Here is a 72,089-nt window from a genome sequence, read left to right as displayed (position 1 = left end):
GATATTTCTCCCCAGCAAGACTGAAAAGAACAGAATTGACTAGGAAACCTTTCTCATGTCTCCCTGCCCATTTATTGAGCCAATGTTTTCTATGACCCTGATGATATAAATATAAATATTCTTCTTTCATGTAATGAAGAAACTAAGTCAGAAGGGATTTAGTAACTTTCCCATGTCATTTTGGCTGGTAGGTGGCAGAACGTGGATTTATTTCACTTTGAGACCTAAGCAGTTACCACATTTTCCTTGTGGCTCTCTACAAACCATGTTCCATACAGCAGCCGGGGGGCCTTTACACATGCAAACCAATCTAATCCTTTCTGTGGCCTCCCTTCTATATACAATGAAATTTAACTCCGAGCTCCAGTTTATAAGCCACACACGAACAGCCTACATCTCTGGCTTTTTGAGCCACTCTCCCCACTATCCACTATCGTGGGTTGGAACAACATAAGCTTTTTCTTGCCGCAGGGCCTTTACATCAGCTGTTCCTTTTACCTAGAATGCTCTTTCTTTTAATTAAGAAGGCTCATTAGTTCCTCTTGATTTTTAGGCACCAGCTTAAATAGTTCCAGAGTATACATTAACCCTTTCTGTCACATCGACTTATTTTAGGGCTCTGAAGAATCATCATTGCTCTCTCATTTTTTCCTGTTTTGTTTTTTTTTTTGCTAATGATATATTTTGCCCCCTGACTAAAGTCAGCTTCCTAAGAGCAAGGGCCTTCTCTCTTCTTCACTGTTGTAGCAGGTGTAGTAGGTATTCTGTAGCCTAGAATAGTACCTAACATATTGGCTGAGTAGATGGACTTGATAAATTCTCCCTTTTTCATTTCTTTTAATTTCACATATTTATTCTCCAGACTGGGTCCAAAATGATTTATATAAGATCCTGTGTCTACGTTATAATAAAATCTGGGTCATTATTATATCATGTAACGGGTAAGAGATTGTTTTATGTCTTGTTTTAATTTCTGAAAAGAATGATTATTTTTAAGCCTGATATTTTTCTTGTTTTCCCATCTTAAAAAGTAGCACTGCCTTGGATAACTCAGAATAACTAAGAATTGGCCTCAGTTCCTCTCTCATCATCAATCCCCACATTGTCAGTCATTACGGTCTATTGATTTTACCTCGCAAATACATTTCACGTTCATGTACCTTCTTCGTTCCCACTGCTGGAACCCTGTCCAGTCTCCTATTATTTCTTGCTTAGATTTCTACAACAACCCCTAACTGGTTTTGTTACTTTTGCCTTCCAACAAACTTTACCCAATTAATCTTTCATCATATTCAAATGAGGTGCAAGACCCTGCCTTCTTAGACACTGAAACAGCTGCTTCCCTGGCTTAAGTAGTTACGTTGATTCTTTCCCATTGAATGCTGTTCTTTAAATGTGAAGCATATTTCCTCTTTAGAACAATTTAGTGAGGAAGGCTGATGATGCTGTGCCCCATTTTACAGATGGGGAAATAGGGCCTACTGCATTAACAGGGGTGGCCAAGGTCAGAATAACTGAGAGTGCTCCTAAGGTTCTTGCTTTCTCCATCCCCACTTCAGACAATCATCAAGTTCTATTGATTTCAGCTCAATGTCTCACACAGCTAAAAAGAAGCAGCTCTGGGAACTGAAATCTCTTGATTCCTATACTATGTTATATTTCCATCTCACTATAACATATTTCTCTCCCCTGTGTGTTCTCTCCAGGACTCTAAAACATCATTATTCAGTGTTAACCAGGTCCTGGTTGCTTTGTAGAGTAACAAAGCATTTCTGTGTCTTTACAGGTATAATACAATGGGGATAATTTGAAAAAAAGTTAAGTTTTCTGCAGGGTAAGGATCTTTCCCATGACTACGGTCATATTTCATTGACTGTCTTGGCTTGTATCGGGTGCTATCCTAAGAGGATAAAAGATTAATAACAATACTTTTAGGTGATATTTACTGAGATAAATATGTCTTTCAAGGTGTTTTAAGTATAGTTGTTTGGGTTTTCTGTATTTTATTCAATTCTTATGACAACTACATGATGTAGCCACTATTATTATCCCCATTTTACAGATAAGGAAACTGAGGCACAGGAAGGTTAAGAAAATTGGCCAAGGTCTCACCGAAAGTGATGGAACTCAGGTATTAACCCACCTAGTTTGTCTCTAAAGCCCATGATTTTAATCATAACACTTTAGGGCTCTAAATGGGAAATAACAGGCAATCCATTTTTATGAGGATTTTATAGTTGGTGTGGAAGAGAGACCCATAAATAGAACACAATGTGATAAGTGTTATGATCCATTAAACATATCCCTATGGTGGGTGTTTGTAATGTGTTTTCATTACACAATATAGGTCAAAGGGTATAAACTCAGAAATTGGAAAGTTTTGTTAAACGTAAGATCTTGGGAGAGTCATTTAACCTTGCAGTGCAGTTTCCTTATAATTAAAACATAAAAACCAATACCTATGTCAAAGTTTTACTATTGGTGTTAAGCAGGTTGATGTATATCCAGTAGACAGTACATAGTAGGCCCATATGCAGAGTTTCATGAGTTGTAGGAATATTAATAAAAGAATTATGTATAATGTGCCAGATAAGCATGAAGGAATAATACATTAACTTTGCTGGGGAGATGGGGGATGGTGCTCCCCACAGCTGATGGAACATTTGACCTGGGACTTGAGAAATGCACTATAACTTTATTCCTTTGCTTCCCCATTCTGCATCCAGGTTTTCTTTGGGGAGCCACTCTTTCTTCAAGAGTATGCCTCACCCCACGCAGATCTGGTTGCTGCTGATAGTCATCCTGCTACCCTAGGATGAGTCTCCCAGATACTGAACTAGGCGCTATAGAAGGCAGAGAAGAGTGAGGGCAAGAATCAGACCCTTGTCCATGCCAGTCAGCCATTTGTTCAACCAAATGTGAATTCTCTCGACCTCTTGACTTTCCAGTCTGTGAGCCAATAAATATATATGCTTCATTGTTGAAGCCTCTTCGAGCTGAGTTTTCTATTACTTGCAACTGAGTCTCTTCTAACTGTAGAGAAATCTAGACAGGAGAGCTGCACGTGCAAAGGCTCGCAGAGGAGAGAACATGACATGTTTGGAAATACTACAGTAAGGAATAAGGCCAGGAGGTGGGTCAGTGCCAGCTCTTCAAGGCCATTGACTTCCATGTTAATGAGTTTGGACTCTAGCCTGTAGGCAGTAGGGAGCAACAGTTTTTGAGCAGAGAAGTGACAAGATCAGATTTTCATCTTAGAAATATGACTCTGGCTGTGGAGTTGAGTTTGGATAGGAGTAGGGAAGGCTAAAAGCAGAGAAAAGAGGTAGGAGATAACTGCAATGGAAAAAAAGGAAGATTGTATTAGTGAGGACAGATGGGTGAGGACCTGGTATGATTTCCTTCTGCATCCACCTTCCTATTACCTACTTACTTCAATGGATTCTTCTTGGCTTTTGTTTCTGGGTTCACAGATGCCTCACCAATCACAGATGCAGGCTGGCAGAGCGGGGACTCTTGCTGTCCGGGTGCAATGCAGAGTCTTTAAAATGCACGATATGAGGCCCTGGAACTTTCTAACTCTTGATATTCCTTTGTCGTCCTCATTCCTGCATCATGGTGATGCTTTTCAGCTGGATATTACCGAATGTTTACAAAGGTCGGCGATCTTCACAGACCACAGTTCAGGAAGCCAATGTAAATATCTTCCTGGACTCATAGATGAGTTCCCAAGCTCCTTTTCTTTAAGGCAGGAGATGTCCCAGCAGGGAGAACCAAAATCCTGTCATAAAATTCATGTTTATTCCTCTTTTTCTTTATCAGAAAACCTTCAAGTAGTTACCAAGGAGTTAATATTGCTTCCCATTCTTCTCAGGTACTTTCAATAGAAAGGTGTTAGCATTGCATGGGGCAGAGACACATAAACAGCTGGGAGTTTGGTTTTTAAGCATAAACTTAAAAAACAAAACAAAACAAAACAAAACAGGCCTTCCTGTCCAGTCTCTCTGGTACTATGCTTTCATCTCTTTCATGCAGTTTGGTGCAAGTGTGAATGGCCAATTAAACATCTATTAATAGGACCAGGGAAAAATTGTAACTCCATGTTTCCATGAGTATGTATCACCTATGTTGTCTTAGTCTTCTGCTGAACTATGAAGTCACAGCCCGAATCACATTGTGGGTCCTCTGGGGATTCATGCCAGGATGACTCATTCCTAATCTTCTACTGCCAGCAGCACCACTGATTAATCCCATTCCGACTCCTCACCAAGGGGAGATGGAGCAGTTTAAAAATTTTAAGGTCTAAGAACTGAAAAATACCTTAGAAATGATCACTCTGGAACTATTAGTAAATGAGTTGAGTTGGTTTGGCTGAGGCTAAAGATAATCAAAATTATGTCCCAAAATGTGGAGCTAGAACCCACCCTGCAGGACTTTCTCCGAAGGAGGGGCTTCAGTTTCCATATCTATGAGATGGAAATAGCTACTTGTAATGGCTATTTGAGGATTAAATAAATTAATGTATTGGAAGCACTCAAAGGCTGCTGGCACATAATAAGCGCCAAATTAAGTGTCATCTATTAGGATACAGTTGTGTGGAGACCATATCGAGTTTGCCAACAAATTCCAGCACGGATGGGGCTGGATGGCTTGAGTGCTCTACTGATAAAACAACAGCATGTTTGCTGCTTTGGGCAGCCACCACTTAAGAGTCTATGAGGGTAGAAAAGAATGACTATTTCTTGTGCATCCATGTGGCTACATGCAAAGGAGATCTGCATGGAGTGGCCTAAAGTCTTGTCCAAAAAAGGTGAACAGATATGACCAGAGAGAAGCTGGAGATATTACTGGATTCCTATGATTAGAGGAAAGGGGCAAAAGTCAGCCAAAAGAGAGACACATTCCCCCTGCCTGGGATGACTCTGGAAAGCATCCTAAGGGACTCAGTTGTAAATATCTGACAATTTCAGAGAGAGTTAATGACAAATCAACACAGTAGTGTCAGCTAACAAGACATTTCCTCCTCCCTTTACTCTCTTCTCTAACTTCTCTCAACATTGGGTGTTAGGGGAAGCCATCAAAAAACTTGTATGGCAAATCGGGCAAAAAGGAAAAGGCTATGACAGAGAGAAGTCAATCCAATCCCTTATTACCACAGGTTTTTGTTCATGGAGCAGTCTGAGATGGAGAAAGGAACAAGCTCTAATTTTAATGGAAGATATACTGATACTTGGAACTATACATTTTCATTACTGAACTGGGACAGTGTTTTGTGACTTAAAGTGACAAGGAAACTATTTGTATACTGAAGGATGACAAAAAAAAATATCACAAGTCCTGCAGAGCTTCCTGACACAACCAGCACCCAGAGAATGGGTTTCAAAGGACAGTGGTAGACAGAGTAAGGATGCTTTGTGATCACATATCATGAGCTGTGTCTGTTCAATCCAATGGCTACCCAATTATCTCATATTTATTGAATGCTGCCACATGCCAGGCACTGCTCTGGTGCTTAGGATACAGCAACAAACAAGACAAATCTCTACTATTTTGGGAATTGGATACTACAGGGAAAATGGAATGCAAACTGATAAAAAATGATTATATAAATAATAGGTTTGGGGTACCATTTAACCGCTAGTTAAAAAACATGAGAATAAGAGAAAAGGGATGAGGAGAGGGTAAATGTGGGGACTAAAAGGAAGTTCTCTTCTGATGGCTTTTATCTTCTCAGTGTGCTTGGAGGAGACTTCATGGGGAAAGTGAGGAGGAGGCAGAAGGTGTTGATATTTTAAAGGGAAGGTATAAAATTGTCACCTGGGATCATAGGAGAGAAAATAGCATTGGAAACTGTAGTAGGATTGTCGGGCAGCTTTACAGATCCTCTAGAGAACCATGGTAATGATTGCAAGTGACATGAGTGAGCATTTCTGTATGTTTTCCCCTAGCTAAGTTTAATTACCCTGATGCAGGCACAGAGAAAGTAGAGAATTAAATTTATTCAAGGTCGGGGTTTGTCCAGGGAATCATGATGGAGGAAGAGGGGAGAAGGGACTTGAACCTACTGGCACAGAAGCATGGAATCTAATTTGGGTATGAGGGGAAATGAGGACGAGAGAAGAATGAGTGCTGGGATCGATGGCTTCCTGGTCCCTGCGGGGCTTATTAATTGCTTGAGTCATGACGCAGAGTGAGTAAGCTCTGCAGAGAGGAAGTGTGGTGTGAGGAGAGGATAATTGAAATGGAGATTATGATGATGACAAAGTACAGGAAATGTCCTGGGGATTGGGTGGCTGAAGTTGAGTGCACGAGACATCCTGGAGGAGGGAGGTCAAGAAACCCAGAAACAAGAGGCCAGGTAATAAAAGGACTGTTCGTGTGGATATTGAAATCACCCAGAGTCATGGAGGATGTAATACTGGAAAGTAATAATGATCTGGGTACCAAAATGGTTAAGAAATGAGAAGTGCCTAAGGGCTACATTGAGCAGGGTGGTAGTGGTAGTACAGTTTGATTAAGTTCACATCTGGGAGTTTCAGTGATAGGAAGAGACATTGATCTAGAAATGGCTATGAGATCCACCCTGCCTCTAGGTTCAGTGGTAGAAGGAGTATGGAAGAGAAAGGAATCACCGCTTAAGAGAAGTATGGGGGGGTCCAGTGTCTTTAGCACAGAGCAAGATTTCGGTTAGAGTGAGTCAGAGTTGCAGAAAGAATGATGATAAAGAGAGTGGGTTTGCTCACAATGGACCATGAATTCTAGAAGCCTTGTGGTGAGGAGAAGGAGACAGGGTCAGATTGGGGAAATTATAGGGTGATGAAGGATGACCTGGGAGGTGGCGTCTCTGGTGTTAACTGACACACATCTGGAAGCAGGGTAAGATCAATTCATCCCAATGTCCTGGTTTAGTCTGATTCTGGTGGTGAGAATGTTGGACTGGGAGTGGAGGTCTTACTTGGAGAATTCACTGCTGTGGGTAATAGACAGTCAAAAAGAGTATGACAATTCAATCGCATCGGGCTGGGCTGACTAAAGTAGACTCCTATACATCTGAAGCCAATACATTTCATCATAGATACGCCCAAGTCCAATCAATTAGAATAGCTGCCTGGAGCCTTAGTGTGAGACAGGGCTGAGGATGGATTAGTGAGGTCAGCCATGGACACATGACGTAGGAGTGATTCATAAGTTGCAACTGGGTGACCTTTGTTTTTACATTTTCTTGAAACATGCACAAAAGTAAGTGCTTTGCCTGAAAATGACAACTATCTACTGAGTGAGTCAGAACCACTCTGCCAGGGAAAACCCAATTTAGGTAGCCCTTTCATCAAGTAAATGCAATTTTGCATGTATGTGCAGTTGCTGAAGATTAGTAATACAGACACTGAGTCTTGCCTCTGCCACCTGTGTGACTGAGAGTATGTGTAACTATGGGCATTTATTTGACGCTTGTGTCAGTTCAGGTTCCTGAGAAGCAGACACCGAGATGGGGTTAGACATGCCGGAAATTTACTGAGGGGAAATACGCGCAATGGATAACGTGGATAGGAGCAGGAGTAGGTGGGGGCGGGGCCGTGGGGAACACAGCCTAGCCTGTGAAAGAAGAGAGGGAAGGAAGCTCTGATTGCACAACACTGGGAGGCAAAGATCGCCTGCAGGGGGAGTACTGCTTTGGGCAGGAATGGTCCAGCCCCTAGCCCCTCCGCTCTACTCAATCATTGACTGGGAGCAACCCACTGCAAAGCATGGCCTTGGGGCATAAACACTGTAGGGAAATACATACGTTTGGCAGCTGGAGGCTGTCAACCAACTACCTTCCTTGCTGTGAGTCCTCTTAGAATACGATATGAGTGGAATGACTCAAATGCTACCCTGGACTCCAAGTCTCATTTAACCTTTTTTTTTTTTAACATTTTTTAAATTGAGGTGAAATTCACATGACATACCATTAACTATTTTACAATGTATACACATCAGTGGTGTTTAGTACGTTCACAATGTTGTGCAACCGTCTCCTCTATCTAGTTTCAAAATATTTTTATCTTCCCCAAAGGAGACCTTGTGCTCCTTAAGCACTTACTCCTCATTTCCTCCTCCCCCTGGCCCTTGACAACCACTAATGTACTTCCTGTCTTTATGGATATACTTATAGTTCATATAAATGGAATCATCCAATATGTGATGTTTTGTATCTGAGATTTTTTCATTTAGCATAATGTTTCTCAGGCTTTTTCATACTGTAGCCTGTATCAGGGCTTTGTTCCTTTTTAGGGTTGAGTCGTATTCCGTTACATGAATGCGCCACATTTTGTTTATCCATGCCTTCACTGATGGACCTTTGGGTTGCTCCCATGTTTTGGCTATTGTGAATAATGCTACTATAAACGTTTTCAACTCATAATTTTTGAGTACCCATTTTCAAGTTTTTAGGATATATAGGGTGGGGCAAAAGTAGGTGTACAGTCGTGAGTATGTAAAACACAGTTTATTCTTGTATTATTCTTTCTTAATTGTTGTATTATTTTCCATACGAACAACTGTCCACCTACTTCCGCCCTACCCTGTATACTTAGGAGTGGATTTACTGGTTTGTACAGTAATGCTGTTTAACTTTTCAGGTACCACTTAACTATTTCAGAAACCACCAAGCTACTTTCTAAACCTCCCATTTCTCATCTATTACCTCATAGGGTTGCTGTAGAGGGGGGCTGAGAAAATGCTCACAGAGCACTGAGCACCCTGGCAGGCACTGCTCCCCACCCCTGCCCCAGGGAAAAGCCTCCTCCATGATGGTTACTCTCTGTAATGGATATAGCATATTTAGCCCACAGACTGACTGACTTCCCCCAAAAGATATTACAGTTTTATGTTTGTTTTTTATTTTGCTATAGGGTGAAGGTGTAAAGTGATGACTATTCTTTACTCTTAAAGAGAAATGGACAGTACTTCCACTTGATTCACTGTGGTTTGTGGAAATGAAGAGCCCTCAGGATTGAAAACCAGACCACAGCTTGGGTGTAAGTGGTTCTGTGGGGGTGGGGGGGGTTCATGAGCTCCTCTCTCACAAGAGACCACACCCTCTGCAAGGAACTCCCTCCTAGCAGAGCCGTCCTCAAAACACCATTTCTGGGTGGTCATGGTGGCCACTGCCTCTCACGTCGCACCAAATATGGGCAGGCTCTCATGGACTCTTATTTTGGCACCTATTTATTTTTAAGGGGAAGAGGAAAGGAAATGTTGGGAGGTTTAAACAATCAGTCATTTAAACGATCAGGCCTCCAGGAGGGAAAAGGGAGAGAACAGTAGCTTAGATCTCGTATCTCCTTCTTTACTTACACTCACTGCTAAGAAGCCAACATGTAAAACAGATAAAAAGAGAGCTTCCTTCATTGAAGATGGTACCTGGTGGTGGTGGTAGGGAGGTCTGGCTTCCCTTTATTACCCCTCAGGTCACCCCATCCCTTGCAGGTGGACTCTGTTTCCGCTCACAGGACGATGACCAGCCTACTTTAACACATTCCACAGAGTAGGTTTTGTAATGGTTCAACAGACAGTCTTAGCATCATAATAACGTGGGTGTCTGGGAACAGCCTCAGAGTGTGGTTGAGGGTGGTGTGGTCTTCTCTTCTGTGGATGAGCTTCAGTCTCCATCCCTTTACCTGTGGCAGCTCAGAGGACCAGTTGCTCAGAGGAGCTCTATTGTTAGTAACAGAAATAGACAATATTGTGCAGGTGATGGTCTCCATTAGCTCATGTGACCTCGTGTGTGTGCATCTTCATCCCCAGGACGCCTGGGGTGTAACGCATCACGTGGACCCATAAAGCAGAGTGCTCAAACTCCAATGCCCACAGAGGCCAGGGATAAAGCCACGCTTCCACGTTTAAGTGGACCCTGTAGAGAACTTTTATGTGTTTTTCCTAAAGGTATTTGTATTTAAAAAACCCTCTTAACTCTGTGTTGGCAAACAGACACACACACATATTTTCTGGGCATAAGGAATTTTAGTGAGGTGCATGGTGATGTAGATTTATTTCATTTACTAAACTTAACATTCTAGCTCTAGACACAGTTGCTTTGTGTTTAGAGCATCATTTATTTTCAGGGAAGTTACTCAGTTTTTTAATTGCAAGATGAGTGTGAACCTAATTAGTCTGGGACAGAACTTTTGAGCCCTGACCAAAGCTGCCCTAAGTCACTGGAATGTGAAGTTGATCAGACCAGTGTAGGGTCAGGCAAATTTGCATAGGGACCAAAGTGTCTCCTAGAAGAACAGGATGTACCCTGAGTCTCTGTGATGGATTGAGATGGTCCAAACTGACTAGTAGGAAAGGACCTTAAGGTCCCAAAGGGCATCACAATTTCCACACGGGTAAAGGATGGATGAGTGACAGCAATTATCTGATGCCTAGATGGTGCCATGTGGCCCCTGGAAAGACCCTCCATTTCTCCCTCTCACTGCCATTTGTAAGCAACTCTGACCCCTGTAGATGAGTCCATCTGTCTAAACTGAACACTGTGGTGTAGATGACTCTTCCCCTCCACCCAGAGGAGAACCCAGCCTCACTGCTCATATAGGCATAGGGGTATTTTAATAGTTAATTGGAATTGTGATATTTGTACCTTGAAATTGGTGAAACAGGACAAACTGGTGTCAGAATAAAGATTCCTAATGAACTGAAGACATGCATTCCAAGAGGATTTCGTTTGACAAACACTGCAGACAAGGTCCTTGGAACTGCGAAGATGACCTCAGCCACTGCTGTCACACAGAGCTGGAAGTGTGGAGGAGGAATGAGGGTGGAGTAGGTGGTGTGGTGGTGTGGTGAGTTTAGCAGGGCAGATGAAACAGAGATGGAGAGAATGAAACTGCTGGAGTCACAGGCGTGCCAGGCCATGGATGCTTGCTCTAAAAAGAGAGCCCGTGTGCTTGGACACAGTTCCCCAGCATTTGAAATAGCCTACAAGAATGTCATAATGGAGTAGCCCAGCAGGGTGGATTGCAGAATTAAGGAGATAAGAAGAGGTATGAGATGATCCCTGTGGATAATACAGAAGGGGGTCAGCAAAGAGTGAGCGGCTGAGGGGTTGATAAATAACACCTCATATTTTCCTTTCTGAGTTTGGAGCCAACTGAGAAGTAGATACAGGAGTTGGATAAATTGGGAGTACGAGATCAGCTTTGTGACTGATGAAACTGATTGGGGTGCAGCTTGGGTGTCTGTGCCTCAATGGAGTTCCAAAAGACTCGCTTTACTGATTGAAACTTACTCACTGAGTTGAAGGCAAAGGCAGCAGTTGCTGTCCTGCTCTGCCTGAGCAACAGCAAGTTTCTTACAGAGAGACAGAGGTTCATCATAAGTGGGGTATTCTGAAAAACAGAGAACTGAACAAGCTAAGGCACTCACGCCCAGTGGCTTTGCCTTGTTTGATTAATATTCATATGTCCTTCTCCTACAGTGGCCATAAGAATGGGGAAGAGAGGCCAGTGTTTTTACTCTAATTGGACAGGAGGGTGCAGATTCTCTTCCAACCCTTTCACCAACTTCCCACCCCGAAACAAAAGAGCAATCAGGCCTTCATTACTTAATTGTGCTCACAGAGCACGAGCATTTATTTCCTCGCTTCTCTCCTCATGTGTACTTAAGTAGGCTTGTCATTTATCCGTGGTCCATCATGGCAACAACTCCTCCTCCTCCTCCTTTCTTCTTCTTCTCCTTCTACTTCTTCTTGTTCTTCTTGTTCTTCTTGTTCTTGTTCTTGTTCTTGTTCTTCTTCTTCTTCTTGTTCTTCTTCTTCTTGTTCTTCTTCTTCTTCTTCTTGTTCTTCTTCTTCTTCTTCTTCTTCTTTCTTCTTCTTCTTCCCCTTCTTCTTTTTGGGGGGGCAGAAATAATAGAAATTTATTTCCTCATTGTTTGGGGCTGAAAGTCCAAGATCAAGGTGAGGGCAGCATTGGTTTCTCACGAGGCCTCGTTCTTGCCCTGCAGATGGCCACCTTCTCTGAGTCCTCAGGCTTCTAGTATCTCCAGTTTGTACACTAACAACATGGTAGTCCCCTTCTTATTGCAGTTTTGCTTTCGTGATTTCACCTACCCACTGTCAAATGTGGTCTCAAAAAAATTAAATGATGAGTTTCAGAAATAAATAATTTATAAGCTTTATATTCCATGCCATTCTGAGTATCTCAGTCTATCTCACCATGAAGGCAACATATCATCTCACATCATAGGAAGAATGGTGAGAACAATGCAGTCAGGTATTTTGAAAGAAAGACAGTGACCACATTCATGTGAATATTATTACCTTTATTATTGTAATAGTTCTATTTTATTATTAGTCACTGTGTTAATATCTTACTGTGACTAATCTATAAACTAAACTCTATCATAGATATGTATGTTCAGGAAAAACATAGTATATGTAGGGTTTCGGGGTCTTGAAACATACCCCCACAGATAAGGGGGGCTACCTTATTGAATAGGTGACTTTTTTTTCCTTTTAATTCCATGCCTGTAGGTGTTTTCCAGTCTTTACAAGCACAAGGCAAGTTATCCGCCTTTTTCATCTCACACTAAAGTTTTATCTCTCACTTGAGGATCATTTCCCTCAAAGAAACAAGGTTTTTATCACTCACTAGAGTAAGTGTGTACACAAGATGAATAGAGAACCACAGAGCCATGTGCCGATGCCAACGACAGTTAGCCAGACCCCCCACCACATGAACGATTGACCCCAGCAGCCCAAATTTGTGTAAGGAGAGTGTTCAGCTCCTCCAGGCCTGTGTGAAACTTAAGTCTAAGAACTCCCTAGTGCCCAGGCCATAATGCTTTCCTCCATATGTTGCAAATCAGTGCCACGTCTCTCATTCCTTACCCATACTGTGACTCCCGTGTCTTTTAAAAAAATTAATTAAGTCCCATTCCTATGGCCCATTATATTCTTCCAATAAATATTTGTCAAATGAATGAATGAAGACTCATTTATCAGAGCAGCATAGTATTTATGTTGAGCACATTTAATATGCCGAATCTTAGACGGGGCCCTTCAAGGAAATACCCTTGTGGCAAAGCAATATCCTAACTCTAGTCAAGGGTGTGTTTATTGTGTATGTGTGAAAGGAGCACCTATGACTTTGTGGACAGTGACAGTCCTATCATCTATGTTTTCAAATATAAGTGAATTTTGCCATGTGGTACTTACTGTCTGTCAACATAACCCGCTATTGAGTTCCGCTAGTGGTTTTGTCACTCAGGAGCCCTACATCTCTGGAGTCCAGCGCTAACATTACATAGAGACTCAGAATGAGTTATGACAGAAAAAAAATAGGCCTTCCTCTTCTCTTTGTCAGGATCTTAGGAAAAAGCTAAATGTGTTCTCTAGGGATCCCCCCTGGGTCTTCTCACTTCCCAAGGCAGGTCTAGCGAGAAATGGGTTCTGAGTCTGGGGCGGAGGTAGATTGTCCCACTGAGTGTTGGACGATGCCAGGACCTAAGTTAGGAAAATAAGGGTCTGTACTCATTTTCTAGGGCTGCCAGAACTGGGAGGCTTAAAACAACAGGAATGTTCCCTCTCCCAGTGCTCGAGGTCAGACAGCTACCATCCAACTGTTGGCCGGCTAGCTTCCTCCTGGAGCCTCTGAGGAAGAATCTTACTGTGCCTCTCTCCCAGCTGCTGGCAGTTGCTGGAGATCTTGGCCTTGCTTGACTTGTAGATGTGCCACTTCAGTCCCTGCCTCCATTGTCACATGGAGCTATCCCTGAGCATCTGCCCAAATTTCTCTCTTCTTATATCAGTCATTAGATTTCAGCCTACCCTAATCTTGTCTGACTTAATGTTTGCTTAATTATCTCTGCAAAACTTTGTCTCCCCAAAAGGTCACACATTCTGAGGTTCTGAGAGCACAAATATTTGGAGGACTCTATTCAACCCAGTGCAGGGCCTCGGAAGCAAGAAAGGAATTCCATCAAAACTGTGGGGCCCAGGGTCAGCATGCAGGACCTGTGGCTATAAAAACCAGGAACCCATAGGCAAGGGGAAGAGAGTCAGCACAAGCACCTACATAGAAAGGAGTAGGCAGGGGCAAAACATCGGTCCTGGGGACCTTGAGTGGCATCTGCTCTTAACTGTTAGTGAGGGTGAATTTATCAGGCCCCCAACATTCCTCATTTTGTCCCTGGACTAGGTTGCTTTGACACAGATGTGACACGTTTTTTAATTCCAAGAGAAGTCCATTTCCGTAAGATAAGTGATCAATGTAGACTTCACTGAAGATTTTGTAGAGGAGGGCTTTCGACTTTGCATCCTATAGCAGTTAAAAATTCATAGCACACAGTTTTTATTTTTGGCTCCTAAAACATTGCTACCGATAGTTTCCCTCTCCTGCCTTGTTTTCTCATTCCAGAGTCTATCTGGAGTGCCTCCCCCTCTATTATTCATAACAATCGTGTTCTCCCTTTGGCTCCTACTCCAAACTCACCCACTTATTCAAGCCCATGTTCTCCAGAACTGGAGCTCCTTTATTATCCTTAGCTAACCTTTTCAGAAGGCAATGCTTCCTTTTCGTCGGCCCCTAAACTAGATGGCACTTTGATGGCCAGATCAATTGGTCTCAGTGCCATGTCCTGTACAACACTGAGCATGGTATATCCCACATACGGGGTACTTCATAAATGCTGGCTTATTGACGTCTACGTCTGAATCTCTGTCTTTCCATTAAAGGCTTGTGGTGCTGTGTAGGTATCACCTTAGTTACCTTTCTTGAAATACCAAATCTCCAAAAGAAGTTCTAAGAAGCAGAGAAAAAAATTTTTAAAGTCACTTATTCCTCCTGATGAGCAAGTTTCTACATATGTTTGCATTTGTTCTAAGAGGGAGTCTTTCATCCAAAAATATTTATTAAATGACAACTTTGTGAACACTAGGAGATCCAAAGAAGTATGAGATGTATTTTTGTCCTTGCACAGGCTTACATTCTAATTGAGGTTATTTTTGTGCACGTGGGAGGAATATAAATCCTTGTGGCTTGCTGTGATGGACCTGGCATTTAAATGCTCAGTCTACCACTCAGCAGTTACTTGTCGTTGAACACATGTCTAACATGACTTGGATTCACTTTCCTTATCTATAAAATGGGGATGATAATAGTGCACAGTAAGATCACCGGGAGGCTGAAGTGAGATAATGCTTCCTATTTGTCAATACAGTGCACTCTCAGTGAATGCCAGCTACCATGATTACTGTTTCCTCTTAGGGCTGATGACAACAAGTGCTCCGGGATTTCCAGAGGGAGGTCATTTTTATTGAAAAGGCTCAGGAGAAGCTGCACAAAGATGGAGTTTTGAGGTGGTATAATTAAGAATGGTTACATCTCCAAAGCCCTTAAAGGAAAATATTCTTGAAGGGATAATGGGATTAGTGCAAAAGTGCAGAGAAGGCTTGAGGTGGGCTCAGACCAAACTGTGGATAGAAAAGGGTATTAGAGAAAAAGTAGCCATACTAAAGCGGTGAGAGCAAAGTTCTGTGGTCACACGATCGCCTCTTATTTTCCCTCTCCTCACCTTCCCAGGACAGAAGACAGTCATTTGTGGTGTATTTCACATGCTATAGGTGTGATCACCTGCGAGATACAAGAGGTGGGAAGCATGAAGCTCAAAACTAGTTGAACTTGTCCAATTAAAGAGTCCTGCTGCTTGACGTGTTTCCTATGCGTTGTTGCAATCCCACACTTGACTCCCTTCTAAAAGTTTAGATTAAAAGGAAACAAACTTCCAAAATTAGAATCATAATTAAAATTTGACTTTGATCAGTAGCTGCTGGGAGGGTCATTAAGAGCCGTGAATATGCTGACGCAGGGGGGCTGTTGGGCAGATGAGGTGAGGAGGGAAGCGGGGAGACGGGAAACAAATAAAAATTGTTAAGGAGCATTATCAAATTGCAAATATCAATTATTATGGGTCTATGGATGAGCGATTATTATATTAAAAACACTCTTGGCAGGCAGCCCGTATGGGCGAAGATAGCTGCGACTCCTTCGGGCTTGGCTTTAATTTGATTTTTGCAAACACGTTTTTGGGTTCTTTTCCTTTGATTTGTTTCAAAGAACACTGGACAACAGCTGGGTAGAAACTGCACCTAACCCTCTGTGAAACCGTGGAAAGATCCTTTCTGCCTCCTGCAAAGCTTGGGATGCACCATCTTACAGGGGGATGTGTGAGGGAAGAAGGAGGGAGAACTGGCAAAGGCGGAAGGGTTCTCACACCGAGTGCCCCACAGACATGGCTGCTGTCTCCAGAACCAAGGCGCAGTGAGGAAGGAGACACAGATGAAGGAGCTTGGGGCTTGCTTTTGTTTCTTGATAGAGACTAACGACTCCCTGGCATGAATGATGAGGGTAGATGTGGCAAAACAGTGCAGGAAAGATAGGGCTTTAGCTCCCCGTGAGCCAGCTGCGTGTTGTGTTGTGGCTGCCACAAAAGACTGATATGATCATCGGCTGTAATCGCGGAGGATAGAAGAAAATAATCACTCCCTTTTCTCCGCACACCTGGAGTGACACATTCACTTTTAAATGCGAGGAATGCCCCCTTGCCTGCCTGGTGTATTCCTATTTATCTTTCCAAAGCCAGCTCAAGGTCACCTCTTTCATGACAGCTTTCCCGACCCCATGCTCACCAGGCCAATTTAATCACTGCCATCTTGTGCCGGCTCAGTTGTACTATTCCATTCATCACTTTGGGTTGCCATATTGCTTATGTGTCTACCTGCCCTGGGGGGGCAGGATCCATGTCCAATTCCATTATGTACCCACAGAGCCTGGCACTTAGTAGGTACTCAGTACAGGCATATCTTGTTTTATTGCACTTTGCTTTATCGCACTTCAGAAATGTGGTGTTTTTTTGTTTTTTTTTTTTTTTTTTACAAATTGAAGGCAAGACTCTCCATCAGCAAAAAAATTATGACTCACTTTATTGCAGTGGCCTGGAACTGAACCCACAGTATCTCCCAGGTGTGCCTATACATACTTATGGAATCGAGGGGAATGGACCAACGGGAACATGTTAGAGAAGACCAAGTAGAAAGGAGAAAGGACTTGAAATGTTGAACCCCAGTACGAATCACATCATGCTGTAGTTAGCAAGTTGATGAATAATGTTGGGAAGCAGGGGCTTCCCCTCATAGGGAGAACCATGGGTAGGGTCTGTAGATTGACTGGGAAGAGGGACTTCAAGAGAAGCCAGAAGTGACTCTATCCCTTGTCCCCAAAGCAAGGATGAGAGAGCTATATGTAAAGGGAGAAAACAGTTGTGTCATGCAAAGAGAGAGGATTTATAACTTTTTTCTTTTGCCCCAGTTATTTGGCAACATGTGTCCATACATTTACAAAGAAATTTAGGTAGCCAAGCACACAACTGAATTTATGCAGCACATGGAAGTGTTTTCTGTGGGTCCTAGAAAGTAACACCAGTAACCAAGGCCCCAAGGATGATGAAAGCCAGAAACACTGCATTATGTAGTCAAAGTATAACTCAGGTCAGGGAGATTGGAGATACCTCAGTCAGCGAGAGTGAAAGAAAAGCTGTGTAGAAGAGAGAAATTTTGTGGCATGGGGAATCCAGCTTCCAATCATCATATGCCAATTTGTTGGTTATCATATGCCTAAAGTTGTGCAGTTATTTCTGCAAAACCTTGACCGACCATTACAAAGTGCTGGAATGACAATTGGGCAAGAGTTTGTTGTCCTGTATTTTAGATATTTTCAGGAAAACTGGACAGTGGGGGAGAAAAAGGAGAATGAAGAAAGGAAAGGAAAACTGAGACATAGCAGAAGTTGAACAAAGATGACCTGGCCCCTTAAAAAGTCATGTAAGGAAGGATTGAAGGATGTGCTAAATGATCACATGTATAAAAGATTGTAACATTCAAGAGGGAGCATGCCTATCTATATTTCCTCAGGGGGATAGGTACAAGACCAGTGGGGTATCAGATACAGATTTTTGGTTGCAATTAATATAAGTTGACTTTACCTAGTTTTAGGTGAAGATCAAATTTATGATAAAGTGTTGGGTGCTCACAGAGATGAAATTAAAGTTGAAAAATCGGGTCCTTCAGGAAACCAGAATCTTCAAGGTACTGCTATGAATATAAATTGGTTCCAACTATTTTCCTCTTTTACCCCCTAACACTCAGAATTTAAATCCCCAAGGGATAGATTTAGATTGTCATAGCTTGGGTCACATGAGCACTCCTTGGCTAACAGAGAAGAGGTCACCTTGACTGATTGTCCCATTAAGGTAGCATTAGATGGGGAAGAACAATTCCCCAAAGGAAAAGCAAGGTACCTCCTTCAGACAAAGAGGAAATGCAAGATGCAGAGCTAAAACATTAGTCATCTGCTGCAAATGCATAGCCTATTCTAGAAATTTCCTTTGACTCAGAAGCACTCAGATAGGGGTTGAGTGACTATTTTTCAAGCGCATTGTAGGAAAAACTCAATAATTGAGTAATTGGACTATATCACCTCCTCTCTAACCCTGAAATTTTATGTGTCTGTGATTTTGGAAAACAGGATCAGATCACGAGACGCTCTTTAGGAGGAATAATGAAACCATTTTTTTTTATTCCTATTCACAGTTTATTTACAAATATTCAGGATCAACCTTTAGATACACAAACAAAAATTTATCGATATACAACCCACAGTGCACACAGCTAGTAGTTAAAGAACCAGACTAGTGCAACATTTTTCCACTTACAACTCTTCCCCACTGTAAGCATTCTTAAGCCTTCTGTTATCAGGCAATTTACTTATACACAATAAATGCATACACATGTGTAAGGATACTTAAATATATTTTTCTAAATGTAAATTAAGGATCTTTATATGACTGCTCCGGGCTTTAAGCCTGGTTTATATTGGCTAAAAATTGCAGCTGAAAATAATTCCCCAGATAAGGTCATTTCTTCTCATTTGAGAAGTACTGGAAAGGCTATAATAGGATTCTTTTAAGTTTGGAGATATTTGGGTTCTGTTACCTGACAGATATTAATGATGGTTTCTATTCCGATTATATTATGGGACCATAGAATTCTAAAGGTGGAGGGCATGTGGAGATGTCTTCCTGTACACGTCCCTGGGACACCAAGGAAATTACTTTAAGTGGAATGAGGAGGCATAAAAGTTGAAGATGTGGGCTCTACCCAGGGAAAGAAAGGTAGAGAGTATAATACGGTCTGAAAAAGGTTTCTCTGATGTTTCTCAATGGAAGGAGGAGTCTGAGATATGCAGCCCAGGTCTCTGAAATATTAGACCTTCAGGGGCCACCTACTGATCCAGATGTTGAAGTGGTTCCTACTTACCTGCAGAATTTACCTGAAGAATGTTTCAAACTACCCTTAGTTGCAGCATTTACTAAAGGAATGATCCTCAATGGTGGGGCAGGGGCCGCAGAATCCTGGGGGCACAGAGAAGTATGCTGTGGCCCCCATACGGTGTTGATATAACTCCCTCACCGTGTCTCATCATTTCCATGTTGAGAGCAAATGGTGTAGGGGCAAACAGTAGGTGTTTGAAATTGAAATAGTGTCTGAATCCTGCAGAGTACGCTGAGCCTGAGTGTATGTATGATTGGCTAACCACTGGGGAGTAAGAATTAATGGCATCGTCATGTTTCTCTACAAGTCTTGAAAGAATTGAGAGAGACAAATTAGCTAATCTTTATAATATACGTTGCACAATGACAAAAATGGAGTAGGTATGCAGTAAATATCATCCCTTATGTCCACCATCAACACTACATTCTCAGTTATCTCTGAAGGCATTTCATTGTCAAATGCAGTTTACTAACATTTAAATTTGTATCTCCTATGATAACCGGCTATTTTAGTTACACTTTGATCTCTATCACTAGTCTCTATCCTAGACTAGGACCACCTACCTAGTCTATACATCATTGTGTAGGGGAGGACAAATTTCTTTTCTTTTTTTCCATCTTAGGTTCTTTGGCTGGGTCCCTGTAAATTAAAGACAGATTAGCAAGAGAAAAACAGAAGTTTATTAACATGTGTATCACTCATATACATGGGAGCACTTAGTAATGAGTAACTCAAAGAGGGTGGTTAGAACTTGAGCTTATGTAGCATCTTAGCAAAGAATCGTAACTTAGTAGAGAAGAGACAAGACAAAGAAAAAGGACTTGGAGCTTCTGGGAGAGACACATTGTGGGAAGACAAAAATATGGGGAAAGAAATGGTAGATGAAAGGTAGTTTTAGCAAGGTTAGTTAGGTCTATTCCTCTGGTGTAGTTTCTGGGCTGATGAAGGTCTACAGTTGCCTCCAGTGATTAGCATCTGTCCTTCCTGGTAAAGAGGGGAAAGCGGACACCTTTTCAAATTATGTTCTGGTTTTAGTCAAATAGAGGGAGGGCAGAAACCTTTTCTTGAATCTGCTTCTTCTCAATTTCCTTTGCTCAAAATAATCCTCATGCCAAAGTGACATATTTTGGGGTGGTATATTCTGCAACCCTTCCTTCGTGTAGTGTAATCTATCCTTGGCCGTTTTCCTGGAGAGCTGAAGCCTCTCCTCCCGGTTACCATGATGGCTGGCAGTAGTTGGATGCCACCTGAAGGCACTGACTGGCTGTCACAATTATTTTCATACTTCATGACTTTCTGAAAGAAAAAATGTTTTCCTAAAGTGCAATATAAGTTTAGGACTATCAAAAGCAGTCAGATACTCAGCATAATTATAGGTTAGATTTGCTGACCAGATATTCAAATCATCTTCTTTTCATGGGAGGAGTGTCTGGTTGATTAAAACATTTGAGGCAGCATCTGATACAAATATCCCAGAGAGCATGTCAAAGAGATCTGGTCATGGAAAACAGCCTTCGGAAGCCAGGAAATCAAATTCATCCAAATAAAGATTCTGAGAGGGAAGGGTGGTTGACTTGAGGTCCATGTGTATGGATCACTAATCTTTTGTGACACTTTTTTTTTTTTTTTTTTTACAGTTCATGGCTCTGAGACAATAGCGGGATTGAGGACAGCATTTCCCTGCCCCTCTACCACCTGGACACACATGAATGATGATGTTCAGAGCCTGTGGCATTGGCAGGATTATTAGAATTTCTCAGTGTGCTACTGTACTTCATTTCCCTCTTTCTCACTCAAAAAGAAGAAAGAAAGAAAGAAAGAAAGAAAGAAAGAAAGAAAGAAAGAAAGAAAGAAAGAAAGAAAGAAAGAAAGAAAGAAAGGAAGGAAGGAAGGAAGGAAGGAAGAAAGGAAGAAAGGAAGAAAGAAAGAAAGAAAAGAAAACACATATCCCTGTGCAAATGAGTAAGAGTGGCATTTTTCTTTGGGCAGGGTTCCACAAAAGTGTGGTTTTAGGTTGTTCTTAGATAGGAATCAAATAACATTGACCCACATAGTCACTTAATCCTATTTAAATTCTCTTTCAATTCTTCAGATCACATTGAGGGGAACAACTCAATTGGTTGCCTGTGTTTCTTTAAACATCTCAGCTCTTACGCTCTCCCTTTTGAACAGAGCAAAGCACCAGCTCTGACTCAGAGTTCTCAGCTAGCAACAGTAGCTATAATAACTAAAACTTAACAGCGTTGTCTGGTAATTTATATGTGTGTTTATTTCCCATTTTGGCAAGCGATACTGTGTTCTTTTTTTAATTTATAGTAGTGACAAAATTTATTCTATAAATATATTTAAGTCAAAACATGACCTGTTTAAAAAAAAAGATTTCAGTAAGTGACAGTAAAGACAAGTCCTATAACACATAACAGTGCTGGCGTGCTACACGAGTAATGCAGTTGGGGAGAACATTCTGATAGTAGTACTTGAGTGATGGAAGTTTAGAAACTATTGCTATTGAAATAATCTTGAGTTGGTCCTAATTTTTCAGAAATAAATTATTTTCTGCTTTTAGTACTTTGATGATTATCAGTAACAAATTCCTTATGATATATTCCAAAAGTGTTTAAGATGTTTTCTAAACTCTGGTTTAGAATTGCTGACCTATATGAACTTATACAGAAAACACAAAGAATGTTGGACTATTTCTATTTTAATCTTTTGAAGCACGTTTCACATTTATAATCTGTGCTTCTGCCCTGTGACTTTTAAAACAATAGTAACAGCAAATGGCTCTAACAGGCTCTTGTTGGGGAGATGGCTAGTTTTCTATCCAATGCTGCCTTTCTCTCTTCCATTGTAACTACGTTGTGTTCAGATATGTGCGTGACCAGTTAATCATATTTTTTCATGTGGTGAAGTTCTCGCTGCCTCCTCCCTGTTCTCTATCTGCTTCCTGATAACTGCAGACTGGGTATGGCAGAAAGCCAACTTCAGTGATACAAAATAGTATTCCTAAGGAAAGGTGGAGCACCACATACAGGAGCCTGGGTGTTAGAATGGCCAACTGGAACAGAACAGCTCACATTGCCCAGATTCCCCTGTGAGGACTGTTGTAGGACAGAGAAACCAAATCCTTTTCCTTTAATCCCCCTTATTACTGAAATCCCTTTGTTACAGCAACTTAGCTTCTACTCTAATATGGTATTACTCCTTCATCACCCAGACCACTCTTGTAGGAACATTAGATATGATTAGTTAGCACACTGGGAAAAGGTGGGAAAGAAAGCGTGCCATCTCGTACCTTCATAAATACATTGTGTTTGATTCCTACACAATTTCTTTCCTTTGAAGACTCAGGATGAGTCTGGGGGAAGAGTACTGTGGAGCAACTATTTAAGTATACATTATCACAAACTAATAAATAGCAAAGCTGGTGCATTACTCTTTGTATAAATCAGAGATTGCCTGTGGACAGATTGAAGGGACAATTACTAGAAGGACTTAAGAAAGCTCACATAACCATAGGAAAACTTGAGAGCTCTGTGTTTCATAAATCAGGTAGACTGGAGCCTGGACGTGGGATGGGGGGTAGGTTTGGAGAGTAAGAACTGTTAAGGATTTCTGCCAAGCCGTTGTTCTTTGTTTGTACCCTATTGAAGATTCAGGATCTTGGAAACGGGAATCTATGTGACCTGTTTAGTTTTTCCAGTCACTCCTCCAGACAAGAGTACCAGGCCCACCATGCAATGGGGGATGGGCCGGTCCTCAAAGGCAGTTTGAAGCTCTTCCTCTACACTCAATGTGTGTTGGAACCAGCTTCGCTGGCTCATGATAGGTGATGCACAGCTTTCCAGTTTCATGTTAAGGGACATTTCCCCGGGGACTTGGAAGCAGCCTTGCTGGGAGTTTTATACCATGGAAGTGGGTAAATGGCACAAATCAGGCTCTTTTCTTTAGAGAACCGGTTGTCAGGCATTCACTAGTACACTGTTGCCTACATTTCCTTCCTTCTTTCCATATGGTATTTTCTGTAGGATTCCTTACTACATAGGCGGGACTTACATTAGACTCATGAGAAATCGAAGTTTTTTATTTTATAAACATGCTGTCAAATCAACATATTGTATTACTTGATTTGAGCATTAATTGCATTCATGTAGAACAGGGGTCTAATTAAAGTGAGGTTTGGGGGTGCTGTTTCAGCTTGTACAATTCTTAGAGAGGGATTTTGTTTTGGTTTGGGAACAAAATGAGCCCTGCTCTACCCGAGTAGCTCTCATCATATGTTCTTTAATCATCTTGTATGGGGAAGGAGAGCTTTGTGAGTACCTGGAACCAGCAGACAATCACGAAATATAGGATACATGAATGAATAACAAAACTGCAGGCATTCGATGCAAAATATGGTATAGTGTACTTCTCTTATGCTGTTTCACAGAATTCAGTGCAGGACTAATATCATGATTCAATAAATACTTGCTTTTTAATTTTAATTACAGAATATTTCTCAGGTAGTTTAACAAGCTGTGCTTAATGAAACAGCGAGACATTTGGTGAACTGATTTTAATTTTAATACTTCAGGGATCAGCACTTCTTATTCCTTTTTTGACATGGAATTTATTTTATTTGGTCAATAAGTTTTTATGGAGCACCTATAGAGTACCTGGCTTTTCAACTGTGTATTGAGGGAAGAGTACATAAAGGACATATCCCTAAACAAAAACTTCAGGCTGTCATCATTTTTTGAGTGTTTAATCCTGATTTTCAATTCCTGAACTGTTAGATTTTTTTATATCCCTCAAATAGAAGGAAGTAGTCATCATGTGCCATGTAAATAGTTCAAAATGACCTAAATGTAGAACAGTTGTTTCCATGTAACTATTTAATTATTAAGAAAATATATACTCTCATATATGCCACATACTGTGTGGCAAACACTACTCACACAGTTTACAAATATTAACTCATTCCGCTCTCCTGCTTTTAGTTATGAAAGCCAAGGTTATATAGAAAAGGTGGTAATTTACTCAAGATCACATAGACAGCAGTGGGGAACACAGATTTCAATGCAGGTGGTCTAGCTGCAGACTCTGAGCTCTTAACCCGACACTGTGCTGTCTCCCTGAAGTGCCCCAGGGTCTGCCACTGCAGAGAAGGAGCTCATCAGAAGGAGGTAAGCCGGTGACCTCGTGATCGTGTTGGACCTCAACCGAGTGTGCAGAGAGGTCTTCAAACTGCAGGAGTAGGAATGCCTAAAGAAGAGTTATTCACATTAATCCCAAGTCATAACAATATGCCAATGTCCACCGACAGTAAAATAGATTTTAAAAAAACCCTACAATGGAGCACTATACAGCAATGAAAATGAACAGACTAGTGTCACACACAACCAAGCGGAAAAGCCTCAAAACTTAATACTGAGCGAAAAACGGAGACATAAATGCTCATGTGCTGTATTGTTTCATGTATATAAAGATATAAATTATATAAATGGCCAAACTATCCTGAGGAGTCATGGATACAGTTACTTTTAAGGAAGACTGATGACTGGGAAGGGGCATGGAGGCTTCCGATTTGTTGGTAATCTTCTATTTCTTGCGCTGGGCAGTAGCCACACAGATGTTGTCACTTAGTGATCATCCACTGAGCTCTATAGTCACGGGGTTTGGCTCTTTTACATGTGTGTTGTACTTCACATATAAGTTAGGAAATATTGTCCAGAGGAATGATAGGAAAAATGATGTAATTGAGAGCAGAACCGGGATAGTTTAGAAAACAAGGGCGCTAGGGTTGAAAAGAAAAATTGTACATGCATAGTACATGTAAGAAATCAGTCTGCCAGTCTTGATTAATTTAGTTACTGAGGGTTGGCAAACTGTTCGAGAAAGCACCAGATATAGTAACTGCTTCAGGGTTTGTGTGCCGTGCAGGGTCTCTTTCCCATTTTTTTTACAACTCTCTAAAAGTGTACAAAGCGTTCTTAGCTTGTGGCTGTAAAAAAAAAAAAAAACAAACAGACCACTTTGGGTGATTATGATGTGTCAGTCTAGGTCATTAATTGTAAATGTATCTGTCTGGTGGGATGTTGGCAGTGGGGCAGGTCTGCATGCGTAGGGGCAGGAGGTATGTGGAAAATCTCTGTACCTTCTGCTCCATTTCACTGTGAACTGACTACTGCCTTAAAGGAAGAAAAAGCAAAACAAACAAACAAAAAGTACACAAGGCAGACTGGGCCGAGGCCAGTTTGTTTACTCCTCAGCCAGCTGCTGGTAATGCTAAAATAGTTAAAAATGCAGTTTTTCCTACACACTCCATGCATTCAGCATATCTGTACCGAGTATCTTCTGCTTTCAGTGGGTGAGACAGCTATAAAAACCTGTTCCTTTCAGTACAACGTGATGAGGACCCTAACTTAAACCAAGGTGCTTGAGAGAAAACAGGAGCGTGACTTTCTCTGCTACAGGTCAAATTTCAACTGTTTTTGAAGAAGGTAGTGATTAACCAGCAGAAGAAGCGGAAGGCGCTGTATATGGGGGATGCATCCTGAGTAAATCCACACAGGTATAATATAAACAACTATTTATGTATGTTAAGTTTATTTTATCATGTAACTTCATGTGACTCAATCATCACACGTGTAGGGTGACAAGGACAAGGCTAGAGCAAACCTCCACCTAATTCATTTAGAGGACTGGGTCAAACAGGTAAGGCTACTTGTGACTGGAAGCAATGAGCCCAGGAACCCATGCTGTGCTGGTACCTCTAGGCTGCTCTGGGTCCTGAGTGTGAGGCTCTGGTCCTTTACACCCCTTCACACTCTGTTTGGGAAGTTCTGGAGTAACTTAGGGACGCATTGATCAAGCCAGTGGGATTTAGGTCAGGAGGAATTTTGGTGGCTTTGCACTGCCCAAGGCTGAGGTTCAAATTCTACTTCTGTTACATGTTGGGTGACCTCAGCAACTTATCATGAAGTCCCTTTGCTTCCATTTCCTCCTCTTTGTAAAATGCTGATAGTACCTTGAAGGGATCTTGTGAAGCTTCAAATTACTGAGACACTGTGTATAAATGTTTTGCTGCAGAGTCAACACTCAACAAGTTATTTATTTCTTCTCTACGTCTTTCCAGCTTCCCTATCTGCAATAAAAAATCCCTTGACAAGAAAATCCATGACCTTTTCATTCTCTATACCTACTGCCTGGGGGGGATAGTGGTAGGGCTTTTCTGGCATGGAGAGAGTAAGTGAAGAGAAACCATAAAACAATGAGTAAATCTATTGTTTTGGCATTCTTACTTCAAATAATAACTTTAGAAGGAGAGAGGTCAGCAACTCTTGGAAGACTAAGATAGGAGTTTTGTTCTTTGTATTAGGAGAAAAAATTTTTTTCTCTCTCTCTCCCTCTCTTCTCTTTTTTTAAGCGAAGGGAGTGGGCTGTGCCCTGGAGGTGAACTGAGGACTCTGATTAAACATGGCTTTGGAGGAAACTCATCAGCTGACTTCAACAGGAACATCTGTGAGTTCATATTGGCCAAGTCCCTAGAGAGTTTTTCACTGCTGAACATGCTACTTCCCAACTGTTCAAGATAGTGGCTCAGAGCTGTGTACATATTTGGAGATACATTCTGCTGATTGGATTATTTTTAAAGCCTATTTCTTATCTAAAAGTATTTCCTTTAATTGCTTCCTTTTGGCCTGATACTAGGTCTCAGGGAGGTTGTTCCAAGTCTAGAATCACAGGATGATACTCTCAGAAATTGGAAGTAGCCACACCATCATTTTCCAGATGAGGAAATTGATGCCCCTTAGAGTGAAGAACTGCTCAATCCACACAGATTTCTCACACTTTTTTTCTTCCCTTTTCCCTCCCTCTCTCCTTCTCTTCCTTCTCTCCTTTACTAACTCCCAGATGCCCACACTGTTTTCAGTGCTAACGATACAAAAAGACATGACACAGCCTGCTGAACTCTTAGTCTAGCACAGCAGCAGTGATGTAAGCCAATTATTTCTCTAGGCACCGTAAGTGATTGCACAGAGGGGCACACCGGATTCCAAGAGAACCTAGAAGAGGGCCAAGTAAATTAGACTTGGAGAGTCAGAGAAATTGACTTGAGTGGAGTCTCAAAGGATGTGTTGGATATAAGTGGGCTGCGAAGGGAGTGAGGTGTGAGAACAGAGAGGAGAGAAATGATTTTCCAGATATTGAAGGAAGAGTACGGTATAAAGGCATCAGGCACACATTTCATTTTCCCGAACTCATTTATGGAGAGATATAGAGAGAGAGAAAAGGAAGGAGGGAGGGAGAGATAGAGATAACACGAAAATCAAGTTCAACATGAAGGGAGACACCTCCTGCTCTTCTGGTCCGTGCTTCCATCCTGTATCTCTCTCCCCAGACCTAGGGAGTCATAACTGAGTCTCACACTCATGGAGAACGAGGAACAACCTCACGGCCACCAATACCTCTCACAGGCATACGTTAGCATGTCACCAAGCCAGTGCAGTCGAGAACTGTTTTGATATTAGGTAATTTTATATGCTGGGTATAGAACTGAGACCCCTATAAGATGCTCGTCCATGTAGTAAGGCATGCCTACCTCACACTTATCTGTAGGACTTTTGTTAAGGAGAACTGGTTGTCTGGGTTGGCTTTAGGCGATGTCATTTTTTTCTATTGATTCAACAAAGATAAACTTTATGGCTGCCATGCACCATTGTCTCTGATCTCTTTTATTGGAGGTGGTGTTGTTGAAGGAGCTGTGAAGTCAATAAACAAAGTTAACTAAGTGCGTGACTTTTACTTTCCCAGCTCTGCAGGAGCCCAGAGCTGGTGTGATTCTGAGATACAACCTCCCCACGGGTCATGCCCAGGGGCTTCCATTATCTCTAAGCAGCACACACTCCAGAGCATCTTATTAATGATATTTAATTACATTCAAATTAATGATGTTTTTCATCTGATCCTGCACTGATTTTACAGCTGGGAGATAAGCTGGGGTGACTTTGGCTGTTCTGTCTCTCCATCTCAGCAGCCAAGTGCCCCCTTTATCTCTGTTGACTGTTTTTTCCAGGTGTGTGCTTTCTCCACCTGCACTTCTGTCTCTGACTGCCACCCCTCCCTTTTCAGTAATAATTAGCTACTCCAAGCCACAGAAATGCTCCATTTCCATATGAAGTTTTCTGATGATATGGACAAAGCAATTTCTTTCTATATGGAGCTTAATTTGCATATATCCTGGCCATAACTTCATCAGGTCTTAAAACACAGAGATTGTCAAGTGACCACTGGCTGATAACTCGAACAATACAGTACTGTTAGTAGACTCTGATCACATCAGCGTGTACTTGAATGCTCTGGGTTTTGCTGATTGAAATCTTTACAGAAGTGGAATGGAGTGTTCAGTTCTCAGGTTGAGGAATTCTTATTATTTCCCAATGAAAATAATGTGGATTGTAGATAGGATTTACTGAACTTTCAAATCTATTGATGGTTTTTGTTTTGCTTGAGCAAAAACAGATGTTGGCGGGGGGAGTTAAGCATTTCTGCTGTGAACTGTAATACAATAGCTCTGAGAATGAAATGTTTAAAAACTGAATATAGGGCATGATGATGAAAGTGAATTGGATTGTGAAAATTCTTGGAGTTCAAAGTCTCAGGCTATTTAAAGAATTGAAGAACAAATTGGAAATATACTCTGTTCGGATTTTCTGTTCTTAAGAAATGGTAAGAAATATAGTCCTCAAAGGATGCTTTATTGTATTGACAACCCAATTATTGATTTATTAGGGCAGAAAACCAGAAGTATTACATCAAATAATTTCCCTATTATTTTATTTTTTGACTTATCTCAAGCTCTTCCTTAAGTCTATCTCCCCCTCAAAAATACCCAGAATACAATCAAAATAAAAATAAAGCAAACAACAAAAATAAATATGCCTCATTGCATCCACTTAAGTAAATTTCAACATATTAGAAATTGAAAACTCTCCAGTTATCTCTGCATGTGATCCTAGGATACATTCTTTCACATTCTCTTGCTTCATTCTTCATTCATTCATTGAACATATATTTACACACCTGCTATATACCAGATATTATGATAAGCAAAGCAATGAAAGACAATGGATGGCCAGACATAGTTCCTACTCCTGCAGGAACTAAATTCATTAGAAGATGACATTAACCCACACATCATAGCAATAGAAATATAAAATTAAAATCATGACAAATGCTAAGAGGGACAGATGTATGGTGCCAGGAGAGCTTATAGAAGTGAGGTTTGGTCTAACCTGGAGACCAGGGAAAGCTTTTCTGTAGAAGTTGTTAATGGAATGGCAATCTGAAGAAACAGCAAGTATTTGCTGGCCAGGAGAAGATGGGGAAGGTGAGTGTTTTCTGGGTGAAAGACGCTACGTGTGCATCGACTCCTGGTGAGAGGGGAAACAGTGCCATAGCACATGCCAGCCTCACGCTCTCAGACAAGAGTCTGGAGTCTTCAGTTATTTCTTCTTTTTTTTTGTGGGTGATGACACACTTAGTACTTCAGATTCCTGAGGGTGAAACTTCTCTCCCTGAGAGCCTGGCCCCCAAAGGAGAAGAAAAGGATGGAACATTTTCCTGCTGGCAATCCTCTGTTCTTGTCAGTGCTGATGAAGGAGTGATATGCTAAAGTGCCTCTGTCTGAACGTGACCTATGAGGAGGTGTGTGAGGGGCTTAGGGGTCCAGTTGCAATTTCTCTGGTTGGCAGGAGGATGAGTTGGGAGAGTCCTAGGGTTAGACTCAAAAGATTAGGCTTTGCAGGGAGAGTCACTTAATTTCTCTGGCTCCTTATCTAATGGGTGGTTGTAAGGATCATATGAGACAGCGATGCCAGAGAGCATAGTACATGCATTTAAATATACAAGGAATCGTTTTATTGTTATTATTTATTCAGAAGTTCTGGACAAGTTTGGCACACTTTTTGAATAGAATCTCAGAAGAAAAATTCTTGTCAGTGACTAGAATATATATTTTAATGTATATTTTAAAATAGTATAATGAGCCCTGGCTGGTGTAGCTCAGTGGATTGAGCGCAGGCCTGCAAAACAAGGGGTCACTGGTTCGATTCCCAGTCAGGGCACATGCCTGGGTTGTGGGCCAGGTCCCCAGTAGGGGGCATGTGAGAGACAACCACACATTGATATTTCTCTCCCTCTCTTTCTCCTTCCCTTCCCTTCTCTCTAAAAGTAAATAAATAAATAAAATCTTGAAAGTAGGCTTGGCAAATCCCTTTAAAAATAAAATAAAATAGTATAACAATATACTATCTCCTCAAAATAACAACAGGACTCAAGGTTGGCTGAGGTGCTTTATCCTAGTGAAATGGATCATTTGGGCAGTTCTGCTAATAACTTGACCCTATTTCAAGTTTTAGTTCAACCCAGTCACCACATGTGGACAGAGCCATTGTTTGCCAAAACAGAGTTGGATCATTTTCTGAGATGATTCAGCTCTGTGAAGTACTTCAACTGAAACATCAGATAAGGGAAGCAAAGGACCATCTATGCTTTAACACAGACTTGGGTCTCCTCCAGATCTGGCCCTCACTGTTCCTGTCACTGAGGGTGCTGGAAAACGGGGAATGTCTGCAATTCATTCTAACTCTGACGTTCCTTGCAAAAATTTTCCATAATCACCTTCAAGAAGCATTAGAGTCCAACAGACTTGGATTTTTTTTTTTTTGGTGTGCACGTTATTCACCGAAGGAAGAACAAACTTACAGAATCTGCTGGAACTTTCAGGGAATGAAGATGCATAGACTTTTCCATTGAGCAAGGAAGGATGAGTAGAAAGTAGGTCCCCCGTATCCATTATTATTAATTTAAGTGGAAGATCATTAATAACAAATTGATAAATCTTGCTTATTGTCCAATGTTAGTCAACTTAACCTTTAAGAGCTTTTAAATTAATTTAAACAGTACTTTTTAATAAAAATAACTTTCCTAAAACAAAAATATTGGTGAGAAGAATGGCATTTCTTTTACTTTAAAATTGCGTTACTAAGGCATGATTGATGTACAAAGCTACTGTACATATTTAATGTATACAACTTGATAAGTTTGGAGATAAGAATACATTTGTGAAATCATTACTATGATCTCCGTCATAGATTGACTTATTACCTCCAAAAGTTTCTTCCCACTCTCTTAATTATTATTATTATATTTTTTGTGATAAGAATCCACTATAAGATTTACCTTCTTAATAATACAATAAAGGCTGTAATACAGTACTACTAAATATACACTAGGATACAAAGTAGATCTCTGGGACTTATTCATTTCGCATAATGGAAATTTTGTACCATTCAATTAAATCTTTTCGTTAGGTCTGACCCCAGCCCTGGCAACCACCTTTTCACTCTCAGTTTCTACCATAAATGGACTTGAAGTTTTGTGCTGGCTCTGTTACTCACTGTCTGTGTGACTTTAAGGAAGTCACCTAGACTCTCTAGGCCTAGTCCCTCTTTTATAAAACAAATGTTTTTCCATGAAGCTTTTTATGAAGATAATTTGGCTTAAATGGGAGATACATTTATGAATATCTCTTGTGCATATCTTTGCACACTAAATAAATGTTTGTGCCCTTCCTTTTTGTTTTCTTCAGCACTTAAATCTATATGAGTATTTGGTATTAAGAGTTTTTGTACTTTAACTGGCCTCATCTAACTGAGAATTTGAGTGGAATGAAGATTCTTCAAATTCTGCACTCTTCAAAGCCACCAATCATTTATAATATATAAAGTGCTTGAATTTCCTCAGCACTATGAAAGTAAAATAAATTTCCATTACTTTCAATTATTTCACTTGTAATAATTAGATATGAATCTTATGACTCATGATATTGCTTTGTATTGAAATAAAGAAGAAAAATCTTAAGGTGAGGGGAAAGTGAGTATGAGCTATTAAAAAGTTCCCTATTCGTTTCTGAAGTAAGTTTAGTGTGCAAGTTTTTGAAAGAATTGATGCTTCGGGGGAGAGAGGAGAAAATCGACTAAAGGGAAAAGAGTTTCTGAAGAAGTTGAGAGGTTCTTTTTATTTTCTTCAACTAATTCTTACTGCCAAGTATTGGCTCTTGGAAAACATGGTTAAGTCAGCTATAAAGTCGTAACAGAAAATAATAAAAGCAATGAAATGTACAATTAAGGATCACATACCCTAGACAGCTTCCACTTCATTAGCCCTCTTCTTAACTCATCCAGGAGGCTTCTCAATCTCTGCTTTTTACCCCTAGATGCAACTACAGTGCGACCGACGATAAGGTTCACTCTCTTTTACAGTTCTCCTTGAACAAAGCAATGATCTCCAAAGATGAGGCTTAATGCTCCCCAGGAATTGCTGTCCATTTTAGACTCCTTTCTGCTTGGTCACATTCTCTTCTTCTCAGTCGACGTTGTAAACTAGATCAGTGGTCATAAGGATTTTTAGTGGATGCCCCAGTGGAGGGAGTTCACACCAAATTGGGTGTAGAGGGGATAAGTGGTAATGGAAGGCGATTTGATTTGGGGTGGTGAACACACAATACAATATACAGATGATGTCTTATAGAAGTGTACACCTGAAACCTATATGATTTTATTAACAAATGTCACCCCAATAAATTCAATAACAAGTAAAATAATGATATCCTGAAAAAAACAAATTGTGTGAAATTTGGGAGAAGGGGTTATCCTAGAATTTCGGAGAGTGCTGCATGTCAAGCACTGAATAGAGGGAGCTCAGGGAAGCAGTAAAAACATGCAGTTGTGTGGATTCATTGATTCTTTCACCAAACACTTACTGAGCTGACATAGGTGCTAGAGATGCAAAAAAGAGTAAGAGGGAATCTGTACTCCCCTGAAAGATTTATAGTGGGGGGAGGCCTATGTGAACAAGTCCACTGTAATGCCCTCATCTTGGTATAATTGTAGGATGTGAACAAACTGTGGGAGCCACTCATCTGTCCAGACTGGTGGTGGGGGTGGGAGGAAGGTCATCTTTCCTGTGGACTCTAAAGTGCAGGATTGGTGCTTACTTTAAATGTCCTTCTGTGAGGGATACCTAAAACCTTGTTGGCAAGAGATGGGGATAGAGGACCACAGACCCTGGCCTATTGTAACTTAACTGGTGGAGTCACCTCCTTCTTGCCCTTGAGTTACCTTCCCAAGTCACGGTCCAGCACTGTGGTGCTCTCAAAGAGTCCTCAAATCATTCTTCCTTAGTGCTGGCATGAGGTGTTAAGATTGTTCTTAAATGTAAGTTAGAATGGCCCACTCAAAAGCATTCTCATTTGGGGCAGATTCATCTGGCTATGGGGCCACCCTTTGTCTTTTCAAAGATATTCATGCTTGCCTTTAGTATTTAAAAAATGTCACTGTGTATGGTAGTGGGCTGGTTGTCTAACAGGTTTTTGAAGCGAGAAGGAAGTCTTAGTAATCTCTGTACCCTGACAGTCAGCACAGACATAAGAACATAGTGCTTAATAAATATTTGCTAGATGAATGAATAAAAGAATCAATGAACGAAGGACTTCATGTTTTGCTAAAAGTCTGAAGGTTATAAACAGTCCCCAATTTCACCCAGGTTATGATAATATTGAGCTCACCACAAAAGTTAAGCTACAGGCATAACTGAGCTTTATTTCAAGTGCAAATAGCCTTCATTTTGTAGAATTTTGTAGAAAAGTTTATTATCAAAAAAATCTTCTCCTGAGACTGATTTGTTCCTCAAATCTCTATCTGTGTCAGAATGCCACAAAGTTCAGCAGAAAAGGCAGCAAAAATTATTCAAGGTGGGCCTGGAGAACGTATCAAAGCATCCTTTCAAGATGACCAGGGTCTTTGAGAGCTAATGACCTTTCAAGTTTCTTGTAAGGCTGGATGAACTGACTCTTAGTTGGAAAGGTAAGTCTTCCTGCTTTCAGTACGGTCTTTTCTCCTTAAATAATTTTTACTGCCTTTTCTTCACTTCGAACCCTTTCTAACTTGTACAATATTCTAAGACTATGATCATATGTTCATTGACCTACAGCAAAATTCACTCAGCTTATGCTTACACAAAAAATTTTAACATTAGTGAAAATAATAAGTGGTACAGTTAAGTGCCAGGCTAAGTGTTCTCAGTTTTGTTATCACACTGAAGCCTATATTCTTGTAAAGACACTATTTTCCTTATTTTTTAAAAAATTAAAAGTAAAAGGGCGAATAACTTGCCCAAGGTTTTGCAGCTAATGTTAGAACTTATACCAAAGTCTGACTAACTTCAAAATCTATATTCTTTTTTTTTTTTTTTTTTAAATTTATTGTTATTTAATTACAGTTGTATGCCTTTTCCCCCCATCCCTTCACCCCACCCCAGGTGAACCCACTTCCCTCCCCCCTCTCCACCCTCCCCCTTGGATTTGTTCATGTGTCCTTTATAGTAGTTCCTGTAATCCCCTCTACCCACTGTCCCCGCCCCCACCCCCCACCCCCGCCCTTGCTATTGTTACATTGTTCTTAACTTCAGTGTCTCTGGTTATATTTTGTTTGCTTTTTCCTTCTATTGCTTATGTTCCAGTTAAAGGTGAGATCATATGGTATTTGTCCCTCACTTCCTGGCTTATTTCACTTAGCATAATGCTCTCCAGTTTCATCCATGCTGTTGCAAAGGGTATAAGCTCCTTCTTTCTCTCTGCTGCGTAGAATTCCATTGTGTAAATATACCATAGTTTTTGGATCCACTCGTTTGCTGATGGGCACTTCGGTTGCTTCCAGTATTTGGCTATTGTAAATTGTGCTGCTATGAACATTGGGGTGCACAGATTCTTTTGGATTGGTGTTTCAGTGTTCTTAGGGTATAATCCCAGCAGCGGAATTACTGGGTCAAAGGGCAGTTCCATTTTTAGTTTTCTGAGGAAATTCCATATTGTTTTCCACAGTGGCCTCACCAGTCTGCATTCCCACCAACAGTGCACGAGGGTTCCCTTTTCTCCGCATCCTCTCCAACATTTGTTTGTGGATTTGTTTATGTTGGCCATTCTGACTGGTGTGAGATGATACCTCATTGTGGTTTTAATTTGCATCTCTCTGATGGCTAGTGATGCTGAGCATCTTTTCATATGTCTCTGGGCCTTCTGTATGTCTTCCTTGGAGAAGTGTCTGTTCAAGTCCTTTGCCCATTTTTTAATTGGGTTGTTTGTCTTCCTGGAGTGGAGTCGTGTGAGTTCTTTATATATTTTGGAGATCAGGCCCTTGTCTGAGGTATCATTGGCAAATATGCTTTCCCATATTGTTGGTTCTCTTTGTAATTTGGTGCTGTTTTCTTTAGCCATGCAGAAGCTTTTTATTTTGATGAGGTCCCATTTGTTTATTCTTTCCTTTATGTCCCTTGCTTTAGGGGATGTGTCTGTGAGGATGTTGCTGCGTGGAATGTCTGAGATTTTCCTGCCAATGTTCTCCTCAAGGACTTTTATGGTGTTACGGCTTATATTTAAGTCTTTTATCCATCTTGAGTTTATTTTCGTGTATGGCGTAAGTTGGTGATCGAGTTTCATTTTTTTGCACGTAGCTGTCCAGATCTCCCAACACCATCTGTTGAAGAGACTGTTTTTGCTCCATTTTATGCTCCTGCCTCCTTTGTCAAATATTAATTGATCGTATAGATTTGAGTTTATTTCTGGGCTCTCTATTCTGTTCCATTGGTCTATGAGCCTGTTTTTATGCCAGTACCAGGCTGTTTTGATTACCGTGGCCTTGTAATACAGTTTGATATCAGGTATTGTGATACCTCCTGCTTTGTCCTTCTTTCTCAGAATTGCTGCTGCTATTCGAGGTCGTTTATGGTTCCATATGAATTTCTGCAATGTTTGTTCTATATCTGTGAAATATGTCATGGGTACTCTAATAGGGATTGCATTGAATCTATAAATTGCTTTGGGTAGTATGGCCATTTTGATGATGTTAATTCTTCCAATCCATGAACATGGTACATGCTTCCATTTGTTTGTATCTTCCTTAATTTCTTTCTTCAGTGTTGTGTAGTTTTCTGAGTACAGGTCTTTTACCTCCTTGGTTAGGTTTATTCCTAGGTACTTTATTTTTCTTGTTGCTATATCGAATGGGATTTTTTTCCTGATTTGTGTTTCTGCAGTTTAGTTGTTGGTGTACAGGAATGCCTTTGATTTCTGGGTATTGACTCTGTATCCAGCTATTTTGCCAAATTCATTTATTAGGTCAAGTAGTTTTTGAGTGGAGTCTATAGGGTTTTCCATGTACACTATCATGTCGTCTGCAAACAGTGACAGTTTCATTTCCTCCTTTCCAATTTGGATGCCTTTTATTGCTTTTTCTTGTCTGATTGCTGTGGCTAGGACTTCCAATACTATGTTGAATAGGAGTGGTGAGAGAGGGCATCCTTGTCTTGTTCCTGATCTTAGTGGGAAAGCTCTAAGTTTTTGTCCATTGAATGTGATGTTGGCTGTAGGTCTCTCATATATGGCCTTAATTATGTTGAGGACTGCTCCCTTTATTCCCACTTTGCTGAGTGTTTTTATCAGAAATGGGTGCTGTATCTTATCGAATGCTTTTTCCGCATCTATTGATATGATCATGTGATTTTTGTCTTTGCTGTTGTTGATGTGATGTATTATGTTTATTGATTTGCGAATATTGTACCATCCTTGCATCCCTGGGATGAATCCCACTTGGTCATGGTGGATGATCTTTTTAATATATTGCTGGATGCGGTTTGCTAATATTTTGTTGAGAATTTTAGCGTCTATGTTCATCAGCGATATTGGCCTGAAGTTTTCTTTCTTCGTTGTGTCTTTATCTGGTTTTGGGATTAGGATGATGTTGGCTTCATAAAAAGAGTTTGGGAGTCTTCCATCAGTTTGGATTTTTTCGAATAGTCTGTGAAGGATAGGGGTTAGTTCTTCCTTAAATGCTTTGTAGAAATCTCCTGTGAAACCATCTGGTCCAGGGCTTTTGTGTGATGGGAGTTTCTTGATGACTGCTTCAATTTCCTTTGCTGATATTGGTCTGTTCAGGTTTTCTGCTTCTTCTTCAGTCAGTTTTGGAAGATTATATTTTTCTAGAAATGTGTCCATTTCATCTAGGTTTTCAAATTTCTTAGCATATAGGTCTTCATAGTAATTTCTTACGATCCTTTGTATTTCTGTGGTATCAGTTGTAATCTCTCCACTTTCATTTCTAATTCTGTTTATTTGGATCCTCTCTCTTTTCTTCTTGATAAGCCTACTTAAAGGCTTGTCGATTTTGTTTATCTTTTCAAAGAACCAGCTTCTAGATTCATTGATCCTTACAATTGTGCTTTTAGTCTCTATGTCATTTAGTTCTGCTCTGATCTTGGTTATTTCCTTCCTTCTGCTTGCTCTGGGCTGTCTTTGTTGTTGTTCCTCCAGTTCTTGTAGGCGTAGGGTTAGGTTGTTTGTGTGAACTGTTTCTAACTTCTTAAGGTAGGCCTGTATTGCTATGAACTTCCCTCTCAGGACTGCCTTTGCTGTGTCCCATAGGTTTTGGGTTGTTGTGAGTTCGTTTTCATTTGTTTCCAGGAAGTTTTTGATTTCTTCCCTAATCTCATTCTTGACCCATTCATTGTTTAATAGCATGCTATTCAGTCTCCATGATTTTGAGTGTTTTGGGTTTTTACCCTTGGGGTTGGTTTCTAGTTTCAGACCCTTGTGGTCAGAGAAGATGCTTGATATGATTTCAATTTTCTTGAATTTGTTGAGGGTTGCTTTGTGTCCTATCATGTGGTCTATCTTTGAAAAAGTTCCATGGACACTTGAAAAGAATGTGTATTTTGCTTCTTTGGGATGAAAAGCTCTGTATATATCAGTTAAGTCCATTTCCTCTAGGGTATTGTTAAGTGACACAATATCTTTGTTAATCTTTTGTTTGGAAGACCTGTCCATTTTTGATAGTGGGGTGTTAAAATCCCCTACTATAATTGTGTTGCTGTCAATATCTTTCTTGAAATCCTCCAAGATTTTCTTTATGTATTTGGGTGCTCCTATGTTGGGTGCATATATATTTATAATGTTTATTTCTTCTTGGTGGATTCTTCCTTTGAGTATTATGAAGTGACCTTCTGGGTCTCTCTTTATGGCCCTTCTTTGGAAGTCTATTTTGTCTGATATGAGTATTGCTACCCCTGCTTTTTTTCCCTGTCCGTTTGCTTGGAAAATTTGTTTCCAGCCCTTCACTTTCAGTCTGTGTAAGTCTTTTGTCCTGAGATGGGTTTCTTGTAGGCAGCATATGTGTGGGTCATGTTTTCTTATCCATTCAGCTGTTGTATGTCTTTTGATTGGAGCATTTAATCCATTTACATTTAAGGTTATTATCGATAGGTAGTTATTCATTGCCATTATTTCCTACCTGTGTTCCTCTGTCTTTCTCTTTTCCTTCCTTTCCTTAAAGCAGTCCCTTTAGCATCTCTTGCAGAGCTGGTTTGGTGGAGCTGTATTCTTTTAGACTTCTTTTGTCTGGGAAGCTCTTTATTTGGTCTTCTATCTTGATTGAGAGCCTTGCTGGGTAAAGTAGTCTTGGTTGCAGGCCTCTGGTTCTCATTACTTGGAATATTTTTTGCCATTCTCTTCTGGCTTGGAGCGTTTCCATTGAGAAGTCAGTTGCTAACCTTATTGGGGCTCCCTTGTATGTTACTTCCTTTTTCTCCCTTGCTGCCTTTAAGATCCTCTCTTTGTCTTGGAAATTTGCCATTTTAATTATGATGTGTCTTGCAGTGGATCTCTTTGGGTTCCTCTTGTTTGGGACTCTCTGTGATTCCTGGATTTGGGTGACTTTTTCTCTCCTCAGATTAGGGAAATTTTCCATCATTACTTTTTCAAACAGGTTTTCTATCCCTTGCTCTTCTTCTTCTCCTTCTGGTATTCCTATTATACGGATATTGTTACATTTCATGTTGTCCTGCATTTCCCTTATTGCCTCTTCATTCTTTCTGAGCCTCTTTTCCTTTTCTTGCTCCTTCTGGGTGTTTTTTTCTACTTTATCCTCCAGCTCGCTGATCCGATCCTCTGCTTCATCAAGTCTGCTTTTAATTCCTTCTACTGTGTTCTTCAATTCAGAAATTGTATTCTTCATTTCCTCTTGGCTCTTGTTGATATTTTCTATTTCCTTTTTCATGTTGATATAGTTTGCAGTGAGTTCATTGTAGTTTCCTTGTAGTTTCTGGTAGTTCTCTTTGAGCTCAGAGAGCTCAGTGAGCTTCCTGATGACCATTGCTTTGAACTCAGTATCTGATAGTTGACTTGCCTCTTTTTCGGTTAGTATTCTTTCTGAGACTTCCTCCTTTCCTTTCATTTGGGAATTGTTTCTTTGTCTTCCCATTGTTTGTGAGGCTCTTCTTGTTGGCCTCTGCTTCTTAAATTGCTTTGTTCTGAATCCCTGGGTTTATGATATGAACTTCTATGGTAGAATGCCAATGGGATTCGGTGGTGCTGTCTCCTTACTCTCCTGTGCTCACTGGTCTTGAGCTGACGTTTATGTGTTTAACACAGTCTAACTCTAGTCTTTTCAGCACTCCAGGTTTTGTTGTCGCACCTGTGGGAAAAATAGAAAGGGGGGGAGAAAGAAAAGGAAAAAACAAACAAACAAACAAACAAAAAAACAAAGATGGGAAGGAGGGAAAAAGGAAATAGGAAAGGAGGAAAGGAAGGAAGGAGGGAAGAAGGATTAAAGAAAGATCGGAGGCAAGATAAGAAGGAATTTTAACAAAAATTAAAACATAGAAATAGATAAAAGAAGGCAGGAAGAAGACATAAAAATGGTAAAGGATGGGAGGAAGAAGGAATGAAAGAAAAAAGAGAGAGAGAGAGGAAGAAGGAGTTCAGGGGGAAAGGAAAAGGAAAAAAAGAAAAAAAAGAAAAAAAAAAGGGAAAAAAAAATCTTCTGTTGGCTTTAAACCGTTCAGGTTATTTCTGCTGTTGTCCTGTCTGTGCAACGGGAGGGGGTGGTTGGAAGGATTGGTTTCACTTTTCTTCCTCCCTGGGTCACACTCTTCACTGTTTTGTAGGTGTGGTCCCTGGCAGGCAATCAGGCCGTTGATCAGCCAATCCAGCAGCTTTGTTCTTGGGACTCTCGAGTGGCCGCTCCAGCCACTTTGGCTCGGGACGCGTGCGCGCGCAGCAGGGGAATCCAGCCGCTTTGGGTTTGTGACGTTATTTGGGCTCTGAGCGCGCAGCCGGCCGACCAATCGAGCCGCCCAGGCTAGGGAGGCTGGCGCGCTGCAAGCTGCTGGTTCAGCCGCCTTGGTGTTACGACTCTCGCCAGCCCCTTTGTGCTTGGGAAGTGCGCATCCAGCCGGCCCTACGCTTGGTGAGCGCGCAGCCCGCCGCCGAGCCAGAGGCTCTATGCTTGGGGGCCGATCCAGCCGCCCGGGGCTTGAGACTCTCGGGTGGGCGGGGCCGCCCTGGGACCGAATCACGCGGTACTCGGTTCCGAGGTTTTGGGTCTGTGGGTGGAGCAGCTAGTCTCTGCTCCAAAAGATCTCGGAGGTTTCAGGTGTGGGCGCCCCTCCGGGGTTTCATGTATGGGCCCTGTTCGCTAATCTGCGCGCGCGCGACCGCGCGCAACCGGACCTCAGGTGAGCACCGGTGCTGCATATCCCGCATTCTGCGTTCGCAGTCCAGGGGCGGAGGGGGGAGGGGCGCCAGGGGCCTCGGCCACCACCGAGAGTTCTCTAACTAGCCCCTGAGTGTCTCTATTTTCTTTTTCTTTTTGAGAAATTCCTCCTTTTCAAGCCCCCCTGGTCCAATCAAGCACCTGGCTGCTCACAGCGCAGCCTGGCCCTCTCCCAGGACTCCTGCAGCAGCCCCTGCGCCAGGGCTGGCGCCTCTGCAGCCCCTGTACCGCGCGGTCCCGGTTCCCGGGGACCTTATTGTCCTTGAGCACTCTTCTTACCGTCAGATCTTTCAATGTCCTCTATCTTTGGTCTCTAATCTTCGTATATGCTGGAGTACTGTTGGCTGTTCGCTCTGCTCCTCAGATCAGCTAGGTATTTCCCTGGCGCTGAGGGGAAGTGGATTCCGCTCCCACCTATGTTGCCGCCATCTATCTCAAAATCTATATTCTTTCAATTATTTTTTTGTTGTTTCCCATGATATTAAACCCTTGGCAATTTGAATAAATTCAATCTAATAATCAGAAAATCCATGAAATAAAAAGACAATTGTAAATGGTCAATACACAGAAAAATCTATGACTTGCCTTTTTGTCTTATGACAACCTTATGAGGTACTATGCTATGTTTTCAGATATTAGGTTTTCCCATACAAAATTAGGGATCCAACACATTTGGGAATTCACTCATTCAGTGAATATTGAGCACCTGCCATGTGCCTGCTTTTTCATAGCAAGAAAGAATAAGATCTTTCCTCTCAGGAAACTTGGAACATATTAGTGAATAACACAAACTAAATCTATGTTCTCATGGAACCCTCATTCCCCTTATTGTTTCAATTACAGTTCAGGTGGAAGCAAATTGTCCCAAATTATGTGAATAATTGCTTTTGTACTCCATTTAACTGCTCCTGTGGACTTGACCAGCCTTAAACACCCATTGGGACCCCATGTAAACATTCCTTTGAAAAAGAATTAAAGTTGAAGAACAGAAGATAAAGCAAAATGTTTTAAATTATTTTTTGGTCCCTGCTCTGCTTCTCAGTGGACAATATCGAAGTAATATAATTTCTGCTTTAGTGAAATGGTAATAGCCTTTATGCTCAAATATTATATGGGAATTAGAGAATTGTTGACCATAATTGTGCCTCAAAAGTTTGTGAATTATTTAGTGAATTAATATTTGCTTCATTATCCCACCCAAACTGCATAGTGTGAGCAATAACCCCCGGAGGCCATCAGTGTGCATAGGCTGAGCCCCCGTGGACGTGGCGGATCAGTAACCTACCATGACATGCCATGACCTTCTTCATCCGGGAAACAGATTTTTTTTCAAAGAGAAAATTAGCCACCAATACATTCTGCATTTATGAGCTGCTTGTTTCTCCTTTATCTGCCACTAGGTGTTGGTAGGTGAGTTATTCCCAGGAAAGTGAATTTTTAAAAAAAATCTTTGAATCTAAGAATGACCCCCATTATCAAGCAGTATTGCTTGGTTGATAGGATACTAGAACACCTTCAGTTATTGCTAATGATGGCATATTTTAAGTATATAGCCCATTCCCTGCAGCCTCTGGGAATCCTGGGATATAAGATTTGTGGCTTTGATGTCTTGGGTGTGATCTTGAGCATCCTTGAAATGAAGAAATAGCTCATTTTTTTCAGGTGTGAATTCAAATCAGCTGTCATGGAAAGCGAATATGTAGCGTAGTTGAGGGACTGATGACAGTGATTTATATGAACTGTGCACACAGATCACCAAAGGACCTTACTAAAATTCTTCTATTGACTCGGGAGGTCTGAAGAGGAGCCTGAGATTTTGCTCTTCTCTCCAGGGTGCTGATATGACGTGGGTCCTTCGAGCCCACTTTCAGTGGTGAGGAATAGTTGATGAGGGAACCTGACGGACTACCCACAAATCACAGCTCGAGGCAGTTCTGTTGTTTTCCTTTCATTGTTGCATGCCCAGTAATTTTAATTAAGGTTTTAAAGACACAACTTAACAATGTACAGTTGTAACTGGATGCACGTTATGAAGAAAATGTATGCTACAGTGATGCTCACAACTTGATATTAAGAAACTTACTTGATATGCGACCCTCATCAATGGTAGGAGTTTATTGTGTGCATTTCAGGAACTCCTTCAGGAACATTATTTTATTTGGACCTAGCCACCTCTGTGGGACAGACCAGCTCAATATTTTTCTAACACATTGTTAGTATAATTCAAATAAGAAACCACTGCAAGCCACGCCCCTGAGATCACACAGAGCATTGTGACAAAGCAAGGGTCTGAACCCATGGATCCCTGATCTTAACCTGGTGGCAGATCCACCTTACGAAATGGCTTTCATTGTATCCTTCTAAAACTCAAGAGATTCATCGCCTTGCTTTGCATAATATATGTTTAAACTAAAATCATTACATAGGATCATAATATGCTTACTTATCATGAATGCCATTATCACCCAAAACAAGCAATGGCAATACTTCTGACCAGTTCTTATTATGTTTAAGGGATATTTTGTGTCTTTGCACTGGATATACAAAGGTTATAGGAGTCAAGTCCTGCTACTTTGGTACCATACAAACAATTTTAATAACCACAGAAAAGAGATTTGAAATATCAAATTACGAATATCAAATTAAATGAGTTAAGTCTGTTTTGTTAAATGCTTAGTAAAAATATTACTTAGTAAAAATGTATTACTTTTACTAAGTAATAAACAAATGCTATAGAATATTGAAGCATTTAACAGTCAAGGAAAGTGTGAAAGATGAGGCAAAATTTTTAGTGGCTCTTGGGGAGGCATAAAATCACAGTGGTTAAGAGGCAAGATCGGGAGTCTGGCTACCTGGATTTGAATTACAATCCAACCACCCCCATACTGCATAAATTTGGGTTAAATAAATTGGTTGTTACTCTGAGAAGTAACTCTTAGCCTTAGTTTCCTCATCAGTAAACTGACGAGACAATAATAGGCTCTACCTCAGAAGGTATTGAGAAAATTAAATAAGACAGGCAAAACCCACTTATTATATTGCCTAGTACATGGTAAATACTCTATAGACAGAGCTAATTTTATCAAGCATTTACTGTGTTTAGTACTTACATGTGTCAACTCATTTCATCTTCTCAGCAGCCCTGTGTACAAAGTGAGTGCATTGTTATTCTCATTTTAAACATAAGGAGGATCCTGGGGTCCAGAGGGAGTAAAAGTCTTGCTTTTGGAATCATGAGAGCTGTGATGGAAACCCAGACATCTGGCTGCAAACCTGTTCTTAACTAAATTGTATTAACCGTACGAACGTCAGTTCTACTACTGCTTCTCCTACTGTTTGTGTTGTTATCTTTGTTATATGCCAGTAAAATTTTAGCAAGGTTGACAGAAGATGAAGAGAGGTGAGTACCAGTGTGAGTAAAAATAGGAAGGTAGACATCCTGCTGGCCTGATAGGGGTCCCTGGGCCTGTTTGACTGTGGGCAAGGCTTATGGGCTGAAGGAGCAGAAACCGGGTTGGAGGAGGAGGTCGGCACCAAACCGCAGAAGATCTTTAATGTCTCACTCATAAGACAGGGCGTTATTCTGAGGAAACAGAGGGATTTGAATCTTTTTTGGAAATGAGATGATTCACTAGAATTCCTATTTAGAGTAAATTAATGTGAAGGGTGGGGGAGGCAAGGAGATGTGGATTCTGGTGCATTCACTCAATTTATTTATGCATTCACTGGTCACCACCTATGTGCCCCTCCCACATTAGCAGAAGAGCTAAAAAGACCGGAACTCTGCTGGGGACAACAGATACCATCGCAGACCCACAAACTCATGCCTGTACACTGATAAATACACACATACAATGTGGCTATAAAGTAATGAGGCTAATTGTATGAGGTTATCATGAAATCTTTCTTATAGCTATATAGCCTTGGCTCATATATAAGAAATATATCAGAAAATAAAAGCCAGGAAATCAATCACACTCTTTGGAGGTTCTTCTATGTGACTCACTTAGTGGGTATGTGATGGAAGGAACTTTTATAGTGAGGAAATTCCTATCAGTCACAGCTTTTATAACTGCCTATTGATGATCTACACAGCCCCATAATGGCAGTGTTAAAATTGGCTTTTACTTCCTTAAACCATCATTGTATTGAACCATGTAACCAGAAAATCACAATGTGGTGATCTTTCTCTACGCTAATCCTTCTGTGAACACTTAATGACTTGGCTGTTCTTCTTGGAGATAATAAACCTTGCATTGAAGCAATAGCTGTCTTGGTGACTTTTCATAAATCATTATTTGTAGAACTGAAAGAAAATCTGTAGAGAGGAACCCAGGATTGAGACTGCTCACCTTTCAGGAATTAGCTCTGACAATTGCCACGACTGCATTAAAAACGCACTGAAGAAATAGATGCACACCAAAAAGTAAATATTATCTCAAAGTGATCAATAGGACGACTTCTGACAGAGGAAGGCAATTATTAAATACCCTAGCAAGGTTTGAGCAAAACAGTACTGTGATGAAATGCAGCTAGGAAGGAAAATGGGAAACAAGCAAATAACTATGGAAACATGGAGAGTTACTCTTCCGTAGCTAAAAATCAAGGTGACATGTTATAAGAAAGTGTACATGGAAACTAGGTATGTTACTAATGTAGTACAACTTACAATTTTCAAACCAGTTATTTCCAATAATTTAAAAATGTGATTTCAATTAATATAGTTTTCTCAAGACAGGAAACCTCTTGGTTTGCCAAAGACATCAGTTTTGCCCCGTTTCTCAGGGCTTCTCCCTTCCCACCTGAGTCACTGCTGAATCACTTCGTTTCTTAGCATCCTCCTAACTATGCTAAGGGAACACAAACAGTTTCTTGAAGCAAACACAGATAGAATTTTCCCCAAACATAGATTTACAAGAAAACAAGGCAGAAAATTGAAGAGTGATAGGACATGGCACTATATTTAGGCCAGTGGCCTGATTTCCATTAGACTTATCCTAATTTCTATTAGGCTCTTGTCCCAGGGGCTGATTTTTCAAAAAGCAGGCAGGCGTACAGGCAGGTAGCTCATCTAGCAGAAGATGCCTTCAGATGAGTCCAAAGACAGCCAGGACAGTAACTGCGAACCCCAGAAACGGAAGAGTAAATACTGCAGCAAGGAGTTGGAAGCTGATAGAGTATCATGCTGACAGACTAGCGAATGGTTTAGAGTCTGCACAGGAGAATTTTTTTTACCCTCCCCCATTTTATTTTTTCTAATCTCTCCACCCTTTTCTGCTTTCTCCTTCAGGGCCCCTCCCCCCACTGTCTCTCCCTCTGTCCCTTTCTTTCTTATTTCTTTTTCTTTCCTCTTAATCCTCCTACCTGGCTTGTTGCAATGCCTTCTAACTGGTTTCCCTGATTCTTTCTTTGCCCCCATGCTCTGTGATCGACCTGTAGCCAGAGAGATCATTTTAAGACATAGGTCAGCTCTCACCCTTTCTCTGTAAAACACCCTGCCTGGCTTCCCACATCATCCAAGCCTGTGCAGAGGCTATAAGATCCTACATGATCCAGCCCTCCCCACTGTTGCTGAGCTCATCTCTTCCTTTTGTCTTCCACACAAGACAGGCCCACTCCCAACTTAGAGCTTTTTAAATTGGCTTTTCCCTTAATATCTGAATGACTGACTCTCTGACCTTCTTGAAGTCTTTGCCTAAGTCTCACCTTCTCAAAGACCACTGACAACCCGGTTTAAAATAAAAAGCAACCCTCCTGCCCCTCCTTCAACCCTGGCATTCTTGATTTCCTTTACCCTGTTCTTTTAATATAGTACACAATTTACTTATCTATTATGTTGATTGTTTATTGTCATTCTCTCGTTAGAATATAAGCTTGATTACAATGGGATCTTTTTCGTTCAATGGTTTGTTCCTTGAGCCTAGAATAGTGCCTGAGAAAAGCAGATATGTAATAAATATTTGTTGACTAAGTGAAAGTAGCCTATTTTTAAGGAAAGAGACAGGCAAGATAACAAAACATAATTTTGGGTTGGCCAAAAAGTTTGTGTGGTATTTTTCCATAAAATAAAATAAATATTTTCATTTTCACCAATGATTTTATTACTTTGGATATTTTGATTATGTCGGCTCTCTCCTACTTGGTATAGCATTGCTTGTTCTCACTTAATGTCTCTATTTGGTCGCTATCAACTTCAACTGGTCCACCTGACCGTGGAGCACCATCCAGAGAGAAATCTTCAGCATGAAACTTCACAAACCACTTTTGACATGTTTGGTCAGTCACGGCACCTTCTCCATGCGAGGCACAAATCTTGTTTTGTATTTCATTTGCATTTTTACCTTTATTGAAATAATAAAGCACAATGTGCCAAAAATGTTGTATATTTTCTTCCAACTTCAATGTTAAATGGCTACACCAAAATTCACTAATTTTGGTAATTTTTTTTTAATGCATGCCAATATGATGGACATCACGATACAATCTAACAAACTTGTTTCGAATGAAATTAAAAACAACTAAGTGCTACTAGAGCCATCTTATGGAAAAAACCAAATGAACTATTTGGCCAACTCAATGCAATTGGTAAATGTGATGAGACAGATCTGTAGTTACTTTTAAAACAAAAATTGAAAATTTCCTTTTGTGCTAGCATGAGGATGGAGACAAAGCTGAAGGAATGTTCAGAGAAATTATAACATTAGTGTGGGAGTTGGCAGCTTGATTAGAATTTCGCCAGGCAGGCAAGACTATCAAGGGAAATGCAGGGCATTCAAGATCAAAAGAACAGTGTATGTCAAGGTACTGATGTGTAAGAGAACAAGCCACTTTGTCTATATATGTACTGCAAAGGAGAATGCAAACAACTTGCTTAGGTATGTTACAGGAAACCTACAGGGTAGAGTTGGCATGGAGCTTGTATAGGGGGAGCAGTAAAGAGGAGTCAGATGATGTTGGGTCTTACCTGTAAAGTGAAAGCGATTAGATTTATCCTGGAGCCGACAGGAATTAATTAAAGAGCTTTAGGTAGAGGAGGAATGATCCAATTTGAATTGTTAAAGATAGTGATAATATGATAGCATTCGGTGTGTTGGATAAAGGTGCCTCTGGAGGTTAAGAAGCCATTCCTAGGACACTGGTAGAGACTTCAGTGAGGGCAATGGAATCAGAGAACTGAAGGGTTGTGTCTGAGAAAGATCTGAAAGGAAGACCTGGCATAATTCACTGACTGACTGCATTTGAAGGGAAAAGAACAAGGATCAGTCTGAGATAATTCTGACATTTTCAGTCTGAGTAACCTGTTGGCTTCTGATGCTATTAGCTGCAAATGGAAAATGAAGAGATGAACAGGCCTGGGGAAATAATGTTTTTTAAAGTAATGTTCAGTTTGTGGTGCTAGAGAACTTCCAAGAGGAGTTATGAGGTAATAAAAAATAAATGAACTAAGTGGTGAGATTTAAAAAAGAAGTCTGGGAGGATAACAGTAGAGATTTGAACAGCGATTGTTAATGACAGTTAAGTCACTACATTCAGTGTTGTGGGCCTGCCAGAATCTGCAGAGTGATAAGAGAGGCTGGAAAGTGACCGTTTAATTGTCAGGCATAGAAAACAGTACCCGTGGATGGGGTATTGAATGAATGGTCAATAATTTGGGAAGATGAAGATGGGTAGTGGTGCCATAGAGGCCAAGAAAGGAGGGAATGGCCACCATAATTAGGCACCATGAAGGGTCATGGCAGATAAGGAATAGAGAGCCCAAGTGTTTGCTCAAGTTCCTATGAAAAATTTTCAGGGGAGTTGTCGGGATGGGGGCCAAACTATGGTGTATGGAGAAGTCTAAGGGATACGATGCATTGGAGATTATAATTATAGATGTGTCTTCAAGAAACAAGCTGTGAAAAGAAGCATAGGAATAAGGCAGTCATAGAATTTGGACATAGGTTGAAGAGAAGGAAATTCCTGCTAAGGACAGACTTATTGGGAAGGTAATTAGTACTGAGGAAGAGTTTGAAAATGGAGACAGAGGTTAAGCTGTCCTTGACCTTGAAATAAGGGTCCCAGTTTGTGTGGGGAATGGCAGGAGTTGCGATGCAGATAATAGGTAGAGGAATTAGCCCCAAAGAAGAAAAGAGTTACTTGTTCTCTGGAGTTTAGAGGAAAGGATAGTGGTGCTTACGATTAAATATATAGAAAACATTAGAGTTTTATGGAATCAGTATGTAACTTTCTCCTGCCTTGTTCCATGAGTTCAGAACCAAATGAAGAATAACACAGTGAAGAAGAGAGATGAAAATCCAATGTGAAAGCTTTGTACATGGTAGATGGACTGGAGAATATAGTTATGAGCTATGGGCATATAGACTTGGTAATATTCTAGTCCTGAATTAGACAGGCATATAGAGCCTGGCCATCTGGACTTCTCCAAGACTGCCCACACAGAATGGACCCCTTACTGCAAGGCCAAGAACACCTGTGCAGATGAGAGCACACGCTTTTCTGTGAACAGTTGGATCTCAAAGAGAGAAAGGTGTTGGGGTGAACATGTCCAGTCGTTCCTGCCATACCAGCCCATCAGTTAATTCTGAAAACACAAGGCCAGGGATCTAGGGAGCCCCCTTTCTAAAATAAATTTTGCGAGGTTGAGGGAAGTCTTCCTGTGTTTGATGGAGGTGAGAAAGGCCCAGGATGGCTGAGGAAGCACAGTGAATATCTGCAGTGGCCACTGTGAGGAATAAAAGGGTGATCCAGGGCCGTAAGGAAGAACTGTTGATGAAAATCGAAGTCCAGCTGAGGACAGAGAACATATATTTGCAATGGCCCTTCTCCAGAAGATAGTGTGTAGGAGATAAATGTTTCAGTTTATATTGAACCGAGGTCTTTCATGGGAGTTGACATGGTAGCAAAAGAATGGTTGAAATAATACATCATGAGGTCTAGACTTGTCTTTCCGTTCTCTATTGCTACAAACCAGATAACCACTAAATTAATGGCTTAAAAACAACAACAATTTATTGTCTTTCAGCCAAGAATTCAGGTGAGGTTTACCTGGCAGAGTTCTTTCATTCAAATAGCATCACTTAGGGCACACATTTGGCTGCATTCGGCTATAGATCTAGACCGGCTGGAAGATAAGAGATTAATTTATGCTCATGTTGGGCACCCCCGTGTGGTCTCTCTTTCTCTTCCTGCCTCTTTTCCTTCCCTCCCCTCTTTCTGTCTCTCTCTCTACTTTGTGCCTCATTATTTAATAGTCTAGTTAGCTCCTTTATAGCATGGAAACTGGCTTCCCTGGAGAACACGAAGGCAGAAGCTCCAGGGCTCTTCAAAGCAAGGTCTGAAGCAGGCATAACGTCACATCTGAACATTCCATTAATTACAAAGCCAGCCCAGATTCAAAGAGAATGATTGAAATATATAGCCACCCCCCACCCCCACCCCCTGCCCTATACACACACAGCTTCATGTGCAGGGAGGAAGGAAGTTGCTGGCAGTGGCCTTTGGAAACTATCTACCCAGATAGGATTAGGGGAAGAAAACAAATTCAGCCAGGTTCCACAAATACAAAGAGAAAACCTGAGATTCCACTTGTTCATAGAGGAGATTAATTATTGGACTTTATTTTGGCAGTGAAATTCTTCTACCCATAGTGGGAACTGTAGTGCCCTTCTATAAGGCACAGTATCTTTCCTAGTGTCATGGATTTTCTAGCAAAAGTTTGAGGGCTTGGGGAAAAAATAATCTATTTGAAATTTCATTTTGATGTTCAGATTCAGCTCACTCTGAGGAGTAACAGTAGCCTGGACATGAATGTGTCACACTAAATTAGGCTCTGCTTGGCCTTTCGGGAGACGGTAAAATTAGGGTTTGCCATGAAAACATGTAAGAATTTGAATCTCATAGGAAAGGCTGCTGTTCGGGAAACATGTGCAGTTGATGTAAGAGATGTAAAATGACCTCTTCCTTGGGGGGCTTGCACCCTTTAAGGCAGCACCCAGCTTCCTTTTGATTCCAGGATTATTTGTTATCTAGATTATCTTGTCACACCTGACCTGATATCTTTTCAGGAACTCTTTGTTCTCCTTGGATTTTCTTATCGTAGTGTTTTGTTCCACTTCCACCCTGCAGTTCAGTTCCTTCCTCTGCCTGTCCTCTAAGGCTTTAGATTCTGCATTGGATATGTGTCTTCCATCTTCATCTCCGTTCTCGCTCAGAGGAACACATTTTCTTCATGTCTTTTAATTTTAGGCCAACTAAACTTCCAAGTTTGAGCTCCTATGTTTTTGACCTATGGAAAATTGAACTACACATTTGTGGGGCTTCCCTTCACCACTTCCTGGAGGTTGTGCCAAGGTCCTGCGGTTACTACAAAGTACAAATGCATTGGTTTTGTCCTCCATAGTCCACAGTGCATTTAAGGAATCTTTGGTAAGGTTGTTAGCTCCGGGCCCTAGCATCTAGCCTCTCTGGCACACTCTTTGGTCACTCACTAAATTTTTGGCACGCCATGCGCTCTTACTTCAAGCCTTGCTATTCTTAATGAACTTAAGTTTTTGACTATAAAAGCCAGGTATCTTTTCACAAATCCTTCTTGGTTTGAGACTGGTGCCTGCTTGAATGGGCACAAAGGATATAGGAAAAACAGAGAGAAAAAAATATAAATTAATGATGCAAAAGGCTTTCTGCCACATTTTGTCATCATTTCCAATCGAAGATAATTTGCCCATGTGTCTCTACCTCCCAAGCAGGCCACTAGCTTGTCTGTCAAGCTCTCTCACCTAAATGACTGTGAGATTCAAATGACTGAGGGAAGGCCTTTGAGCCCCTACAATCCTCATTGCTGGCCATACGTGTTCATTTCAACAGTGGCCTTTGGGAGAAAATGCCTAATTTTGTTAGTCATTTAAGGAAATGACTCTAATGACATGTATTTCAATCTAGAAAGAATCAGAGAGAAAGAATAAGGCAGAAGAGGGTGGGCAGTGGGCAGTGCAGTGCCATCTGATTATAACGCTTAACTATTGGATAATTCATCCTCTTGTAGAATGGGGTTGGTTGACATGCCCACATTGGCTCAACTAACAAAAATGCTAACATTGTAATATCACTTTACAATATCTGAAACACTTATCTATCCCCAATTTTATTTGAACTGGGATTCTAAATTCACAGAATTCTGTTGTTGAAAGTAATTTAGCTGTCTTTTCTTCCCCCCTCTTAGCCGAATCCCATTTGAAAATATAATGGCTATGAAAGATTACTTGTCCTTGATCAATTTGGGAACTGTAGCTCATTACTTCATGAGTCCAAGTATTTTAAATGTAGAGGTCTAATTGTTCAGAAGAATTTTTGTTTTTAACTGAGCTGTTAATTATATCATCCTACATTCCATTCATTGGCTTCAATGTCCAGCTTCAGAGGGAAAAATAGCCAGTCTTTGAACTTCAGCACATATTCACCAGAACTGCAACTTAGCCACTTACTGTGTGTGAGTTTGGGCAAATAGCATGAACTCTCAGAGTATCCATTGGCTCACCTGTAAAATGCTGATAATCTTCTGACCACACAGGATGGTTTTGAGTATTAAAAGAAATGGTGAACCACAAGCCTTACACGTACTAGCTCACTTAATCCTCACTCAGCAGAGGGGATTTTACGGTAAACATGACCAATTGTTCCACGTTGTAATGCACCAGTTTTCCATTCAGGCTCCGAACCACCGCCTGACTGTGTGTCGTTCTCATGCAGACTTATCCCCTTTCATGCACTCTTCCCAACCTGCTAAAATCACGCAACCAGGAATCTCATACGTTACAGCTGAGCCTCAATCAAGGGTCAATGTGCTCTGAGTGAGGGCCTCGCCAACGTTGGTGTATAGCTCAAGTCTGAGTTTTGTAGACATTTCCCTGGCTCCGGGGTCTTTCCCTTTATTTCTGAGTTCTGTTAAGTTCCAGGTTATTGATCGTACTGATATTTTCCTCTACAGGCTCTTCTGCCTTCTGCATCTGACATCACCATGCGTAGCATCCTATCTTCCCAGTTACTTGTGTCAGAAACAGTGAATCATCTTTGCCTTTATCCTCAGCCTAAACACCATGTTCAATCAGTCTCTAAATTCTGTCAATCTACCTCCAAACTGTATCTTAAATCTGCCCCCTCCTCCCCATTACCTCAGCCACCTGGTCCAGATGTAAAACAACCCTCTCTGGAGTGATTACAAGAGCTTCCCAAATGGGTGATGTGAAGTCAACTAAAAAACTTTTATAAAATGAAATTATAACCCAGCCTCTATTTAAGAAAACTGATGTCTATGTAATTAATATACAGGGTCCAGCAGAAGTAGGGCCTGCTTGATTGTAGTTGGTAAGGTAATAATATGGGTGTAATAATTTATAGTTTTTATTTGAACATGTCACCTAAACTGTCATATGGTGTGCTTGAGTGTGATATTGTTATATTACAGAATTCCATGCTTAGGATTTTGTAATAAAAGTTTTAGTAATAAAAAAGGGATGTTATTTGTGCCTGATCCCTGTATTTAGAGTTGTTTCGGTCCCACTGCCTCCCTCCTTTTTCTTCATTTTCGTTTTTAAATAGTAAGTTGCAAGTTACCTGGAAAATTCAGTTATGTGGAACCCTTATTTCCTAAGTGTACTGAGCAAAACAGAAGAAGAAGGCAGTATATTTATTCAGATTGATGTTTGCAAAAGTTTGTTCCCATATGTAGATTAAGCTTGTGACTGGCGGAGCCCTTCTTTTTGTTCTGGTTGCTTTGAAAAGCCAAGCAAAATTCCTTCAAGCCCAGCCGATAATTGTCACAGCGATGCCTGTTTGATGACTCCATATTTATTTTAAGAGGAACTGTGTCCCGTTGGGCCTGCCAGGATGAGTTAGCTGTGAAACGCATTCCTAAATAGCTTAATGATTCAGCGCAGGATCCCATATACGAAATTGACTTTGTAATGCGGCTGCGTGTTTCTCTGTTGGAAAGTCTATCTATTTTGGTTCTGTGCTTTATTTTATAATTCAATATTGCATATGAATAGGTAATGGAGAGAGAAGCTTTCCTGCCTCACCAAGACAACATTAAAAGCTCACCCAGGCCCTTGGAAGCTTTCTCTGATGAGAACTCAGCTGTATGGTGCGAGGTATCTGAAAAACATTCAGATTTGCACACTGCAGTTTGCAAATAACAACTAGGATGCTCTTGAACGAAGGAAGAAACCCCCAAGAGGGCACTTACCTCCTTTGCATCAATAAAGTACAACAGCTTCTTATCAGAGGCTGACTTTTGCTTACAGCTAGAAATCTGGCTAAACCCAGTTTCTAGCCACTTAGAAACTTAAATTCATTCCAAAATTATGCCCTCCTTCAAAGGGAATATGCTTTAAATCAAATGTTTAATGTTAGGAAAATAATCATTTACACACTTGCATACCTTAGCGGCCTGTTTCCATTAGAGACAAAGAGAACAGAGTAACCCGATCGGGCCTTAACCCCCAGCCTCCCCACTTCTCTCTGCAGTGCTCAGGGAAAGGGCTTCTCTTGAAAGAATAGGACTTAATCAGCACTGAACCCCATAGTGGTTCAACTGGGCGTTTTGCTCAGCGAACAATTTATTGAGGGTAAAAATGTTGGTGTTTTTCTGAGGTGGCGTGAACCCTGGTGATGTAAAGTTGCTTCTGGCTTGCAGTTAGGGGCCAGAGCACCAACTTAGTCTTCAGCAAATTCTCTAGATGAGCTTTGTTCAATTTCTACCAAAGAACCCAAAGGCTACAGGTGGACTGTGTATTCTTTCTGCAGCTCATGTGTTATGTGGATCACCTGATAATGCAGAGATGAAAACAACCCTTTCTCCTGATAAACAGTGATTCAGGTGTGGTGAGAGATGCAGCCAACTTCGGAGGTCAGCCCTGGAGAGAACAGTATCCAGTGTTCTGGGTGTCCACACGGGTATGGACCTGCTTTCTCTCCTGTGCATCTCAAAGCCAGTACGCAGCTCCTGTGTTGTGTAACAACTCTGGGAGCATTCAGAAAATAGTCATTTAAATAATTTTTCTGAATTCTGTGGTTTAGACAAGGAACTCTCGGTGAGAAAGGCTGGTTGAAAGTCGTAATACTTAATATCTCATTTTATGTCATAAATCTTATGAAAATTTGAGAAAACCATTTAATTGCTTGAGTATCATTTTCTTTGCCTGTGAAATTCATGCAAGAAGCTGGTTGATTTCTGAGATGTCTTTTTACTCAAAGAATCTCAGGTGAATGAGAAGGGTGGTATTATTCAGACAAGTTATTTATACTGATGACTTATTCAGGAGTTTCGAACGTTTGGAGTCTAAAATTTTTGCATGCATTTGTATGCTGGAATGTTTTTATTTTTCCCTAGATCAAAAGTGAGAGAAAGGAAATATTGTAGAATCTAGTCCATCCTTTCAGTCAACGTTCGAATTTCTCCTGAAATGTTTTTTTACTAAATAACCATATATTCCATACTTGAATGCCTCCAATTACAGAATACCCACAGTCAGCAAATTTAGTCATCGCTCTGTTTCACCTTATGTAATATATTACTTCCTTAATCCTGCAATATGACTACAAAATGAGGCTACATTCTTTTTATACAAAAGTATGCTATCCAAAGTTGGTCTAGTTACCCAAAACTAGCTCCTCTCCACGCCTGCACCCCTTTCTCTCAATGTTGCCCCGTATATACTCACAGAAACTCGTCTGGAGTCTTCTATCTGTACACACTAATCTTTCCATGGTGCAAATTACCATCTTATTGGTAGGGAGGCAAGTTAATGCCTGGCTTCTATGTAAAAAGTACCGAATTGGGGGCATACAGGGTGCTCCTGGAATAAAATGTTTACAATTGCCCCTGTCCCCCACCAACCAGGACCTACATCAATTGGGGGACATGGACTGACAGTGCCTCCAACATGGCCCCCGGATGACTAGTAGTCTATGGTTCCCAGTTAAGTTTGAATAATTGAGACCAGTTCTTCCTGGAGAGACTGCCTGGGAACAGTCAGTCCGATCTGTCCTGTTTCCCTGCACCACTGGTGTGCAAGAGCTATGGCACTGGAGGTGGAGGAGACATCTGGAGCTGTTGAAGTGGGAGGCACCGGAACCGAGAATCCCTGTCTGTTTCTGACAGACTTCTTCGTAAGGTTAAGAGAAATGATGAGATTGTGTTCCTAGCTGTCTGGCAGTATTGGGAGAGCTGTACTGAGGTGTTTTCCTAAGATTTCCTAATGAGAGAAGTTGTAGAGGTGGCTCTGAAAGACAAAAGATCATCCAAACCCCACAGTACCCTCTGAGTTGAGGCTATCACCTTTCTCTTGAGGCTTCAGTTGGCAAAATCTTCAGTCACAGAGACTAGTATCTTAAAGGGATCATTAGGTTTGTGATTCCCCAAATTATTAGCACATCTCTACACCTGGTTCTTCTCAATCAGAAGACTCCCCTGGAATTTATGGAGCAGGGGAAATATCAGCATGTAATACAACCCTTTCTCTTATACGTTTCAGCTGTAGAAGCAACAGGAACAGTACATTGAATTGGCCAAAGCCTCCATCCACAAGGTCATGTTTCTTTCTTTCCTTAGTCTTAATCCAACCCAAACTCCATCAGCTGTAAACAGGTACCCTCTCCACATCACCAGACTGAGTTGGAGAATGAATTGGGTACCCTTATCCCAAAAAAGCCATAAAAATTTCTGCCCTTCCTCCCCAAAGTTCCACTGCGTACCAAATCGGTGAGTATGGCCTTCAGTCTCCCTTGGAAACAGTGAAATCTCGGATCTGCCCTTAATCATCTTTATCCTTAAAACAGTCAAGACTGAGCTAGAAAAGGATGAGGAATAACGGGCCATGGAGAGGGAATAGCGCCAGCAAGGAAAGCTTTGCATTTACTTTCAGTTTTGAATGGTAGAGCAGCGGCTTGTGGTTCAGCCAGTCAAACGTTCAATGTTTTCAGCCATGAAACACTTTACATCAGGTGGGGACGTCATCATTACTTCACCTTCAGAGACCCCTTGACTCAGTGGTCATAGCCACATTGCTTTCTCTTGGGTCCACAGGGTTTGTACTTGGTGGCCAACGTGGACCTGACTCTATAGCATCAATGTTTTCAAGGAGTTATTTTCTCTGCTACGTCTCTTCCGTTGGGTAAATAAGTTTTTTAAAAAAATGATTTCTTAAGATATTGTATTTTCTTCACCATCTTATGCAATGTCCTCTGAAAATGTTCTAATTTGTGTTAAGTTGCGGTACTTAGAATTGGATGAATACACTAGGTGTGTTATGAGTAGCACAGAGAAAATATTGCCATCTCATTTGTTCAAGATACGTATTTATTAAAGCAGCTTAAATTCACTTTATCTCTTTTGGGGTCTGTTCCACCTCATCATAGGTACTCATGGAGGCTTTTGCCAACTGAAACAATTATTTTCATCTGTGTACTGCTAAGTCAAATCATCCCGGTGCTCTACTTGTGTAGTGGTTTGTTGGGAGACTCCAAAATAGCCACTAGATCCCTGTTAAATTTTAACACACTAGATTTAATGCAGTGCTTCAGTCAAAATATTTTCCACTTTGGTTTCATCATCAGTGAATCTGTTGTCTTCCCCTAGTTTCTTGTCACTCTCATATTTGATGAGTCTGTCTTTCTAGTTATTTTCCAAGGTAGTGGATTTAAATCTTACAGGAATGGAAGTAAACGGTTACACAGAATCCTAAAATATAAAAAAATACATTTGTCAGTGTAATGTTATTTTACAAGTTAAATAATTAATATTTAATTATTGTAAAGTCCTTCACATTAGTTAAATGAGGTACTTATTTCTGAACACAAAATTTCAAATCAGTATTAATGGATGACAGCTGAAATCAGATCAATCTCATTATCTAATTTACTTGAATATCCTGTTTTCATTGCACAGACTTGAAAATACTGCGAGGGAAGCAGAAGCAGTTGCCAAGCTGCTTTCTTTGGTTTTTAAGTTCATTGTCCTTACAGTCTCAAATACCTGACAAGTGAAATGAACCAAATTTGGAAAGAAGTCTAGTAGAAATTTTTGTTTTAAAACCAAAGCATTAATAATATTTAAAAGCTGTCCTCACTCATTTATTCAACAAATATTTCTTGAGACTGTACTATATGACCAGCACTATTCTGGATGCTGGGAATAAATAAATAAATAAATAGCTCATCAATTCTACAGTTTAATAAGATGAGACAGAAAAACTCACACATGTTTGTACATATTCATATAAATGGATATATTTCAGTGTGTACATGCGTGTGGTTATATGGGTATGGACATGTGTACGAAAATTCTACCCTCCTGAGATTGAACAAGACTGGAGAGAAATACACAGTGTGCTGACTCTTCTCACTTCATATTCATTTCCACTAACTGGAAGAGGACTCCTTGCTCTCTGTTCTTTCTACAACACTTCCTTTGTCCACTCACTCTTCTACTTTGTTAGAGGACTATTTGATACCTTCTTTTCTCTTCTGAATCCTTAAGACAGTTTTGTTATCTTCACTTTCTGCCAGTTATCATGTTTCCTATGCAAATGAGAAAACAAAAGCTAGCAAAAGAGAGTGTTTGTAGGGCATCCCCAGCATATGAACTCACCTTCCAACATCTGTTTTCTAATGCCAGCCCTTCTACTGCTGCCCTAGACGCTATCCCTTTGGGTCTATTCAAAGTCCTTGCACCAGAAATTCTCTGTTATTTTTCCTCCATTTGCTTTCTATGCATGGGATAGAGATTCTCCCATCAATTCTCCTCTTGAGATCACTTGCCCCAACCACTACTGTTTCATTTATTTATGCTTCTTTGAAACAGAATTCCTCAAAAGTATGGTCTATGATCATAATTCTAATTCTTCCCCTCTAATTGTTTTCTCATTACTTTCTCTCTCTTTGATTGACTTCATTTTCTAGGGCAGCTTTAGGTTTATCATAAAATTGAGAGGAAGGTACAGAGATTTTCCATATATGACATTGCTCCCCAAATTTTAAAAATTGTTGAAGTTTTAAATATCTTTATAATGACTTCAGAATTATTTATTGTGAAAAACACATACAAAAATTACCTAAATGTACATTGATAACAATAAATTATTATGAAGAAACTCTCATGAAAACCATCAAGATCAAGAAAATGGGTATTGCCAGCATTCCAAAAGCCCTTAGGTGCTTCTTCCCAGTTACTACGCCTGTCTCTTCTAACCAGGAATCACTCTCTTGATTTTTTAATATCAGTATCTTTACTATATACTTAACACACCAGTTATGCATCCCTAAGCAGTTTAGTTGAGTTTTGTCTGTTTTTGAACTTTGTAAATGCAATTGTGCAGTCTTTGTGCCTATGTGTTCTATATCCGGCCTCTTTCACTCATGTTACATGTGTGAGGGTTTACCTAGGCATCGTATGTAATAGTAGTTTATTCATTTTCATTGCTGTGCATTGCCTTAATGTACTCAAGTTCATTTTTCCATTCTACCATTGGTGAGCGTTGGTTTTGCTTTTAGATCTGAATTATATTAAATGATGCTCCCATGGACATTCTTGTACATGTCTCTTGATTTTTGTGTGTACACAGTTCAGAGGGAGATAGAGCTGGAAGTGGATTGTGGAGTCACAGGGACTTCAATACACAATGTCACACTGCTTTCTGTGTCAAATGTATCAATTTACTTTCTAACCAACTGCACATGAGAGTTCCAGTTGTCCCACATCCTTGAAAACACTTGGTATTTTTAGCTTTTTATTTTTTTTGTCATTCTTTGAGGCTGCATCCATAATCCATGTGTTTTTAATTTACGCTTTTATTATGACTAATGAGGATGAACACCTTTTCATGTGGCTACTGGCTATTTAGATAATCTCTTCTGTTATTACCTATTCAAGCCTCTCATCCATTTTTTTCCCCTAGGATTGCTGTCATTTCCGATTGACCTCTGGAAGTTCTTTTTAAAAAAATTCTTGTTCAAGTACAGTTGTCTCCATTTTCCCCCCACCACTGCCCTGCCCCACCCACCCCCACCTCCCACCCTCAAATCTACCCCCCTTTGTCTTTGTCTGTGTGTCCTTTGTACATGTTCCTTGATGAGCCTTCCCCCCTATTAACCTCCCCCTCTGGTTATTGTCAGTTTGTTCTTTATTTCAATGTCTCTGGTTCTATTTTGCTTGATTGTTTGTTTTGTTGATTAGGTTCCATTAATAGGTGAGATCATATAGTATTGTTTTTTACCACCTGGCTTATTTCACTTAGCATAATGCTCTCCAGCTCCATCCATGCTGTCACAAAGGGTATGAGTTCCTTCTTTCTCTCTGCTGTGTAGTATTCCATTGTGTAAATGTACCACAGTTTTTGGATCCACTCTTTTGCTGATGGGCACTTAGGTTGCTTCCAGTACTTGGCTATTGTAAATTGTGCTGCTATGAACACTGGGATGCATAGGATCATAGGATCTTTTGAATAGGTGTTTCAGGATATTTAGGGTATAATCCCAGAAGTGCAGTTCTTCATATATCCTGTATATTAGTTTTATGTCAGTTATAGAATGATAAGAGATATTTATATTGTTTTAATAATGACTTTGATGAACAAAATATGACTTTGATGAACAAAATTTGATGAGTCAAATTTGTAATGTCCTTTTTGATTAGAGCTAATGCCCTATTTTTTCCAACTCAATGTCATGAAGTTATCCTCATGTATTAATTTTCAGATCATTATTTGTTTTGTATTTTATATATAGAGATCTTTACTCCATTCAAAAATGTATATTTGTTTGTGGTATGAGGCATGAGTTAATGTTTATTTTTTTCCGTGAGGGCATTCAATTATCTTACCCTAGATGTCCATCAAGCTAACTCCCTCATTTGCTTCAAGTCTGTTCTCATGTAATTTTTCTAGTGAGGCCTACCTTGATCACTTTAATTGAAACTGTAACCTTCACCCCTGCCCAGCACAACTCTAGTCCACAGTACTTTACTTCCTTATGATGAACTACATAGTTCACTGCTTATTGCCTGTCCGTCCATTAGAACGTAATCTCCACAAAGGCAGAAAACTCTGTCCATTTTGTGTAGTAGATGGTTCCTGGACCAAGTAGGTGCTTAATCAATATTTGGGTTTTATTTCAATATTTGTGAAATTCAAGGAATTAATAAATGCATGCAGACAATGGCAGGCAATGTTTTATTCAACTTAGCACCTACACGAGCTCATCTGACTCTAAGATTCATTGTATTGGTTGGATTCAGTATGTGAAATTTTGTAATACAATGCATTTAAACACGTATGCTGTTTTTATTACAGCGCTGAAATACTTACATTTTTCAAAATAAATACTTTAAGAAAATGTTTTAGAAAACCTGAAGCTGCTCTATGGAATGTCTGTCCCTTTAATAAATTTTTATAGAGAATCCATCAACTGCCAGGCACTGTGTTAAGCTCTGGAGAACAAGTTTGAAGCCATCCTTGCCTTCAAGGAGCTTGCAGTTTACTAGGAACATAATCTGAGACCATAAATCAAAGACATGTAAATTTAACTTCATTCTTTGGGAGTCAACTTATATGGCTCCCAAAATGGAAAGCTAGTTCCAGAGGAGGCTTGAAGAAATTATCAAGGTTACTTTGAGCCATGGGACGAGGCACTGGACCAGATTAGGCCAGGATCTATCTGAGACTCGGCCTATTGCCTGGGTCAGCCCGTTAGCTACAAGGTTTAATCCAGCTGGGGGTGGATTTCACAGGCCTTCACATTTTATTGGGTGATGTGATAATAGAAAGATCTTGCACTTGAAGTCACAGACTTATTTTGAGCCTTTATTTTACTTAATCGTGTTATTCATTCATTCACTGAATATATATTTGTACTTACTATGTGTTGGAATCTGTTCTGTGTACTTCACATGCATTAGCTCATTGAATCTGAATCTTTTCATTTTGAGGAAACCGAGACTCAGAGATATTAAAAAAAAACTTTGCTCAAAGTTACAAAATGTTTAAGTGGCAAAGCTGAACTTCATTCCCCAGCAGTCTGGCTAGAAATCAAAACCTGGACCTCTTATTCACACATTAACTCATTGATTGATTGATTCATTTATTTAGGAGCTACTTATTGAGTGCCTACTATATTTCAAATATTATGTTAATAGCTAGGATACAGAAGTGAACAGAGAAACGCCTAGTCCTATCTTTCAATAGTTGATAGGCAGGCACTTACTCATATGCAATGTGGTTATAATTATAAAAACTGGGAGTTTTTTATCACAAGATAATTTGAAGCATCAAATAACAAATGGATTTGAAGACATTTTTATAAACCACAGAGTTCTCTATAATCAGGAGTAGATTATTAGTTATTCAAGGGTCATATGACTAAATAATAAATTTAAAATTAATTTCTTCTTACAATTTGACATTCCTTCTATCATTTTTCTCTGCTCTTTTTCTTTACCTATTATCCAAGAAGGGCAAAAAAATCATTTACAAGGTGACATACTTCAACCAAGCCCAGGTTATGGGAATTTGAATTTCTAAAGTGTACTTTGAAAAGTAATTTAAACAGTAGTTCCCTTAGTTCATTTAAAATATCATTTTGCATACGAAAGTATTGGATTTGTACAGCCATTTTCGAGAATGTCTATATTTGCTCGAACTTGTGGGTTGCTAACATTGAAACCATTTTACAAGAAAAATCTAGAGACAAAAATCACTCTGGCAAACCCCCAAACATCAGGCAGCTCTGCCCAGAGTTTTGATTCCTTGATTGCTATTACATTAAAAAACAAAGGCGGGGAGCAGGAAATGCATTCTAGTAAGGAACAAGTCTGGAGACAGATGACAAAGCTCATGAGGGATGTGACTTTGGTGAATCATTCAGCTTCCTGATGGGTTAAGTTTCCTTATCTGTAAAATGGGGATAATCACACTCAATTCCCTGTCAAGGTTCCTGTGAGACTGAAGGGAGCCAATATAAGTAAATTGCTTGTAGCTGCGTCTGGTAACTAGCAGTTGTTATTTCTATTTCTGTTAAAAAAAGAAGCCTTACATCTTAAAACAACATTGTGAGATTTCGAAAGCTGGGCTCTAGTCAATTCTTCTCTGAGCTTTGATTGCTAAATGTCATTTCTGTTGTTGGAAAACAAAAGAGGGAAAGAGAGAGAATGCATAGCAGCATGTGATTATCCGGAGCTGAAAAGCCACACTCAAGTTAGATAACAGCCATGAATGCAATGCCCAGTTTTGAAGAGAAGCTTAAAACATAAGTCAGTGTCTGGACAGATTTGTTAAATGCCCTCAGCATATTTCCATGTAGATCCTATTATTTCTGCAAATTCCTTCATAATGTTGCACTTTTCGTCACGATGAACACAACTTCTCTTATCTCAGAAGTGGGTTTTCCCAGCTGTTGGGCTGAGGAAGCTCTATTCTTACAAGTTTCATATGGAAGCAGCGATAAGCGAGACAACACTGCAGTGTGTTAACTGGCTGCTCTGATGAAAAGCTTCCATTGTCAGGCGGTGTAGCACCCATTGTTAATTTTAATCAAAGAGAATCTAATAGCTTCATGAAATCATGGAGTTAGATGTTCCTGGTCCTCCAGCAAATTGCTGACCACATTATAGGAGTTTATTTTTCACATATTAGAGTAATTATCTTGTAGAACTCAGCAAACATATTTATCAAATTTTTGTTTTCTGCCAAAAGGATCCTCAGTTGCTAGTTCTTGTGCTCTGTGTGGCTACTGTATAGGTAAGGCAAACAGCATGTTTTAAACCCTCCATTAATGTAAACCTTTGGCACAAACGCAATGCTCACACTGTTCCTTCCTTTCTTCCATCTTGAGGGGGCAACATATATTTTTGTTTAGTGATTTACAGCTACTCCTGAGAATTCCTGGGCAAGCCTCCCTTCATTTCCAATATTAATTATATAAAATGATTGGTTATTGATTGATCACTGTATCAGCTCTCTTGCTTTTTGGCATCTCACAAACCATTTCTAGGGTAGTTTCTATAACCTTAAAATGTGAACTGCTTAGCATTGAGCCAGAAACCATCAATTAGTCAAACTATAGGAGATTTTCAACTTCTGCTGCAGGAATTAAAGAACTTAAGATGTATTATTAATTTTTAAACATGATTTAAACTAATTTTTATGTTCATCTACTCTTATAAATATCATACACAATTTTTATTGTAGGAAATGGCGAGCAGCTAATTCATAGCTATGATATTTCTTGAACTATACTATTTAACCTTTTGTTAATAGGCTACTATATATTAGTCTTTAAGTTAATTAATGATGCATTTTTGAGTGTCAGCTATATGAAAAGGAATGTACTTTCTTCATTTTTATTATAAATCTTTCCAATAATGTAAGTTCTTTGTAACCAGAAAGATGTCATTTATTATTTTATTTCTCTTTTTATAAAAACTATACCTCTATGAAGTACCTAGTGATCATATTAGTTATTCATTCCTATGTAGCTTTTTCAAAACTCAGTAAATTAAAAGAGATACATTTTTTTTTATCATATCCGTAGGTCAGGAATTCAGGAGTAGCTGGCCAGTGGTCCTCACTCGGGTTCCTAATAAAGCTGCAGTCAGAAGAATGCTGGGCCCCACTCATCTGAAGGCTGGACTGGGACAGCAGAATCGGCTTCCAAACTGGCTCACTCACATGATGGCAAGTTGACAGGGGCTGCTGATGGTAGGTCCTAGTTCCTCTCTCTTCCTCTCCATGTGAGACACTCCCAGGGATGTTTACATGTCTCCAGGGTCTGATGGCGATCTTCCCCCAGAGGGAGAGATCCCAGCGACTTAGACGGAAGCTTTTATGCCTTTCATTCCTCAGCCTTGAAAATCACACACTGTCCATTCTACTACTGGTCATAGCCAGTCCTGATGCACTGGGGAAGGAAACTGGACAAGGGTACCAGTGCCAGGAAGTAAGGGTTGTTTGGTGCTCCCTTCAAGCCTAACTACCACACTGCTTAACGGAGGGGTCTGAAAAACTCAGATGTCAGATGCCAACATTTTTACTTATTAACGATAAATATCATAAAGCCACTATATCATAAAGCACTGATTCAGATGAAAACATCCAAAAATCTCATTATAATATTTATTAGGATATAATGAACATATAACTTATGTCAATTATAATTGTGTACAGTATATATTTAAGGCAGTGATTTTCAACCTTACATTTTTATCTCATGGTACACAAAAACTAGTTAGTAAAATTCTGCAGTACACCAAAGAAATATATGTTTTGCCTATCTGACAAAAAATAGGTATAATTCTGATTCATTCACACTGAATGGTTATTGTTGTGTTGGCTGTTGTCATTTTTTATCTGACAATCTAGGTGAAAAGAGGTCAGTACCCTTGACTAAACAGTCAGGTATTGCATGTTTTAAAAATTCTTGTGGCACAGAGGTTGAAAATTGCTAGTTTAAGGTATACAAAGTGCTGATTTGATACATTTATGTATTGCAATATTTTTATCACTGAAACATGAGTTAATACCTCTATCAGGTCACATAATTATCATTTTTTTCATGGTGAGAACAATTTTTAAGGATTCACTATACTCAACCACTCAGTTTGTTATCTGTAAAAGGAAATTCAATATGTATTGGCTTAAACAAAGGGGAATTGTTGGTTTACGTGAAGGGAGAGACTATGGCAGGGTTATTCTAGGAATGAAACAATGTCTCCAAAGACCGACCGTCGTTTTGGTTGTGCCCTCCTTACATGGTGGTAGAATGATTGGCCGTCAAGTGCTCCTGGGCATTTCCTTTGTATTCATGTTTATTGGCTGAACAACAGTTTCTCATTGGGTCACCACTGTGGCAAAGGGAGTGGAATTATTCTGAATGCACAGGTCATTTAAAACCCATCCTAAGAGCAAAGCTGCTACATGGTGGGGAAAAGATGGTACAAGATGTAGGGAGGAACAATAGTGTCCAGTACAGAGACGGATATTTGTTTGTTACAATTAGTATCTCTGAGTTGATCTAACCAGTTAAATAAAATCTACCAAAATGGGAATAACTTATACCATCCTTTCTAAAACAAAAATAAAAATAACAAAGCAAGTTTATCAAATTCTGGATATTTCCTAAATGCCTTCCAGAGGGTACATTGTTCTATTGAATCACTTTTTATTTTTATTTATTTATTTATTTATTTAATTTTTATTGTTATTCAATTACAGTTGTATGCCTTTTCTCCCCGTCCCTCCACCCCACCCCAGCCGAACCCACCTCCCTCCCCCATCTCCACCCTCCCCCTTGGTTTTGTCCATGTGTCCTTTATAGTAGTTCCTGTAATCCCCTCTTCCCACTGCCCCCCCCCCCAGCTATTATTAGATTGTTCTTAACTTCAATGTCTCTGGTTATATTTTGTTTGCTTTTTTCTTCTATTTATTATGTTCCAGTTAAAGGTGAGATCATATGGTATTTGTCCCTCACTGCCTGATACCCTTTGCAACAGCATGGATGAAACTGGAGAAATTGAATCACTTTTTAAAATTTAGGAATACCTTTACATTTGCAATACTAATACCTCACTTTCAAAGAATGTCATCTCTCAATAGGTTTTTAATTTTTTGAGGTTACATATTTGGGCAGGGATGATTTTGGTCACTTGCCAATAAATACAAGAGTCAAGTCTGCATATAGAGAGATTCAATATTTGGGCCACAATTATAATCATTTCACTTGCCTTTCTCTTTCAATGGAATGTAAGCTCCTTGAAATCCTATACCATGTCTCTCCTTTCTCTTTAGCGGTATTTGTGTTCCTGGAACACATTAGAAAACAAGTAAATAATTGCAGAGTAGATAAATGAAGTAGAGTATTATCATTAATACTAATATAGCGCTCAGTCCAGCGTGCAGTACTGTGGTCTGTAGCCAATGTCCACCTACTTTAGAGGACTGCATACATATCACACTAAAGACTAGCAATGGCAACCGACATTACCTCCAGTGTTTTCATTTCCTAGGACTTATGGGAATGTCTGTCAACAGCTCAGAGATTACTCTGCCTTAAACCCCATGTCTTAGGAGAAAACACACCTGAGTTCAAATCTGTACGTTGCTATGGAGAAGCTGTAAGACGTTCGGCAAATTTGATAACCTCTGTAACTTGCTGTTTTCTCGATACCAGAATAATTATGCTTTCTACTCACAAGAGAGTCAAAGGGTTAAGGAGATAATGCACACAAATCCCTGGGAATGGTTCCTCACTCATGGTGAGCTCAGGAAGTATCAGCTATTGTTACTCACATATAGGGATTTGCCACCATCTCCCATAAAGGGTAAGCAGATTTTACAGCCAAGGTTCAAAGTTATTTGAAGCTCTGGGTTGCATTAGGAAATGTTTGGCATTGCAAAGGTTTCACTGATGGAGGATTGGGAACAATAGAGCAGAGGGGTGGTATTTAATATAGAATATTAGTAAAGAACAAACACTTTGAATTAAAATAGGTCTGGTTTGGTTATTGTTGCCACTTCCTAGCTGCATGATCTGGAACAGATTAATATAATTCTTGTGTCAGTTATCTGTTGGTACACAACTAGTTGCCATAGACTTAGTGGCGTAAAACAGCATACATTTGTTATTTCAAGGTCAGGAGTCTAGGCAAGTTTCAGCTGAGTTCTTGGCTTAGTGCCTCACAAGGCTGCAACTAAAGTTTAAGTCCGGATTGGTTTCTAATGAGAGGTTCAGCAGGCAAAGGCTCTAACTCGGAGCTCCTCCAGGTTTTTAGCAGTATTTCCTCGTCGCTGTAAGATTCATGGCAACTTGCGTCTTCAAAGCTACCAATAGAGTGAATATGTTAGTAAGATGAGTTTTGTATAATACATTGTAATCACAGGAGTGGTTCATCATCTTTGACATGCTCTGTCGGTTAAACATCAGTCAAAGATCTCACTCACAAAGAAAAAAGGAAAGTAATACAGGGCATGGATACCCAGGAGCAGGGAACACAAGTGCCACCTTGAAGTCTGTCCATAACAGTCTTACACTTTTATTTTTTCTGTGCAATGGGTGTAAGTAGTGCGAATCATGGGAGTAGTCCAGGCAAAGTACTTAGCATTCTGCTTGGCATTCGATGGCAGCCTATGTAACATTGATATCCTCTCCCAGTTGCTCATTTGGTGAAGGTGAAAATGAATATTTAGCCAGAGTGAACTACTGAAAACCAGGGCTACATGAATGTAATTTATCCTCATTGTCTCTTCTGAAAACTCCTAAGTTTATTATATTTCTCTTTCCATGTGTGACACTTCCCAACACTGTTGGTATTTTTGATGCCAAAAAACTTTTTTAATATTTCAATAGGACCAGCTTGACTTTTACTTTCTCAGAATCGTATTTGCTATACTAATACATATTCTGATAAGTTAATTTGTGAGAATGGATAAAAGCCATAGAAAATTCTTCACCTGCCCTTTTCCCCTTCCTCCACCACTTCCTCCCAAATAAGAAGTATATTTTAATCAGTGCCTTATAATGAAATAAACATTTTTTAAAGACAGAATTTAGCAATTTGCAGAGTTCTAGCATACTTTACAGATAACTGAGCCTTTGGGAAACAATCCTCTATCTTAATTCTTAATCCTAGGCTTACACAGCTGGACTTCTCTAATACTCATTGGGATCCCTCAAAAATATGTGCCAAACTGAATTTTAACTGGTGTCTATTGCAGGATATATCCCTACATTTATTGTAACATTGTAAAAAATTACTGTAATAGAAATTTGGGGCCAGGGGAAAAATATCAGGAGACTTCATAATTGGTGGGTAAAGGAAGGTTTAGATACAAGCTTTCTCTTTTGGCAAATTTAAATCATACTAGTAGGCAGAATCATTACATTGACTCCCAAGCCCAGAGCCGTTTGCGTTATAAAGGAGACTAATTAGCCTTGCTCATAAAGCATGAATAATCTGCACTGAAATTTCTTTACTTAAAAACTGTAAAGGAAACTGTATTTATAACATAATGGAGTACTGCATTAGACCATCATATCATAATCGACCACAAACAACCATAAAACTCGAAAAACACATGAATCATTGGGCTGGAGGCTTTATGCAACAGACAGCACAAGACAGTGATCACCCAAAAGGGGAATTTGTAAGAGGACCTCCATGATTTCCCTGGTTCTCTGCCTTGGACAAATCCCCAACTGTGGTACAAAGAGCAAGAGTCCAGGGGAAGACTAATGGTTCTTGCTGAGCTGAAGAAGCTAAGATTTAAGTATGGGACTCCTGAAGAAGCTGGCATCTTCAAGACAGGGTTCTGGAGATAAAGAAGTTCTTTGGGGCAGGAGTTACCCGTGAGTCCCTAACTTTCTCCTGGGTGCACACACAGACAATGAAGCTACCTAGATTTACCAGAAAGCAGCTTCTCTGAGTTTAATAGCAGGCAGGGATACAAAAGTTTGAAGAATACTAAGGGATAGTGGAATTCTGACCCAGCTAGAGCAGAAAAAAATCTCATTAACAATTTAGGAATCTAGTTGAGATGCCAGAGAGTAGGGCGCCTCAGGAATTACTTTCCCTCAGGAGTAAGGTCCATACATTGGAGCTAGACCTACTCTGGAGCAACCTTAAGCAAGCCCAAACCAAGCCCTGACAAAATCTTTAGAGTTGGGAGTTTGGAGGTAGAGTTTACAATATTAAAAAACCAAACAAACCCTAAAGAAGTGTTTTAGATGCAGAGATCCATGTAACAACACATAAAATCAACCGTATACAATTTAGATGACCGGCCCATGGTTGAAATAAAAAATAAATACCATTCAGGGAAAAATAAAAGAATCTAGAATCTACAATATTATTCATAATTTCCAGTACATAATAAAAACACTCCACATGAAACAGAAAAATAAAACTCAGATTCAAGTAATGAAAAAACAAGTAAACAAATATTGGAAACAAATCCAAAGATCACTGATAAGAACATTAGCAAGCTGTAAAGCAACTCATCTAAGTGTTTGGAAAATTAATATAAAATGTAATCTAATAATTAATAAAAATATGATTTAAATGCATTAATAGGTAGGAAATCTCAGGAGGGAATGAAAACTATACAAAAAATAAAAATTCCAGAATGGAAAAGTATAATAACTAATTGGATTCTGGTGCTGAATTGGAATACAGGGTGTTTGGAGGGGTGTAGACAAGGGAGGCTGGGGAGAGGACTGGTGGTCAGGTTATAGGAGATTTGACTTGTATGTGGCAGAAATAAAATTGGCATAGTCCAAAATAAATTTAAAAAAAAACTCATATGCAGTAATGAGATTGCAAATAATGTTGGATAAAACTCATTCAAAAGGACTTGGTTTTGGAAGGAAGACTAGGAAATACACGGTCCTCTTGTGTCCAAAGGTATCCAATTGGCTTGGCTCATTGCTGTACGTCTGTTGATGTTGCTAGATAATTTGCAAATTGTGTTGTCAACACAACATTTAATCTGCTCTGAGCAGCTCATAAACAACACTTTGATTAATTCTTTCAGTCCATGTCTCCTGGACAGAATTTACAAGCTCTGCTTATTTGGATGAAAAACAGAGAGAGACAAGCTGTCAGTATATGGGGCGGAGGATGGAAAGATTTCCTTTTCTTTCTTTTTTTTTTTTTAGGGGGGTGAGTTTAAGAAGTGTTTTTAAATCAGGATTTTAAATGTTTTGTTCCACCAAGGAAGAATTTCTTTGTGGAAACCAACAACTGGCAGGACAAGGCTCAGTGTCACAGTGGAGAAAGGCAGGACAGGCAGAGGCAGATTGGCAGTGCAACACTGCGGAGAGGGAAGGCAGTCCCGCCTAAGGCAGGAGATGACTTTCTGAATTAGCCAATTAGCTCCAGGAACCTGTTGGACAGTTACAACTCAGAAAGCTTGCCATCCACACTCCCTATGGAATAATGAAGTATTGTGTTGAGTAGAACTCTGTTCAATAAGCATATTTTTTAAAAGGATTAGAATAAAAATGAGGCTTCCTATAACATAAAATATGTGGTAAATATGAGGTCTGTCCAGAAGGTGTCCAGTCATATAATATGAAAACTAGAGACATTTATTGAAGAAGATACAAGATACAAGAAATATTGTACATAGGACAATGATGCCTCAGTCCCCTTGAAAGTAGGCATCTTGGGACCTCACACAGTTCTCCCAGTTGCCATCAGCTGTCCCGTTGTATTTTCCTGAATCTCATCAATGGTCTGAAATCTCTTCAATTTCAAAGCTGATTTTAGTTTTGGGAAAAGCCAGAAGTTGCCGGGTGCCAAATCTGGGCTGTAGTGGGACTGAGTCACCTGGGTGATTTGATGTTTCACCCTGTATAAACTCTGCGCGAGATGTGATGCATGAGTGGGCACGTTGCCGTGATAAAGCTGCCAGTCACCGGTTGCACATAACTGTGGCCTTCTGAATCATCCAAACAGTTTCCACAGCAGAATGTTCAAGCTTAATGTAAAATGTGATGCAGATTTACTGTTATACTCACGCAGTTATTTTTAATGTGAAGGCCACACAGTAAACATGCTCACTCAACAGTGTCTACTGCCCCCACTGACTAGTACAGTGAAGTCACCATTGTTCATACTTGTGCATTCCAGTCCACTCTCCTTGGCTGCCAGGTTACATCGACATTGAGCAAACCATTCTCATTATATTAACAATAGCTAGAGAGACCTCATGTGAATTACTATTGTGTAATTCTTTATGTGTCTGTGCATGACAGAGAGAGATACTATTGTTTTGTTTTATATTAGTACTTGCCAGTTTTTCCACCCAGGTCCCTAAGTCTATTTAGTTGAGCAGTTTCTAATAATTTTGGCTTTGAAATAATGTTCCGTTAAAGCATGCCTTTTAATCAGCATCTCTCTATCCTTGTTGGTTTATCCTGGCCAAGATGGGTGAGTAGAGTTCTGAAACACTGTTTATGGAGTACTGATACCACTTTGAAACATGGTGATCATCCAGCATGTTAGGCATAAAAACCTGGAAATGAACATC

At 40.1% G+C, this 72,089-nt stretch overlaps 1 long non-coding RNA gene across 1 annotated transcript; it reads left to right on the top strand.

Annotated features, from left to right (window-relative positions):
- The first annotated feature begins 25,807 nt into the window (after positions 1–25,807).
- Positions 25,808–64,757, top strand: LOC123478027 (uncharacterized). Its single transcript, XR_006653126.2, has 3 exons — positions 25,808–25,925; positions 26,781–26,875; positions 64,597–64,757. It is a non-coding gene; the product is annotated as an uncharacterized lncRNA (long non-coding RNA).
- The last annotated feature ends 7,332 nt before the right edge of the window (positions 64,758–72,089 follow it).

The sequence above is a fragment of the Desmodus rotundus genome, chromosome 4, assembly GCF_022682495.2.
Source record: "Desmodus rotundus isolate HL8 chromosome 4, HLdesRot8A.1, whole genome shotgun sequence".
NCBI classification, from domain to species: Eukaryota; Metazoa; Chordata; class Mammalia; order Chiroptera; family Phyllostomidae; genus Desmodus; species Desmodus rotundus.
The sequence above is the reverse complement of the archived record's forward strand: the minus strand, read 5'-3'. Positions and strand labels throughout refer to the sequence as shown.